Raw genomic sequence first — 51,005 nt, forward strand, 5'->3', positions numbered from 1 at the left:
CGGAGTCTGGGGCACCCTCCTTACAGGTTGTCGTGGGCAGGGCAAGTGCAGGCAAGATCTGCGGAGGCGGGGGCATGGTGTACCATGGTGGACGTCCTCCTTACAACCTTATAGAGTAGTAGTAGATTGATAAGCCTGACACATAACGAATTTTCTGTAAGAAATAAGGATGGAACTTATTACTAATGATGTCTATCAAAACGGAACTTTTTTCCTACAGAAAGCAGAGCTGCTATCTAACTTTCTAACTTGGCTGAACTGACAGCATAGTGACAAAATTCATTGGCAATAAGGTGTCTTAGAAAAACAATCTGAATCCAACAATATTGGACTCTTGTAGAAAACAATTTCAAGGACACATGCTTTAGTGACCATGCAATAATTTAAGGCTTCTTTGAAGAACGACAGGATATTGCACATTGCACTAACATATGGCCAATGTTGGTGAATAAAATGAGTTTCTTTCCTTCTATAAATAATCCCCTGTCACTTATACACACTAACCATCCACTACAAAGGGCGATGTAAGCTTAACAAAATTAAGCATAAAATCAGTTACTACTATTTGTTAAGTTGAATGGGTAAACTAAAAACAATTACTACTTGTCATTTGGTTGTAAATAAAACAAGATAGAATTCCTTTCTAAAAAGCTAAATAATACTTCATGAAATTGGGCATGAAAACTAACAATACAATGCTTGACATATTTATATTATTTAAGAAACAAGTTCAGCTCACTTGAGTTAGCACATCTCAACTATCGAATAGGGCAGATGAAAGGCTTGCTATGGCCATACAATATCATGGTAACAAAAAGGCAGAGTTAAGATAAAAGTATAAAAAAGGGCATACCTTTGATAGAGTTTGCAGGAAACAATGCTTTCATGTCTAAAGGACACAATGCAACATCATCACTGAGCTGGCGGAGCCTCAGAATGAAATAAAGCACAGTTGAGTAATTACCCAAAATCGAATCTCTGTCACCGAATTCCTGCATTTTGTTCCTCCCTTCCTGTTCCATCTAATCATAGTATTCACGCTCCTCTGCAGAAAGATCAATATAACAAGCCAAAACAGTTTTGGAGGGAAGTTCAACCATGCTCTTGTTTCCATCGTCCATCTCTTTGATTCTCCGCAATGAAATAGCACCTAAGAGGTTCTGGAATAAGCACACAAAAGAAACTCGAAATTTGTGAGTGAAAGATAAGTATTTTTAGATCACTTTGAGCATGCACTGTTTAAAACACCAAATTAATCGATGTCCTATATGGTGAAAATTAAGAAGACAGGAAAATTCAGGTCAACTTACTTGCAACCGTGACAATCCAGTCTTACTTCCTTTCTCTAAGGGGTGCTGGATCAAGCTCTGCCAGCAGCTCTTTATTGAGAAAGGCTAGAATCTCAAAAATGCCATGAGGGTGTATAAATCAAATGAGTTGTTCTGAATGGGTTGTCCCAGTGACCACCCACCGCCTCTCTGCATTCAGAGCGATAACCGCCTTCGTCTGTCGTGCTGCAGAGTTCTTGATCACATGGGCTTCATCCAGGATCACACGAAACCACTCGATATCCTTCACCGGTGAGTCCTCCTGCTCAAATTCTGTCCCCCAGATGCTGTAGGTGGTAAGAACGAGGTCGTACTTCAACAGCTCCTTCTTATCTCTCGTCCGCTCGCCATGGTACATGTAGACTTTCAGGCTGCCTGCTTTCAAGTACTCCTCCAGTTGTGTCACCCAAGATGAGAACACCGAGGGTGGCAGACCACAAGTGTGGTCCGCGACCCCTCCCTCCGTCCTCAACCTTCCTCCTCTTGCTCCCTCTAGCCTTCTTCGCACCCACATTGCGAGCTTTAGTCCTTCCAATCAATGACAAGAGTGTAAGTGTCTTCCCTAGCCCCATATCATCAGCGAAGATCCCGCCCTTTAACAGCGACGGTCATTTCTCCGTCTTTTGATTGGTAAGCACGTTCTCGAATCCCCCATCTTCACCTTCTTGCCAGAAGGGGCGGCAGGTCGGCGGACTCCTCCCGGTGCACCATCCACCCCAGCGCCTCCTTCTGGTGTCCGAAGAGCTCGGATAGCACGACATCCCGGGCGGGGTCCATGGGCTGAGTCTGATTCTTCCTTTCTTTCCCCCACAAGCGAGAAGAGCTTATCGACGTCGTGGTCGCGGTCCGGCTTCTTGAACTGCTCCATGACCGCGGCCGCCTGGGAGAGGGCGAACTCGAGGTGGTCGACATGGATGAGGTCGATGTCGGCCTCGTGGAGGGCGACCTCGACGATGGACGGCAGCGGCGGGGCGCGCGAATAGGTGGACCTGGCAGGGGAGGCTGTAGGCGTTGGGGTTGATCTTCGAGCCCGACCAGGGCATGATGCCCTGCGCCGCGACGAGGTGGAAGTCGAGGAGCGGGGCGAGCACCGCTGCGAGGGCGCCTAGGAGGTGGTCGACCTGGTCGTTGCGGGCGTTAAAGATGGCGATGGCGTTGTTGTCGTACCGGTTGAGCGGCTGGTGGACCAGGCCGACGGTTTCGCGGCGAGGGATTCGCGGCGGCGGGATCGCAGGCGCGGGTGGGATCGCAGGCGAGGGCAGTCTACACTGCCCCCTTAATAGTTAGTAGAGATATGTTGAGAAAGAACAGGGCATATGCCCATTAACGTTTTACACCAGGAGCAATACCATAGGTGCAAGATCAGAGATAAGACACGGTCTTGATCATCTAAGTGGCCAAGAGCCAAGTGCAACAAATCAATATACTATTAAGGCCTTAACATAACAATGACTTTAAAACAACATTAGAGATCCATAATGTGCGTCCTACAAGCTAAAGCTCAAGCAAACCTATGAACAGGTTGTAGAAAACAAGATAGTATTGTTTCCATAAGTTGCGAAGCAACAAGGGTATGGTGAAACACAGGGCAGGGCCTGTTAGTACCAAACAACTTTCTCCTAGGCGTAATCACAATCAAATACAACCTAGTTATGACAATGAAGAAGACATTGACTTATACTAACTTGCATCATATAAATTTTCCTCAACAGAATTAATTTTAAGACTGAAATGGTTGACCATGCTTCAGCGAAGTTGCTTACATGTGTATAATGGAGTACGTAACAATTAACAACTATTCTGATAATGTAAATTCATTATACACATGCAATACAGTGTATGAACAACCAGCCTATAAATGTCAATGAGGTAGAAAATTACTTCGCAAGGTGTTGCACTTGCTGTACTATAATGCCAAAGAGCAATCAACTTTATCTGTTCCTATATAAACTATCAGATTGCATTCTGCAATATAGAAGTGTTGATATTCTAGAAAATACATGCACTGAAGACTACAACACTGCATATCTAAAGCTTGCAACAGCAATACTCATGCACAGCTAAGCATATCAGCATTCCTTCCCAGCACGCATGTTCACTCAAAGCTTATGACTATAAGCACTGATGCCAACTACAGATAGTCAAACAGATATTAAGTGTACAATGACAAGCAGGAGTGTCAGCATGACTGGCATACTTGTAAAGTCAAGATCTCCCATAGCATACATGAAAGGAATGGAGGCAAATGTGCCCAGAGTTTGACAGGAATCAACCAAACATGGTGAGAGCACCTAGAGGGGGGGGGTGAATAGGTGATCCTGTAAAACTTAAGCTTATAGCCACAAAAACTTGTTAATTGTTAGCACAATAAATGCCAAGTGACTAGAAAGGAGTCTCAACAAAACACAATACCACAAGAGATCAATCACAGAGATGACACAGTGGTTTATCCCGTGGTTCGGCCAAGAACAACGCTTGCCTACTCCATGTTGTGGCGTCCCAACAGACGAGGGTTGCAATCAACCCCTCTCAAGCGGTCCAAAGACCCACTTGAATACCACGGTGTTTTGCTTGCTTTTTCTCAATCCCGTTTGCGAGGAATCTCCACAACTTGGAGTCTCTCGCCCTTACAATTGAAGTTCACAAAGAACACAGAGCAAAGGGGGAAAGAGCAACGCACACAAGACTTCAAAGATCAGAGCAACAACACGCACACAAGTCGCAACAAGAGCTCGCAACACAACTCAAAGAGTTCGCAACTCAACAAGAGCTCTAGATGCTATCACAATGAAACGAATGCGTGAGATCGATGTCTTGGTGCTTAGGAATGTTGTAGGAATGCTTGGTGTACTCCTCCATGCGCCTAGGGGTCCCTTTTATAGCCCCAAGGCAGCTAGGAGCCGTTGAGAACAAATCTGGAAGGTCATCCTTGCCTTCTGTCGAGTGGCGCACCGGACAGTCCGGTGCACACCGGACAGTGTCCGGTGCACACCGGACAGTGTCCGGTGCCCGATTCCTTTCCTTAAATAGCGAAGCCGACCGTTGGCAGACTTGGAGCCGTTGGCGCACCGGACATGTCCGGTGCACACCGGACAGTCCGGTGCCCCCTTCTAGCCGTTGGCTCGGCCACGTGTCCCGCGCAGATCGCGTGGCCGACCGTTGGCCCGGCCGACCGTTGGCTCACCGGACAGTCCGGTGCACACCGGACAGTCCGGTGAATTATAGCCGTACGCCGTCGGTGAATTCCCGAGAGCAGCCACTTCGCTCGAGGCAGCCTGGCGCATCGGACACTGTCCGGTGCACCACCGGACAGTCTGGTGCCCCAGACCGAAACAGCCATTTGGCTGTACACAGCCAACTCTTCTCTTTTCTTCTTCTTTCTGTTTCTAATACTTAGACAAGTATATTAGTACACAAAACCAATGTACTAAGACTTAGAAACATACCTTTGCTCTTGTTTTGCACTTTGTCCATCCATAAGCATGAATTCACATTTAAGCACTTGCGTTGGCACTCAATCACCAAAATACTTAGAAATGGCCCAACGGCACATTTCCCTTTCAATCTCCCCCTTTTTGGTGATTTATGCCAACCAACATAAAGCAACTAGAACAAGTGCAATATCACTTCAAATAAACTCAAATTTATTTTGATTCACTTTTGGCATATATGGATCATCCTTTGCCACCACTTGGTTTGTTTTTGCAAATCAAACTGAAATCTCTATCTCTAAGTCAAACACACATGTTGAAGCATAAAGAGAGTCTTTCCAAAAGAGATTGATCAAAGATTTCAAAAACTCCCCCTTTTTTTCATAATTAACACTTCTCCCCACAACAAGCCAAACTTTTGACAAGAGAGACAACAAAAGAGTTTTGACAAACCAAAAGCTCTATTCTACTTTTTTTTTAAAAAAAATCTCTCAAGTGGTAGCTGATCCATTTATCGCTTTGGCCTTGATTTTCTCCCCCTTTGGCATCAAGCACCAAAACGGGATCAATCGTGGCCCTTTGAACCCCATTGCCTCACCAAAATCTTCAATAAGAATACAAAGGCAATGAGAGAGCATGAGATGAACTTGGAATAAGTTACCCTCTCATCGGAGTGCAGTGGAAGTCTTTCATGGTCCAAGTCCACATTTTCCCTTTTAATTCTCCTTTGAGGCTAAAACCAGCAAACTCAAGCGTACGGTTAGTCTCAAAGGGTCAAGTTGTAACACATCTCCCCCTAAAACTGTGCATCACTTTGCAACGGACTTGTGAGGTCCAGGGAGTGTTTGTACAGCTTGAGCACCACAATAAGCAACAAAATGCATAATGTACATGATCAAAGGCATAAACACATGTATGCTACAATTCAATCCAAGTTCCGCGAATCTAGGACATTTAGCCCACTACGCAGCCTGCAAAAGGTCTTCTCATCTAGAGGCTTGGTAAAGATATCGGCTAGCTGGTTCTCGGTGCTAACATGAAACACTTCGATATCTCCCTTTTGCTGGTGGTCTCTCAAAAAGTGATGCCGGATGTCTATGTGCTTTGTGCGGCTGTGTTCAACAGGATTTTCCGCCATGCGGATAGCACTCTCATTATCACATAGGAGTGGGACTTTTGCTCAGATTGTAGCCAAAGTCCCGGAGGGTTTGCCTCATCCAAAGTAGTTGCGCGCAACACTGTCCTGCGGCAACATACTCGGCCTCAGCGGTGGATAGGGCAACAGAGGTTTGTTTCTTAGAGTTCCACGACACCAGGGACCTTCCTAAGAATTGGCACATCCCTGATGTACTCTTCCTATCGACCTTACATCCAGCATAGTCGAAATCTGAGTATCCAACCAAGTCAAAGGTAGACCCTTTTGGATACCAGAGCCCGAAGCAAGGCGTAGCAACTAAATATCTTAGAATTCGCTTCACCGCCACTAAGTGACACTCCTTAGGATCGGATTGAAATCTAGCACACATGCATACGCTAAGCATAATATCCGGTCTACTAGCACATAAATAAAGTAAAGACCCTATCATTGACCGGTATGCTTTTTGATCAACGGACTTACCTCCTTTGTTGAGGTCGGTGTGTCCGTCGGTTCCCATCGGCGTCTTTGCGGGCTTGGCGTCCTTCATCCCAAACCGCTTTAGCAGATCTTGCGTGTACTTCGTTTGGGAGATGAAGGTGCCGTCCTTGAGTTGCTTCACTTGGAACCCAAGGAAGTAGTTCAACTTGCCCATCATCGACATTTCGAATTTCTGCGTCATCACCCTGCTAAACTCTTCACAAGACTTTTGGTTAGTAGAACCAAATATTATGTCATCGACATAAATTTGGCACACAAACAAATCACCATCACATGTCTTAGTAAAGAGAGTTGGATCAGCTTTCCCAACCTTGAAAGCATTAACAATTAGAAAGTCTCTAAAGCATTCATACCATGCTCTTGGGGCTTGCTTAAGTCCATAGAGCGCCTTAGAGAGCTTACACACGTGGTCGGGGTACCGTTCATCCTCGAAGCCAGGGGGTTGCTCCACGTACACCTCCTCCTTGATCGGCCCGTTGAGGAAAGCGCTCTTCACATCCATTTGGAACAACCTGAAAGAATGGTGAGCGGCATATGCTAGCAAGATGCGAATAGACTCTAGCCTAGCCACAGGAGCAAATGTCTCCTCAAAGTCCAAACCTGCGACTTGGGCATAACCTTTTGCCACAAGTCGAGCCTTGTTCCTCGTCACCACCCCGTGCTCGTCCTGTTTGTTGCGGAACACCCACTTGGTTCCCACAACATTTTGCTTGGGACGAGGCACCAGTGTCCAAACTTCATTGCGCTTGAAGTTGTTGAGCTCCTCCTGCATGGCCAACACCCAGTCCGGATCTAGCAAGGCCTCCTCTACCCTGAAAGGCTCAATAGAAGAGACAAAGGAGTAATGCTCACAAAAATTAACTAATCTAGATCGAGTAGTTACTCCCTTACTAATGTCACCCAAAATTTGGTCGACAGGATGATCCCTTTGAATCACCGCTCGGACTTGGGTTGGAGGTGCCGGTTGCGCTTCTTCCTCCATCACTTGATCATCTTGTGCTCCCCCTTGATCACACGTCTCCTTTTGATGAACCTGTTCATCGTCTCGGGTTGGGGGATGCACCATAGTTGAGGAAGAAGGTTGATCTTGCTCCAATTGTTCCTGTGGTCGCACATCACCAATCGCCATGGTGCGCATAGCGGCCGTTGGAACGTCTTCTTCATCTACATCATCAAGATCAACAACTTGCTCTCTTGGAGAGCCATTAGTCTCATCAAATACAACGTCGCTAGAGACTTCAACAAAACCCGATGATTTGTTGAAGACTCTATACGCCTTTGTATTTGAGTCATAACCTAACAAAAACCCTTCTACTGCTTTGGGAGCAAATTTAGAATTTCTACCCTTCTTCACTAGAATGTAGCACTTGCTCCCAAATACACGAAAGTACGATACATTGGGTTTGTTACCGGTTAGAAGCTCATATGACGTCTTCTTGAGGAGGCGGTGAAGGTAGACCCTTTTGATGGCGTGGCAAGCCGTGTTCACGGCTTCCGACCAAAAACGCTCGGGGGTCTTGAATTCTCCAAGCATAGTCCTCGCCATGTCTATTAGCGTCCTGTTCTTCCTCTCTACCACACCATTTTGTTGTGGTGTATAGGGAGCGGAGAACTCGTGCTTGATCCCTTCCTCCTCAAGGAACTCCTCCACTTGAAGGTTCTTGAACTCGGACCCGTTGTCGCTCCTTATCTTCTTCACCTTGAGCTCAAACTCATTTTGAGCTCTCCTGAGGAAGCGCTTGAGGGTCCCTTGGGTTTCAGACTTATCCTGCAAAAAGAACACCCAAGTGAAGCGGGAAAAGTCATCAACAATAACTAGACCATACTTACTTCCTCCTATGCTCAGATAAGCGACGGGTCCGAAGAGGTCCATGTGTAGCAGCTCCAGGGGTCTTGATGTGGTCATCACATTCTTGCTGTGATGTGCTCCTCCCACTTGTTTACCTGCTTGACAAGCTGCACAAGGTCTATCTTTTTCGAATTGTACGTTAGTCAAACCTATCACGTGTTCTCCCTTTAGAAGCTTGTGAAGGTTCTTCATCCCCACATGTGCTAAGCGGCGATGCCACAGCCAGCCCATGCTAGTCTTAGCTATTAAGCATGCATCTAGAACGGCCTCCTCTTTTGCAAAATCAACTAAATAGAGTTTGTCGTCTAATACACCCTTAAAAGGTAGTGAACCATCACTTCTTCTAAAGACAGACACATCTATATTTGTAAATAGACAGTTATATCCCATGTTGCATAATTGACTAACAGATAGCAAATTATATCCCAAGGACTCAACTAAAAACACATTAGAAATTGAGTGCTCGTTTGAGATTGCAATTTTACCTAATCCTTTTACCTTGCCTTGATTCCCATCACCGAATATAATTGAATCTTGGAATCCTTATTCTTGACGTAGGAGGTGAACATCTTCTTCTCCCCCGTCATATGGTTTGTGCATCCGCTATCAATAATCCAGCTTGAACCCCCGGATGCATAAACCTGCAAGGCAAATTTAGGCTTGGGACTTAGGTACCCAACTCTTGTTGGGTCCTACAAGGTTAGTGCAAATATCCTTAGGGACCCAAATGCAAGTTTTGTCTCCTTTGCATTTAGCCCCTAACTTCCTAGCAACAATCTTCCTATCCTTTCTACAAATAGCAAAGGAAGCATTTAGGGCATGATAAATTGTAGAAGGTCCATGAACTTTCCTATGGGCATTAACAACATTTCTCCTAGGCATATTGTGAACAACATTTCTTCTACCAACCTTTCTATCATGCACAACATGAGAATTAGAAGCAGTCATAGCATAAGAATCATAAGCATGTGAATCAAAAGCATCATAACTTCTAAAAGCATTTCTAGAATTTTTTCTATCATGATACAAAAAGGCATGGTTCTTTTTAGCACTAGTAGCCATAGGGGCCTTCCCTTTCTCCTTAGCGGGAATGGGAGCCTTATGGCTTGTTAAGTCCTTGGCTTCCCTCTTGAAGCCAAGTCCATCCTTAATTGAGGGGTGTCTACCGATCGTGTAGGCATCCCTTGCAAATTTTAGTTTATCAAATTCATTCTTGCTAGTCTTAAGTTGGGCATTAAGACTAGCCAGTTCCTCAGTTAGTTTGGAAATTGAAACTAAATGATCACTACAGGCATTAACATCGAAATCTTTACACCTAGTGCAAATCTCAACATGTTCTACACAAGATGTTGATTTACTAGATTTTTCTAGTTTAACATTTAAATCATCATTTATGCTCTTTAAACTAGCAATTGAATCATGACATGTAGACAACTCACAAGAAAGCATTTCATTTCTCTTAATTTCTAATGCAAGTGATTTTTGTGCTTCTACAAATTTGTCATGTTCTTCATACAACAAATCCTCTTGCTTTTCTAAAAGCACATTCTTATCATTCAAGGCATCAATCAATTCATTAATTTTGTCTATCTTAGATCTATCTAAACCCTTGAATAAGCATGAATAGTCTATGTCATCATCATCACTAGACTCATTATCACTAGAAGAAGCATAAGTGGAGTCTCGAGTACTCACCTTCTTCTCCCTTGCCATAAGGCATGTGTGACGCTCGTTGGGGAAGAGAGATGACTTGTTGAAGGCGGTGGCGGCGAGTCCTTCATTGTCGGAGTCGGAGGAGCAATCCGAATCCCACTCCTTTCCGATATGTGCCTCGCCCTTGGCCTTCTTGTAATTCTTCTTTTCCCTCTTGTTCCCCTGTTCCTGGTCACTATCGTTATCGGGACAGTTAGCGATAAAATGACCAATCTTACCGCACTTGAAGCATGAGCGCTTCCCCTTTGTCCTGGTCTTGCTTGGCTGCCCCTTGTGACCTTTTAGCACCGTCTTAAAGCGTTTGATGATGAGAGCCATCTCTTCATCATTAAGTCCGGCCGCCTCAATTTGTGCCACCTTGCTAGGTAGCGCCTCCTTGCTTCTTGTTGCTTTGAGAGCAAGAGGTTGCGGCTCGTTGATCGGTCCATTCAAGGCGTCGTCCACGTACCTTGCTTCCTTAATCATCATTCGCCCGCTGACGAATTTTCCGAGTACTTCCTCGGGCGTCATCTTCGTGTACCTGGGATTCTCACGAATATTGTTCACGAGATGAGGATCAAGAACGGTAAATGACCTTAGCATTAGGCGGACGACGTCGTGATCCGTCCATCGCGTGCTTCCGTAGCTCCTTATTTTGTTGATAAGGATCTTGAGCCGGTTGTATGTTTGTGTCGGCTCCTCGCCCCTTATCATCGCGAATCGTCTGAGCTCGCCCTCCACCAACTCCATCTTGGTGAGTAAGGTGACATCATTCCCCTCATGCGAGATCTTGAGGGTGTCCCAAATCTGCTTGGCATTGTCCAAGCCGCTCACCTTGTGATACTCGTCCCTGCACAAAGAGGCTAGCAACACAGTAGTAGCTTGTGCATTTTTATGGATCTGTTCATTAATAAACGAAGGACTATCCGAGCTATCAAATTTCATTCCACTTTCCACAATCTCCCAAATGCTTGGATGGAGAGAAAATAGGTGTGTACGCATTTTGTGACTCCAAAATCCGTAGTCCTCTCTATCAAAGTGAGGAGGCTTGCCAAGTGGAATGGGGAGCAAATGAGCATTTGAGCTATGCGGAATGCGCGAATAATCAAAAGAAAAGTTTGAGTTAACCGTCTTTTGTTTGTCGTAGTCGTCGTCCTTGTGGGAAGAAGTAGACTCGTCGCTGTCGTAGTAGACGATCTCCTTGATACGTCTTGTCTTCTTTTTCTTCCCATCTTTACGTCTGTGGCCCGAGCCAGAGTCGTTGGATTTGTCATCTTTTGGCTCGTTGACGAAAGACTCCTTTTCCTTGTCGTTGATCACGATTCCCTTCCCCTTAGGATCCATCTCTTCGGGCGGTTAGTCCCCTTTTTGAAGAGAACGGCTCTGATACCAATTGAGAGCACCTAGAGGGGGGGTGAATAGGTGATCCTGTAAAACTTAAGCTTATAGCCACAAAAACTTGTTAATTGTTAGCACAATAAATGCCAAGTGACTAGAAAGGAGTCTCAACAAAACACAATACCACAAGAGATCAATCACAGAGATGACACAGTGGTTTATCCCGTGGTTCGGCCAAGACCAACGCTTGCCTACTCCACGTTGTGGCGTCCCAACGGACGAGGGTTGCAATCAACCCCTCTCAAGCGGTCCAAAGACCCACTTGAATACCATAGTGTTTTGCTTGCTTTTTCTCAATCCCGTTTGCGAGGAATCTCCACAACTTGGAGTCTCTCGCCCTTACAATTGAAGTTCACAAAGAACACAGAGCAAAGGGGGAAAGAGCAACGCACACAAGACTTCAAAAGATCAGAGCAACAACACGCACACAAGTCGCAACAAGAGCTCGCAACACAACTCAAAGAGTTCGCAACTCAACAAGAGCTCTAGATGCTATCACAATGAAACGAATGCGTGAGATCGATGTCTTGGTGCTTAGGAATGTTGTAGGAATGCTTGGTGTACTCCTCCATGCGCCTAGGGGTCCCTTTTATAGCCCCAAGGCAGCTAGGAGCCGTTGAGAACAAATCTGGAAGGCCATCCTTGCCTTCTGTCGAGTGGCGCACCGGACAGTCCGGTGCACACCGGACAGTGTCCGGTGCCCGATTCCTTTCCTTAAATAGCGAAGCCGACCGTTGGCAGACTTGGAGCCGTTGGCGCACCGGACATGTCCGGTGCACACCGGACAGTCCGGTGCCCCCTTCTAGCCGTTGGCTCGGCCACGTGTCCCGCACAGATCGCGCGGCCGACCGTTGGCCCGGCCGACCGTTGGCTCACCGGACAGTCCGGTGCACACCGGACAGTCCGGTGAATTATAGCCGTACGCCGTCGGCGAATTCCTGAGAGCAGCCACTTCGCTCGAGGCAGCCTGGCGCACCGGACACTGTCCGGTGCCCCAGACCGAAACAGCCATTTGGTTGTACACAGCCAACTCTTCTCTTTTCTTCTTCTTTCTGTTTCTAATACTTAGACAAGTATATTAGTACACAAAACCAATGTACTAAGACTTAGAAACATACCTTTGCTCTTGTTTTGCACTTTGTCCATCCATAAGCATGAATTCACATTTAAGCACTTGCGTTGGCACTCAATCACCAAAATACTTAGAAATGGCCCAAGGGCACATTTCCCTTTCACATGGTCCCCTAGGTATTTCACAGAATAGAACATGTTCCTTGCACCCAAAAATATATGGAATTTTGAGATAAATGAAGGAATTCAGAAAGCAGAGGCACCCAGTATTTCTAGCAGTGCCTACAACAGAGCATGGTCTAGCTACTTATTGTCCTTTACTGGTGGCACTACACAGAAGGAACCACAAAACAGTTCTCTTGAAGGTCACACTTCCTAGTAAGGAACCCTTGCTCCGTAGGTGATCAGACAGTCCATAAACATCTTTGATGAAACCAGCAACATGATATTATAGATCCTACCCCAACATAAGATGCCATGACACAAAACACACGAACAAAAGGAGAGATGCCACACTACAGCAGACAGAAGCACATGGCAGATGAACCCAAGAAAGATGAACCACATCACCAGAGAAGAACAATACTAAAGGCTCGTTGTAGCACAGGCAGCCAAGCACACAAAAGGCACAAAAGGCAAAAGCATATTGAAGAAAGTTTTGACTAAACTCACCTTGAGAAATTGAAGGCCGATCAGCAAAAGCGCGGGGAGGGGGGAAGAGGCGGTCTTGTCCCTATCGTACACCGTGGAGGAGCAGCCCAGCACCATCTCCTGAACCTTGAACACGATCTGCTGGTCCGAGATGTTGGTGTGGTCCTCGGTGACGGCGAAGTCCCACATCATGGTGGGCGCGTCGACAGGGATCTCGACGTCAGGAGACTTGCGGCCATCGGCGGTGAAGTCATCCAACTTGGGGTGCATGACGGTCTCGAGGTCGCCGTTGGCGGTGACGCGCACTTGGTGAGAGCACCTAGAGGGGGGGTGAATAGGTGATCCTGTGAAACTTAAACTTATAGCCACAAAAACTTGTTAAGTGTTAGCTCAATAATCGCCAAGTGGCTAGAGAGGAGTCTTAACAAAACACAATACCACAAGAGATCAAACACAGAGATGACACAGTGGTTTATCCCGTGGTTCGGCCAAGACCAACGCTTGCCTACTCCACGTTGTGGCGTCCCAACGGACGAGGGTTGCAATCAACCCCTCTCAAGCAGTCCAAAGACCAACTTGAATACCACAGTGTTTTGCTTTTCCTTTCAATATCCCGTTTGCGAGGAATCTCCACAACTTGGAGTCTCTCGCCCTTACACTTGAGATTCACAAAGAAATGCGGAGTAAGGGAGGGAAGCAACACACACAAATCCACAGCAAATATGCGCACACACACGGCCAAGAATCGAGCTCAAAAGACTATCTCAAAGTTCTCACTAGAACGGAGCTCGAATCACTGAGAATGACAAACAAATGTGCAAAGACTGAGTGTGGATGATCAAGAATGCTCTAAGGTTGCTTCGTATTGTCCTCCATGCGCCTAGGGGTCCCTTTTATAGCCCCAAGGCAGCTAGGAGCCGTTGAGAGCAAATCTGGAAGGCTAACCTTGCCTTCTGTCGTCGGGTGCACCGGACAGTCCGATGCACATCGGACACTGTCCGGTGCCCGATTTCCTTCCTTAAATAGCGAAGCCGACCGTTGGCAGACTTGGAGCCGTTGGCGCACCGGACATGTCCGGTGCACACCGGACAGTCCGGTGCCCCCTTCTAGCCGTTGGCTCGGCCACGTGTCCCACGCAGATCGCGCGGCCGACCGTTGGCCCGGCCGACCGTTGGCTCACCGGACAGTCCGGTGCACACCGGACAGTCCGGTGAATTATAGCTGTACGCCGTCGGCGAATTCCCGAGAGCGGCCACTTCGCTCGAGGCAGCCTGGCGCACCGGACACTGTCCGGTGCCCCAGACCGAAACAGCCTTTTGGCTGTACACAGCCAACTCTTCTCTTTTCTTCTTCTTTCTGTTTCTAATACTTAGACAAGTATATTAGTACACAAAACCAATGTACTAAGACTTAGAAACATACCTTTGCTCTTGTTTTGCACTTTGTCCATCCATAAGCATGAATTCACATTTAAGCACTTGTGTTGGCACTCAATCACCAAAATACTTAGAAATGGCCCAAGGGCACATTTCCCTTTCAATCTCCCCCTTTTTGGTGATTTATGCCAACACAACATAAAGCAACTAGAATAAGTGCAAAATCACTTCGAATAAAACTCAAATTTATTTTGATTCATTTTTGGCATATATGGATCATCCTTTGCCACCACTTGGTTTGTTTTTGCAAATCAAACTCAAATCTCTATCTCTAAGTCAAACACACATGTTGAAGCATAAAGAGAGTCATTTCAAAAGAGACTGATCAAAGATTTCAAAAACTCCCCCTATTTCCCATAATCAACACTTCTCCCCACAAGAGGCCAACTTTTGACAAAAGAGACAATGCAAAAGCTCTATTCTGACAAAAGAGACAATGCAAGAGTTTTGACAAACCAAAAGCTCTATTCTACTATTTTCAAAATTTCTCAAGTGGTAGCTGATCCATCTATTGCTTTGGCCTTTATTTTCTCCCCCTTTGGCATCAAACACCAAAACGGGATCAATCTTGGCCCGATAACCCCATTGCCTCACCAAAATCTTCAATTAAGAGCAAATGGCAATAAGAGTTCATGAGATGAACTTGGAATAAGTTACCCTCTCATCGGAGTGCAGCGGAAGTCTTTCATGGTCCAAGTCCACCTTTTCCCTTTCAATTCTCCTTCGAGACTAAATCAAGTAAACTCAAGCATATGGTTAGTCTCAAAGGGTCAAGTTGTAACACAACTCCCCCTAAATATGTGCATCACTTACACAAGGACTTGTGAGGTCCAGGGAATGTTTGTACAACTTGAGCACCACAATAAGCAACAAAATGCAGAATGAACATGATCAAAGGCATAAACATATGTATGCTACAATTCAATCCAAGTTCCGCGAATCTAAGACATTTAGCTCACTACGCAGCCTGCAAAAGGTCTTCTCATCTAGAGGCTTGGTAAAGATATCGGCTAGCTGGTTCTCGGTGCTAACATGAAACACTTTGATATCTCCCTTTTGCTGGTGGTCTCTCAAAAAGTGATGCCGGATGTCTATGTGCTTTGCGCGGCTGTGTTCAACAGGATTTTCCGCCATGCGGATAGCACTCTCATTATCACATAGGGGTGGGACTTTGCTTAGATTGTAGCCAAAGTCCCGGAGGGTTTGCCTCATCCAAATTAGTTGCGCGCAACACTGTCCTGCGGCAACATACTCGGCCTCAGCGGTGGATAGGGCAACGGAGGTTTGTTTCTTAGAGTTCCACGACACCAGGGACCTTCCTAAGAATTGGCACGTCCCTGATGTACTCTTCCTATCGACCTTACATCCAGCATAGTCGGAATCTGAGTATCCAACCAAGTCAAAGGTAGACCCTTTTGGATACCAGAGCCCGAAGCAAGGCGTAGCAACCAAATATCTTAGAATTCGCTTCACCGCCACTAAGTGACACTCCTTAGGATCGGATTGAAATCTAGCACACATGCATACGCTAAGCATAATATCCGGTCTACTAGCACATAAATAAAGTAAAGACCCTATCATTGACCGGTATGCTTTTTGATCAACGGACTTACCTCCTTTGTTGAGGTCGGTGTGTCCGTCGGTTCCCATCGGCGTCTTTGCGGGCTTGGCGTCCTTCATCCCAAACCGCTTTAGCAGATCTTGTGTGTACTTCGTTTGGGAGATGAAGGTGCCGTCCTTGAGTTGCTTCACTTGGAACCCAAGGAAGTAGTTCAACTCGCCCATCATCGACATCTCGAATTTCTGCGTCATTACCCTGCTAAACTCTTCACAAGACTTTTGGTTAGTAGAACCAAATATTATGTCATCGACATAAATTTGGCACACAAACAGATCACCATCACATGTCTTAGTAAAGAGAGTTGGATCGGCTTTCCCAACCTTGAAAGCATTAACAATTAGAAAGTCTCTAAGGCATTCATACCATGCTCTTGGGGCTTGCTTAAGTCCATAGAGCGCCTTAGAGAGCTTACACACGTGGTCGGGGTACCGTTCATCCTCGAAGCCAGGGGGTTGCTCTACGTACACCTCCTCTTTGATCGGCCCATTGAGGAAAGCGCTCTTCACATCCATTTGGTACAACCTGAAAGAATGGTGAGCAGCATATGCTAGCAAGATACGAATTGATTCTAGCCTAGCCACAGGAGCAAAAGTCTCCTCAAAGTCCAAACGTGCGACTTGGGCATAACCTTTTGCCACAAGTCTAGCCTTGTTCCTTGTCACCACCCCGTGCTCGTCTTGTTTGTTGCGGAACACCCACTTGGTTCCCACAACATTTTGCTTGGGACGAGGCACCAGTGTCCAAACTTCATTGCGCTTGAAATTGTTGAGCTCCTCCTGCATGGCCACCACCCAGTCCGGATCTAGCAAGGCCTCCTCTACCCTGAAAGGCTCAATAGAAGAGACAAAGGAGTAATGCTCACAAAAATTAACTAATCGAGATCGAGTTGTTACTCCCTTGCTAATATCACCCAGAATTTGATCGATGGGATGATTCCTTTGAATCATCGCTCGAACTTGGGTTGGAGGTGCCGGTTGCGCTTCTTCCTCCATCACATGATCATCTTGTGCTCCCCCTTGATCACATGCCTCCTGTTGATGAACCTGTTCATCGTCTTGAGTTGGGGGATGCACCGTTGTTGAGGAAGAAGGTTGATCTCGTTCATCTTGTTCCTGTGGCCGCACTTCTCCAATCGCCATGGTTCGTATAGCAGCCGTCGGAACATCTTCTTCATCTACATCATCACAATCAACAACTTGCTCTCTTGGAGAGCCATTAGTCTCATCAAATACAACGTCGCTAGAGACTTCAACCAAACCCGATGATTTGTTGAAGACTCTATACGCCTTTGTATTTGAGTCATAACCTAACAAAAAACCCTTCTACAGCTTTGGGAGCAAACTTAGAATTTCTACCCTTCTTCACTAGAATGTAGCATTTGCTCCCAAATACACGAAAGTAAGATACATTGGGTTTGTTACCGGTTAGAAGCTCATACGACGTCTTCTTGAGGAGGCGGTGAAGGTAGACCCTGTTGATGGCGTGACAAGCCGTGTTCACGGCTTCCGACCAAAAGCACTCGGGGGTCTTGAACTCTCCAAGCATCGTCCTCGCCATATCAATGAGTGTCCTGTTCTTCCTCTCTACCACACCATTTTGTTGTGGTGTGTAGGGAGCGGAGAACTTGTGCTTGATCCCTTCCTCCTCAAGGAACTCCTCCACTTGAAGGTTCTTGAACTCGGACCCGTTGTCGCTCCTTATCTTCTTCACCTTGAGCTCAAACTCATTTTGAGCTCTCCTTAGGAAGCGCTTGAGGGTCCCTTGGGTTTCAGATTTATCCTGCAAAAAGAATACCCAAGTGAAGCGGGAAAAGTCATCAACAATAACTAGACCATACTTACTTCCTCCTATGCTTAGATAGGCGACGGGTCCGAAGAGGTCCATGTGTAGTAACTCCAGGGGTCTTGAAGTGGTCATCACATTCTTGCTGTGATGCGCTCCTCCCACTTGTTTACCTGCTTGACAAGCTGCACAAGGTCTATCTTTTTCGAAATGCACATTAGTCAAACCTATCACGTGTTCTCCCTTTAGAAGCTTGTGAAGGTTCTTCATCCCCACATGTGCTAAGCGGCGATGCCACAGCCAGCCCATGCCAGTCTTAGCAATTAAGCATGCATCTAGACCGGCCTCCTCTTTTGCAAAATCAACTAAATAAAGCTTGCCGTCTAATACACCCTTAAATGCTAGTGAACCATCACTTCTTCTAAAGACAGACACATCTACATTTGTAAAAAGACAATTATATCCCATATTGCATAGTTGGCTAACAGATAGCAAATTGTAGCCAAGAGACTCAACTAAAAACACATTAGAGATAGAGTGCTCATTAGAAATTGCAATTTTACCTAACCCTTTTACCTTGCCTTGATTCCCATCACCGAATATAATTGAATCTTGGGAATCTTTATTCTTGACATAGGAGGTGAACATCTTCTTCTCCCCCGTCATATGGTTTGTGCATCCGCTGTCGATAATCCAGCTTGAACCCCCGGATGCATAAACCTGCAAGGCAAATTTAGGCTTGGGTCTTAGGTACCCAACTCATGTTGGGTCCTACAAGGTTAGTGCAAATATCCTTAGGGACCCAAATGCAAGTTTTGTCTCCCTTGCATTTTGCCCCTAACTTCCTAGCAACTATTTTCCTATCCTTTCTACAAATAGCAAAGGAAGCATTTAAAGCACAATAAATTGTAGAAGGTTCATTCACTACTTTCCTAGGAGCATGAATAATATTCTTTCTAGGCACATGATGAATAGTATTTCTTCTAGACATATTTCTATCATGCATACAGGAAGAACTAGAAGCAACCATGGCATGAGAGTTAAAGTCATCATAAGCATAATAACTCCTATAAGCATTTCTAGTTTGTCTCCTATCATGATACATAAAAGCATGGTTCCTTTTAGTACTTTTAGCCATAGGGGCCTTCCCTTTCTCCTTGGCGGAGATGGGAGCCTTATGGCTTGTTAAGTTCTTGGCTTCCCTCTTGAAGCCAAGTCCATCCTTAATTGAGGGGTGTCTTCCAACCGTGTAGGCATCCCTAGCAAATTTTAGTTTCTCAAAATCACTTTTGCTAGTCTCAAGTTGGGTATTAAGACTAGCCACCTCTTCATTTAATTTAGAAATGCAAGCTAGGTGTTCACTATAAGCATCAATGTTAATATCTTTACACCTAGTGCAAGTTATAACATTCTCTACGCAAGAGTTAGATTTACTAGCAATCTTAGCATTCAAGTCATCATTAATGCTCCTTAAGCTAGAAATTGTCTCATGGCAAGAAGATAATTCACAAGAAAGCATTTCGTTTCTTTTAACTTCTAAAGCATGAGATTTTTGTGCTTCTACAAATTTATCATGTTCATCATATAACAAATCCTCTTGCTTTTCTAAAAGCCTATCCTTTTCATTCAAGGCATCAATTAACTCATTAATTTTGCCAATTTAATTCTATCTAGACCTTTAAATAAACTAGAATAGTCTATTTCATTGTCGTCACTAGAATCATCATCACTAGAAGAATAAGTGGTACTTTCTCGAGTACATACCTTCTTCTCCTTCGCCATGAGTCATGTGTGATGCTCGTTGGGGAAGAGGGACGACTTGTTGAAGGCGGTGGCGGCGAGTCCTTCATTGTCGGAGTCGGAGGAGGAGCAATCCGAATCCCACTCCTTTCCGATATGTGCCTCGCCCTTGGCCTTCTTGTAATGTTTCTTCTTTTCCCTCTTGCTCCCGAGTTCCTGGTCACTTTCATTATCGGGACAGTTAGCAATAAAATGACCAATCTTACCGCATTTGAAGCATGAGCGCTTCCCTTTGGCTTTGGTCTTGCTTGGTTGTCCCTTGCGACCCTTGAGCGCCATCTTGAATCTCTTGATGATGAGAGCCATCTCTTCATCATTAAGTCCGGCCGCCTCAATTTGTGCCACCTTGTTAGGTAGCGCCTCCTTGCTTCTTGTTGCTTTGAGAGCAAGAGGTTGCGGCTCGTTGATCGGTCCATTCAAGGCGTCGTCCACGTACCTTGCCTCCTTGATCATCATTCGCCCACTTACGAATTTTCCAAGGACTTCTTCGGGCGACATTTTGGTGTACCTGGGATTCTCACGAATATTATTCACCAAATGAGGATCAAGAACGGTAAAGGACCTTAGCATCAGTCGGACGACGTCGTGGTCCGTCCATCGCGTGCTTCCATAGCTCCTTATTTTGTTGATAAGGGTCTTGAGCCGGTTGTATGTTTGAGTTGGCTCCTCGCCCCTTATCATTGCGAACCGTCCAAGCTCGCCCTCCACCAACTCCATCTTGGTGAGTAAGGTGACGTCATTCCCTTCATGAGAGATCTTGAGGGTGTCCCATATTTGCTTGGCGTTATCCAAGCCGCTCACTTTGTTGTATTCATCCCTGCACAAAGAAGCTAGAAGAACAGTAGTAGCTTGTGCATTCTTATGTATTTGCTCATTAATGAACATGGGACTATCGGAACTATCAAAGTGCATTCCACTTTCTACAATCTCTCATATACTAGGATGGAGAGAGAATAGGTGACTACGCATTTTGTGGCTCCAAAATCCGTAGTCCTCTCCATCAAAGTGTGGGGGCTTGCCGAGTGGAATGGAAAGCAAATGTGAACTTGAACTATGCGGAATACGAGAGTAGTCAAAAGAAAAGTTCGAATTGACCAGTTTCTTTTTCTCGTAGTCGTTGTGGTCGTCGTCCTTTTGGGAGGAAGTAGACTCATCGCTGTCGTAGTAGACGATCTCCTTGATGCGTCTTGTCTTCTTCTTCTTCCCATCTTTGCGTCTGTGACCCGAGCCCGAGTCGTTGGACTTGTCATCCCTTGGCTCGTTGACGAAGGACTCCTTCTCCTTGTCGTTGATCACGATTCCCTTCCCTTTAGGATCCATCTCTTCGGGCGGTTAGTCCCTTTGTGAAGAGAACGGCTCTGATACCAATTGAGAGCACCTAGAGGGGGGGTGAATAGGTGATCTTGTGAAACTTAAACTTATAGCCACAAAAACTTGTTAAGTGTTAGCCCAATAATCGCCAAGTGGCTAGAGAGGAGTCTTAACAAAACACAATACCACAAGAGATCAAACACAGAGATGACACAGTGGTTTATCCCGTGGTTCGGCCAAGACCAACGCTTGCCTACTCCACGTTGTGGCGTCTCAACGGACGAGGGTTGCAATCAACCCCTCTCAAGCAGTACAAAGACCAACTTGAATACCACAGTGTTTTGCTTTTCCTTTCAATATCCCGTTTGCGAGGAATCTCCACAACTTGGAGTCTCTCGCCCTTACACTTGAGATTCACAAAGAAATGCGGAGTAAGGGAGGGAAGCAACACACACAAATCCACAGCAAATATGCGCACACACACGGCCAAGAATCGAGCTCAAAAGACTATCTCAAAGTTCTCACTAGAACGGAGCTCGAATCACTGAGAATGACAAACAAATGCGCAAAGACTGAGTGTGGATGATCAAGAATGCTCTAAGGTTGCTTCGTATTGTCCTCCATGCGCCTAGGGGTCCCTTTTATAGGCCCAAGGCAGCTAGGAGCCGTTGAGAGCAAATCTGGAAGGCTAACCTTGCCTTCTGTCGTCGGGTGCACCGGACAGTCCGGTGCACACCGGACACTGTCCGGTGCCCGATTTCCTTCCTTAAATAGCGAAGCCGACCGTTGGCAGACTTGGAGCCGTTGGCGCACCGGACATGTCCGGTGCACACCGGACAGTCCGGTGCCCCCTTCTAGCCGTTGGCTCGGCCACGTGTCCCACGCAGATCGCGCGGCCGACCGTTGGCCCGGCCGACCGTTGGCTCACCGGACAGTCCGGTGCACACCGGACAGTCCGGTGAATTATAGCCGTACGCCGTCGGCGAATTCCCGAGAGCAGCCACTTCGCTCGAGGCAGCCTGGCGCACCGGACACTGTCCGGTGCACCACCGGACAGTCCGGTGCCCTAGACCGAAACAGCCTTTTGGTTGTACACAGCCAACTCTTCTCTTTTCTTCTTCTTTCTGTTTCTAATACTTAGACAAGTATATTAGTACACAAAACCAATGTACTAAGACTTAGAAACATACCTTTGCTCTTGTTTTGCACTTTGTCCATCCATAAGCATGAATTCACATTTAAGCACTTGTGTTGGCACTCAATCACCAAAATACTTAGAAATGGCCCAAGGGCACATTTCCCTTTCACTTGGTACAGGAGGTCGTTCTCCGAGGCTCCAACACGGCGAGGAGGCGACCCCGATCTCTTGCGACGCGTCGAGTATGCCTCAGAGGGAGCGAACCCCGAAGAGGAGCAGGCGCTGCAGCCGAGAGGGAGCGGACCCCAAAGAGGAGCAGGCGCTGCAGCCGAGCTGAGGGGCGCGCGGTGGCTTATCGGGGGCGCACAGGGGTGAGCTCTGACACGTCGAGAGGAGAGACGAGGTGGGACGAGGGGTTTCGGCCATGGGCGGCGGCAGTTGCGAATTGCAAGACGGCGGTGAGTCAGTGGTTTTCGACATGTGCGAGCCTTGGGTTCCTCTCCCTCGTGTGCGCTGAATCGGGCGAGGTTGAGGTCGTGCACAGGGAGCGTGCGGAAGTGGCAGAGCTAGCGGCGGTTGAGGTCGTGGGGGAGGAGGTCACGGGAGTGGAGCTCGTGCGTGCGGCGCCGTCGCAGAAGCAAAGGTTGCCGAAGAGGATGACAGGCATCGTTCGCATAGGGAAGCTGGGTGCGAGGGACACTGGGTCGCACCAATCGCTGGGCCACACGAATCGTTGGGCCGCACAAATCGTAGGACACATGCGCTGTTATAGGTTTGTTTAATTAGTGCCATATCGGCTATTGAGAGAGATGAAACGTATCTTATAAGCGTTTTTGTGGATTGACTATTGCTCACTCCGACTCCTCCTGCTCTGGTGCTGCACCAAGATAAGTTTTTTTTTGTCGTCGCGTGTACGACTCTGGCGGCAGAACGGCAGAACACGTCGTTGACAGAACACGTCAGAGGCAGACTACTATTGCTTACTTAATAAGTAGTAGAGATTAAGCAGGATAATTAGCTCTCAATTTTATTCCTAAGATAATCATTACAGGGAGAGCAATCTTAAAGGCAAGCAATGAATGCATGAAAAAAAATATATGGTATAAGGTTGTATAAGCTTCAGATATGAAAAAGTAACAAAAGATATATAATAATAAAGACATGTACATTCGGAAGCTCTTACTGACACGAAATAATATCATATACAAATTTCGGAAATGACCGACCCATTTGATAGACACGGTGTTTATCTATTTATAGGGATCGAGCTCCTAATCTCATATACAATTATAGTAATGCTTCACTACATTTCCGATTTTTCACTATACAGTCATGCCGCACACGTCTTCCGTCTTCTCTAGCTCAAGGATTTCTTTTGAACGCCGCTTTTAAACAAAGGTCCTTGCAATTCTTTTATACATAATCTATAATTTTCGGATCTAAACATTTAAAAAAAAACTCCGATAGACAAAGTCAAAAATCTGACAAAATCTAATATATATTGACATAACAAATTCATATTTTTCTATAGTTAGATAAGAAAAAAAATACTAATATATTACAACACAAAGACAATTAATAAATTATAGATAAATTATAAGAGAACAGATATAATGTGTCTGTGCCACACGGCTAGCACATCGCCTGATGCGACTCTAATTTTCAGGCACCTGACGGTTAGGAAAAGTGGGAAATAAAAGCCACAGCCACAGTTTGTTTTTAGATAATGGAAATAGCCACAGTTTGTATCGTCACAAATTACATACCAGAGGTTTATCGGAGGAATATATGTTGGCAATTGTTATTAACAAAGAAATAACAGTATAAGTGAAATGGTATAAATGGAACCATCTGACTCCCAAGTCCCAAATAGAGAACCGAGGGGCAGCATCATCAGCATTGGATTTGCTTCTGACTGGGTGCTGACTCTGCAGAAGACGAGGGTGTCGCGTTGGGCCAAGGTGACCATGAGCTCGCAGTACCTGTTTACGACATGAGCTCGCAGTACCATCTGCTACCTTGCCATCCGGGCGAGCACATCCAAGTTCAGGTGCTCCAAGTGGGCATGCTGCAACCACGGCTCCTCGTTGTGCCACTGCCACGCCACCAAGCACACTGGCAGTGGCTGCACAATGTTCAGATCAACCATGTACAGTACAGGTGTAAGAACCCTCACAGCACACACCCGTACCCTCTAAAACCAGACTAACAAGCAGTCACTTTTTAGCTGAGAACAACCAACCTCGACTTAAATGTTTAGCCCTCAATTGGTACTAGAGCGAGGAGATGAACAAGTCCTCGAGCTCCATCCATGCTGCACAAATGTAGCTCATCGTCCGCCAACGACGAATCTCCAGAAACACTTGGAGAGATCCCATCGTTGTGATGGTTCCGTAAAGCCCAAGCTCCTTACGCTCTCACCCACACTCAATCCATGGCTAGAGGTAGAAGAAGAGTTGAGAACACAGCACTACACAAGCACAAGTGCAGGAAAATGAACTGCCTTCTCTATTGCATTGCCTAGAGTATTTATACAATACTAGTAACAACTATAAGGTACACTAGTACATGGGTGATCTTAGCCCGAACTACTCCTGTATGCCTGGCTGATGCATGCCACTACATATAGATTGGCCTGTTGCCATACTACTACAGCACCCTGGATTGAAAGCAAGAGAGCTGACCAAATGCCAACTCCACGCTACAGCAAAATAACCAAGGAGAGCAGCAAATTTTCTCAGACCTAAATTGCAGTCAGATAACGAAGTTCAGAAAAGAAATTAGATTGCAGACATTCCAAGAATCGAGAGCTCGGACCTAGATGCCCATCCTGTCTACAAACTACAGCAGACAGCTAGACACCAGTCCTCTCGGGCTCTCGGCATACTTGTGGAGTTGTGTTTGAGGAAAAAAGAATTTCTTGGAGCTTGAAGCTACAGAAGTACATAAAAATGCAGACCACACAGCAGAGCACTTAAGAAAGGTATACCTGCCAGCAACAAGCACAGGACGGAAGCACATATTTCATTTAGAAACATGTCTTGGCCAATATTCTTACTTTCTTCAAAGAAAGACAGTAAAGGTATGAGACATTCCATACTCTAATTAGCCTCACGTAGGACTAATTGCCACATGAAAAGTAAAAGCCATAGCCACAGTTAGTTACTTCATTCTGTCGGAGAAATACACATTGGCAATTGTTCACAATCAAGGAATGATATAACAAGTGAAATAGCGGAGCAAATGCAAGCGGAAAAAGACAGGGAACCGCGGGGACAACAGCATTAGCTGACGCATTCGCTTCTGACTTGGTCCTGAACTCTGGAGCTTCAAGAGGAGAGAGCGTCGCGTTGGGGTGACATCGAGGTGCCTGTTTAGAACATAAAATGTTTTAAATATTGAGAAACTCATCAATTGTGCTGGAAAATGAATAAGTAGAACCTGTACCTTCTCATTCATTTCAAGTGGCAAGTCTAAAGAAGCAAGTTTGGTATTAGTAGATGTGCTTCCAGCGAAGGTGCGAAATCTTTGGCCAGCTTTCCCCATCAGGTTCTTGGCAGTTCTTCTTCAAGACGGGACAACACCATATAGCTATGCGCTGGAGGGAGGATGGCAGATCAGGTAAAGATGCTACGTTGGGGCAACGCCCTATATGAAGACTCTCTAGACTTGAGAGAGATTTAAGATTTCTTGGCAGGGACTCCATTTCGCAAAGCGAAAAATCCAGGCGCTTGACAGATGAGAGATTTGCAGGTTCTTCAAATGAAAATGATGGCTCCTTGCAATCTAAAAGAGTAAGATTTGGTGGGGCTGTAAACCCTTCAGCCATTAGCATGTGGTTGAGCAATACAGAGCTACTAACCGTGAGCGATTCCTGGACACGAAACTGTGAGATGCACTTGGCAGTGAGGTTTGCAACATCTACTAAACTTAGGTGCTTAAGGTGCAGGGAAGACAAGCCTTCAACAAAGCAAAGATCAGGGAGACCATTTAGATCTAATAATTCAAGGGAGGTCAGGTGGCCAATCGACAAGGATGGGGAGCTTCTGCAGACATCAATGGAAAGATGTTTCAGATGTGGCAAGCCATTAATGAACGAATCAGCTGCAAGAATGCAGCCACGGATGCTGAGATTGCTAGCAAGGTTCAACGGCATTAGTTCTGCTCCACGTGCTAGCTCTAAAGAAGGACAATCCCAACAGTGAAGAATGGAAAGAGATGAAGCAACACGTAAGCCCCCCAGTGACTTGAGACACCAACAACCACTTAGAATCAACATGTCAAGGTTTGTCAAATGTTGAAACACCTCTTCTGATGGAAGTGTAGTTAGTGCCATATTATATTCCAATTCTAAAGTTGCCAGTGAAGTGAGGCCTTCAAGGCAAATAGCTAAAGCTTCATCTATAATATTGCATGACGAAAGGGAAAGTTTACAAAGTCCTAATGGTAGAACCACTTGCAGCTCCATGGCCCTTCCATAAGTGAATCTTATCCTCTGCTCATGGCAAAAGAGCCATGCCTTGATGATGTTTTCTTTCATCCATACTTTATCTCCTTCCTCTAGACCACTTTCAATAATTTGAAGATGCTTTGATATATCATCATCTATCATCAATGTCATCAACTGCTTAAGAGATGAATAGTCTTTCGACAGTACACTCCTAACACTAGATCCTGAATCCACCTCCCACATCAATGAAAGTTTAGATGCCAGGTGGTTTGCCATCATTATATTTTCCCTAGAGTCATGTTGTTCGAGCTGATTTTTGGTGACAAAAGTAAGCAGGGGGAGGCCACAAATTGACAACTTTGTAAGGCTTGGTGGAAGACATGGTAATGTCTTCAGTTTTGGAACGTCCAACAGCAACAGTCTAGAACAATGCTGAAGGAGCTCTGTATCTGGTGGTAAGCCTTCTAGCAAACTGCAATTATTAAGCTCAAAACGTTCCAAATTCTTAAAATAGGATCGCTCAAGTAACCACCCAGGATATGTGTCAGATTTGTAACCTTTGATTGTGAGCTTACTCAGTTGGGGTGGCGGTCGCAGACCCTCTAGAACATCCAAATGCAGAATATTCATTGCATCCATGCCATTCTCAGAACTCCACTCAAGTGTCAACTCTTTAAGGCGACTTTTCAGATATAGCTTCGACGCTAAGGCTTCATCCTTTCCAATAACATTCTCAAGATTTTGTACATGTAAACTGCCGCCAAGCTCATTCAAGTCCTTTAGCTGTCGCAACTCATATCCTTGCTTCTTTTGCACAGAAAAGACATATATCTGTTGTAAAGAAGTAAGCTTGCCAATGTTGGGAATTTGGTCCTTATACCCTCGCAGATACCGTAACTTACTTAAATTGCAAACTTTGTTAGGCAACCTCTCCACCATGCCGTTTAGCTGAAGTAGTTGTAAGTGCCAAAGAGCACATAATGATCTAGGCAATTCAAACACTGATGTTCTGGTGAGGTCCAAATACCGAAGGTGCTTCAGCTCACCAACAGATTTAGGTAACTTGTTGCTGTTGTAAAATGACAAAGACAATACGCGTAACTTCTTCAAGTTCCACAGCATCTGATCAAAAATAATACTTGCATTATCCATTAGTGAATCGATGCAGATAACAGTGCGTAAATGATGTAGCTTGTAGATAATTTCCTTATGCTTTTGCATACTTTCAACACGGACAGATAGATATCGAACAGTGCATGGTATCTCTGTCACATTATCATCTTCTAATCTAAAGCAGTCTTCTCTAGAGAGTGACTCTGCCAAATCATGAAGGATATCATGCATGATATAGTATGAATAATGTCTTTTAGAAACCAATTGGAAGAAAGATCCAGAGACCATATCATTGAAGTAATCCATCCCAGCCTCTTCCAATGTTCTCCTACTCAAATTGCATGAACCAACAAATCCTTCTGCCACCCAGAGGTGAACCAACTCATTAGGTTCATATCTATGACCTTTTGGAAACAAGCTGCAATACAAGAAGCACCTCTGGAGACGTGGATCTAACTTCTCGTAACTCCACAACAGAGATGTGAAGGGATCACTTAAATCTCCAAGCTTTAGAGCAGCTTTCCATTCAGCAATATCCTTTTTCCTGCACAATCGGGAACCCAGAACTTTTGCTGCCAAAGGACATTGCCCAAGCCTTTTAGCAATCTCCTCTGTAGTGTGTTCCAACTTCGTGTGTAGGAGCTTGTCTTTGATTTCTGCTCCAGAGAAAGCATGGTGTTTAAAGAGAGCCAAGAACTCAGTATCATCCAAGTTTTTCAAATGAACGACTTGTTCACAGCAAACAGCGGCCGGAAGTGTCTCACATCGAGTAGTCACCAAAACCTTGCTCCCCGACTGTTTAGAGACTAATGGAGCAAGGAGTAGCTCCCACTCTGTCTCAGTATCAGATTTTTCAAACCAAACATCATCCAAGACAAGCAGGAATTTATGTGACTCTTGTAGTATATCACGTAATTTGCACTGGAGAGTATCGAGATTATCAACATGTGGGCACTCCCCCTTTTTTGCAGACTCCATGATCTCCCTTGTGTGACGATGGACATCAAGTTTGCGTGAGATACACACCCACATCCTGACATCGAAGCATTCTTCTATCCTTTTGTCGTTGTAGACATACTGTGCTAAGGTGGACTTCCCCATTCCTCCTACTCCAACAATGGCCAAACCCGAGAGTACTTAGCTGAGCTTGCCTGAGCAGTTGTTGTCTTGTCGAGAAGAAAATCTACTATATGATCACGATCCCTGTCGCGACCAAAAACCTTGGAAGTGGGAAGTGATGTGGTTGTGGGAACACTGGTAGGTGCTGCAGCTGGCCACTCGACGGTATTGCCATGTGGCAAACCAAGAAGATCTCGAAGTTGTTGGGCTTCTGTCAGGATTGCTTTGAGCTCGTTCATCTTGCTAAGTAGCCTTCTGTTTTGAGGGAGCAAGTTCCGCGCCCTGCTCAGAGCAGCATGAAAAGGCTTCATGACAGTAGTTGCAGTGGAGGAGCTTCCATGCTCTCCTAACAGGAGACTTTTTCCGCTCTTGGCCTTGCCCTCAAGGACATTGTACTCATGCTCGTCCAACAAGTCCTCGGCATCATAGTAGGCTTCTTTGAGACGCCGGAGCCATCCCTCCAGTATGCCCCTGTGGGGGCTCTTCTGGGCCGCTTGAATCACCAGCTCGAACTGTGGCAGGACAGTGGCTTCTAGTCGTTGGATCTCACGCACCATGTCCACACTGAGGTAAGCTGAAGCTTTAGTAAGAAGCTCGTTGACAATCGGCGATGCTGTCCACCTTAAGCCGGCGAGGGCCAAGTCGGCCATGAAATTGTATTGGTTTGTGCTTCCTCTTACTTTGTGAGCGAAATGAACAACATGAAGATGTAGGATGTATGTAGAATGGGTGAACGATGGAAAGCTGTTTTTTTTTCTTTTTTTCTCTGCAGAAGGCAAGCAGCTGATAAAGACCGCTACGGAGTGGAGAAAACCTGGGGTTGGAAAGACGCATAAAATTAGTGAATCTAGATGGGAAAACGGGGAAATAGCAGCTAACACAGCAAGCAGTGGAGATTGTAGATCTTACACCAAATAAAATAAATCGAGGGCGCATGGATCTGGTGTCGACAGGTGGGCGCAGTGGTGGAGTAGACTCTGGAACAAGCACAGCAAGCAGGGAAGCAGCTCCGTCGGGCAGGGAGCGCAGGAAGCCAGGAATACCGGATGGTGTTGCTGATTCCTGGCGATAGAAGATCTGTTTTTGTCGTAGATGAGACTGATGGTGGTGCTGACTGCTGAGAGTCCACTCGCCTTCCAGCCTTGCTGCTCGCTGGGAAAGGAAGGAGCGTGGAAAGAGTAATGAAGATCGTGGAAAGGGGACCTGGAGTGGATCTCGATGTGAAGGTAGGAGGCGACCTTTTTCACGAACTGGGCTAGCAATTCATCTGGCCCATAAAACAAACATCAAGGCATCGCGGCTACCGGGGCTTTTGTCGGGGAGGCGGGTGGTACTGCTAACGCGTTGCAGGGGAACAACATGTACGTACGCGTTAATGGGCTAAGAAGTTTAGTAGGCCTAATTTTATATGGGCTCTAATTAAATCCAGTGGAGTTCAAAGCCGATGAGTCGGGGGTGTCGCCCGTCGGTGTTTCGTACGTCAGATAAGTAAATTTACTGTATGTATTCTAAGCTCCGGAGGGTGCACGGATGGCACAAGATTTATATTGGTTTGGGCAAAACGTTCCTACTTTCAGTCATCGGTGGCTTACGCTATTGACACCATTAATGATCAAACTCGTAGTAGGGATTACAAGCAGTCGAGAGAGGCAGGAGAGGCTCCTAGATCTCTTATCAGGTTGGAAGTAGAGCATAAAAACTACAAGGTGGAGTCCTAGCTAATAAGTCTTTGGTTGGTGGGGTTTCGGCCCCCCTGGTCCTCGTCGGCGCTCCTCCTCCTGTTTGTCCTTGTGGGTTCATCTCCATCTGAAGGTGTCTGGTTGTCTCCAAGAGCTCTCTCCACCGACCTCCTGCCCTGAGGCGACCCTTTCCCTTTTGTAGGCTGGGAGAGGGGTCGGTCAGCGGTGGCTAATCTAGAAAGGAGTCGTAAGGCAGGGGTAAAACCAGTGTTTTACCCCGGGTGAGGCCACACGTACTCGTGGGGCCCGGGGCTGCCTGGCTGTCGCGTATTTTTATCGTGGTGGATGACATGAGGGCGGTGATGGTCCTAGGCTCCATCATTCTGGCTACGCCGACCCCTGGCTTCCGTAGCCTGGGCTTGGCGCGGCCCGTCTTGTAATGCCCTGTGGAAGGTCTATGCACTCAGGCCTAGTCCGATATGCCATAAGTGCACCGTAGACCGAGAGGCATGCGAGCCATTAATGTGCCACAATCCGGGGACTCGTAGGTCATGAGCATTATACGACCCGAGGGGCCCGTAGGTCATGACTGGGAAGCGGACCTGCGCCCACGCTATGGCTCGGTGCCAGGCGTGATTAATGCGGTCAGTCATTTATGGTGGGTCAGCCTGAGGCTAGGCGCGGGATCCACTCGGGTGGCTCCCTTCAAACACACCCAACTTCCCTTGCCAGGCCCTGCCATGCCTAGCCCCAGGCTCGGTGCCGCAGGGTTTGACTAGGGACGGGTCCTTCCAGGGTTGGCGCACCTACCTCTTCCGACTGACTAACGAGCCCTAGTGATCAGGAGCTCTTTCCTCAGCGTGCTCACTGACCGGTGGGTCCCAGGGACCGGGGTTCATTCCCCTGACAAGCTGACTTAGTATCTTCTAGATTAAGTACTTGGGGTCCGAACTACATTCAGATTCTAGGGGCTAGCTTGAAACTAGGTTCTACAAAGTTAAGTTACATGGTTCAGAGGATTGAATACAATGAAAGCAAATGCCTTAAGGGAACGTTGCTAGTCCCAGACCATGTTCTGGATGGTCCCTGGCCTCGTGAAGGTCTCGGACCTCCAAAGTTGCCAAAGCTCTAGGAAGAAAGGAAAAGGAAAAGAAATCCGATAACCATAGTTGGAGGTGTATGAAAGTAGCCTAGAGGGGGGGTGAATAGGCTACACCTGAAATTTCTCACCAAAAACTTCGAGATAATGTCAAATTTCAAGTTGCACTGGTGCAAACTGGTTCAGTTGGTATTATTCCTAACTGAACAGGTTGAGCCTGCTCAACTTAGATTAGATAAATAGTTACACGAATAGCATGAAGTAATGAGAAATTCTTTCTTATATCTTGCCCTAGAGAAGATCCACTCGAATGGGTGTCAAATCGATGTGAACCGAGTCCACAAGATTTACACACAAATAAAAAATGACTGACCAACAATTTAAAGCACTTCTCAAGAACACAATAAGAACACATGATTTAACCCAAGGTTCGGCAAACACCACAAAAGTGTCCTACTCCTCGTTGAGGAGCCCACAAAGGGCCGGGTCTTTTCCAACCCTAATCCTCCTTAAACCGATCACCAAGGTCAAGGCAATCTCTTCTTAACTTAGCTCAACGAGCGGGTGATACAAACTTCTTGGGTCGTCCACAAAATTGGAGACTCCCAAGCAACCACTATGTCACACCCGGATTTAAGGGACAAAGTCGGGTGCATCTCATACATGTGCCAAAGAAGACAACATATATAGTAGCAGAGTGTATAGATATAAATGTCACAATAACATCAGAGTACTTATTATATAGCGGAAGTCTTACAAAAATAAAAGATAAATATAAAACGAACTAAATCCATCCTTGGCGCCAATAAGTCAACTGGAAAACGCCACCTAGATAAGATCAAACTCCTCGTTGTGTGGCTCCTCCTGAACCACCTATTCTTCTCCTGTGGGGGGTGAGACAGCAAGGGTGAGCTCACACATGATCATAGCTCAACAAGTTGTGGGGAAACCAGTGTGCATGAACTCACCAAAGGTGGGAGGTCATGTGATGTGTAAGACTGATCAACAATAGGGGTTAAAGCTGAGCATTGCTTTTAATAAGTTGATCAAATTTTATTAGCACTTACTAAATGTAAGTGAATACCAAACCATAATAAGAATAATAGAACAAAATTAATAAATAATCCCATGCAATGAAAATGATAAATTGAATTTAAGTTCCATAAATTAATCATGTGAGAGTCCTGAGCTGCTCATGACCGTGAGCTCGGCTAGTATACCAGTTTTACACTCTACAGAGGTTGTACCCTGTACCCACAAGTCATGTTACTCATCTGCCAAGGGAGCGCGACTCCCATACACCTCTACCAAGGAAGCGAGGCAGGGCAACACTACGAGGCCTTTACAAAGTTCCACTAGCTTCCGAAAACCCACTATAGTTATGGGAAGAGCACTTGCAAGAATTCCCCGTCTGACCGCCATCGCAGCAAAATCAACCCGAGAAACTCCCTGCGTGCAACTCCCCTACTGCCCTTACCCCTTTCGGGTAAGGTAGTCTTCCACTAGCTTTCCTAATTAGTTAGCCAAGGGCATCCCATTCCACCCTTGTGGTGGCACGTGTTTCTCAAGTTAAGCTCCATGTTCCAATTAACATTAATGATCTTGACACCAACATAAATAAGATAACAAAATAATTGGAACATGGATATAATGAAATGTTAACCCAAACCATGTAAAGCAATAGCAAAACTACCCAAATGATTCAGGGATAACAAGGTAAAGAGATAAACAGTCTAGGGTGACCTATCGGGTCCCATCAAAATTAAGCCTATGCATGGTAAATGATTATAAAGAACATTATTGGGTAAATAAAAGTGGTCAAGGGCACAACTTGCCTTCAATGAGCTCCTACTCGGCAACTTTAATCTGCTGGGCACTAGGATCCTCAGTCACAGGCTCTTCTACTCGCCACAATACAAACAAGCACAGTATAAAGGAGAAATTAACATCACACCAAACATGTAACAAAATACATAATAAAAAACTACACATTAAAATAAGAACCTAGGAACAGGGAATCATTAATTTTGGAGTTATGGATTTTAAATTATGAAATTTCAAAGGTTTTATATGCTTGATATATGGTTAAGTGAGAAATAATTTTCTTACTGTTTTCATGTCAAACAGAGACTCTAAATGATAAACAATAATATTACAAAATTTTAGAAACTGGAATGGAGTAATTTGGACTAAAAATGAATTTTCTATGAATTTTACAAGTTCTAGCACTTATTTATCTATTAAAAATCCATTTATAATTTAATTTCTCTGGTTTTATAATATTCTGGACTGGACCTCAATTTCTGGTAATCACAGAAGCTCTGGCGTAAAAGAAACTGAGACACAGGCGACATACAGGGTGGACCGCGGGTTGATAACCCAAAACCCCAGGGGCTCTTTAGAAAACCTACCAGTGCAAAAGGGTATCGTGTGTTCACAGCCGTCCGATCCCAAACGGGGCGCTAGGATTAGATAGTCAAACTGAAACGCCCCAACATCATCACTGCCACCTGCGGCAAGATCGACGCCCCTGATTTGCTTGCGATCCCGACACCCGCCCGCCCGCACGATCCCCGATCAACACGCTAGATCCCAAAACGACGAAGGGGGATCTGGAATCTGATCATGACCACCCGTCCGAGGATCAACGGTCAACACGATATCAGAGTCGGGATCTAATCTAACCATTCGATGCGAAGTTAATGGCCCCGAGCTATCTTCTTCCCTAGGCCCCCATGCACGGCGGCGCGACACGGCCCGTGGAGCAAAACTCACCGGCCCGACCTAAAATCGCACCCTGGCGCGCTACACCTAACGCTGTGTAAGCCTATGCGACGAAGAGGGGCGCACGCACTCGAATATGGACGACTTACCCCGACAGAGGTGGCATAACGACCTGGCGACGACGCGATTCAACTTGGCGGCGGCGGTTGTAACTTCGGCGAGGAAATTGGCTAGACCACGCTGGCTCCCCCGGTTCATTACGTCGCGACACCAATCTCTGGATCCAGGCGGATCCCTCTGGCCAACCGAAACGCATCGAGCGACCCCGAGGCCTGAGCTCCACGACGGCGGCAAATCCGATTCCTCCCAGCACCGACACACTCGTAACAAGGCTCCTGGCCGTCGAGAAATTGGGAAGGGGCTGACTGCGGTTCATGGCGCACCATATAAGCGCGAGATTGGCTGGGTCTGGTAACAGATTTCGAGATCAAGGTGCAGCTCCGCCATTACCGGCGTGGTGGTTGAGTGGGGGAGCCTGACAACCCCGGCCCACACCATGGTGAGGACATCGCGGCTCCGAGCGCGGATGGTGAACGACTGAAGGATAGGGCCCACGCATCAGTGCCGTTGGAGGGAATGGGTAGCGGGACCCCGCGGTCAGTCAACCAGGGAGCTGGCCGCGCGCCAGTCAAGTTGGGCTGAGCGTGCATGAGAGGGGAGACGAAAGATGGGCCGACTTGATCGCTTTGGGCCCAATCGAGTTCTTTTCCATTTTTATTTTCTTTTCATTTGAATCTCTAGTTTGAATTTGAATCCTGTTATGAACTTCACCTTTGAGTCAAATGTACAAACTCAAATCTGTATAAGAATAATATATATATATATATTATACTTATTTTTATTCACCTAGTAATTTCTCTTCTTCTCTTTTTTTCTACATTCTTGAATTTTCCTTTAAACTCCACTTTGGACATTAACATATTTCTTTTTACATTATTTTTTATATTATGTCACAAAATGCACACCACATAAAACCTCAGCATGATGCACAATTTAATGGCATGACTTTTATTAATCCTTTATTTTTAAATGAGGTGTTTCACATGTGAAAATGAATAGAGAGTGCACATGTGAGAGCACCTAGAGGGGGGTGAATAGGTGATCCTGTGAAAACTTAAACTTATAGCCACAAAAACTTGTTAAGTGTTAGCACAATTATTGCCAAGTGGCTAGAAAGGAGTCTCAACAAAACACAATACCACAAGAGATCAATCACAGAGATGACACAGTGGTTTATCCCGTGGTTCGGCCAAGACCAACGCTTGCCTACTCCACGTTGTGGCGTCCCAACGGACGAGGGTTGCAATCAACCCCTCTCAAGCGGTCCAAAGACCCACTTGAATACCATGGTGTTTTGCTTGCTTTTTCTCAATCCCGTTTGCGAGGAATCTCCACAACTTGGAGCCTCTTGCCCTTACAATTGAAGTTCACTAAGAACATAGAGCAAAGTGGGAATGAGCAACGCACACAAGACTTCAAGAGATCAGAGCAACAACACGCACACAAATCGCAACAAGAGCTCGCAACACAACTCAAAGAGTTCGCAACTCAACAAGAGCTCTAGATGCTATCACAATAAACGAAATGCGTGAGATCGATGTCTTGGTGCTTAGGACTGTTGTAGGATTGCTTCGTATCACCCTCCATGCGCATAGGGGACCCTTTTATAGGCCCAAGGCAGCTAGGAGCCCTGAGAACAAATCTGGAAGGCCATCTTTGCCTTCTGTCGTCGGGCGCACCGGACAGTCCGGTGCACACCGGACACTGTCCGGTGCCCGATTTCCTTCCTTAAACAACGCGGTCGACCCGTTGTAGATGTGGGAGCCGGTTGGCGCACCGGACATGTCCGGTGCACACCGGACAGTCCGGTGCCCCCTTCCGACCGTTGGCTTGGCCACGTGTCCCGCGCAGATCGCCGCGGCCGACCGTTGGCCGGCCCGACCGTTGGCTCACCGGACAGTCCGGTGCACCACCGGACAGTCCCTGGTGAATTTTTAGCCGTACGCCGTAGCAAATTCCCGAGAGCGACCTCTTCTCGGCCGAGGCATCCCTGGCGCACCGGACACTGTCCGGTGCCACCACCGGACAGTTCCGGTGCCCCAGACCGAAACAGCCTCTTGGCTGTACACAGCCAAGTTCTTCTCTTCTCTTCTTCTTTCTGTTTCTACCACTTAGACAAATATATTAGTATACAAAACCAATGTACTAAGACTTAGAAACATACCTTTGCTCTAGATTTGCACTTTGTTCATCCATGAGCATTGATTCACATTTAAGCACTTGTGTTGACACTCAATCACCAAAATACTTAGAAATGGCCCAAGGGCACATTTCCCTTTCAATCTCCCCCTTTTTGGTGATTTATGCCAACACAACATAAAGCAACTAGAACAAGTGCAAAATTACTTCAAATAAAACTCAAATTGATTTTGATTCAATTTTGGCATATATGGATCATCCTTTGCCACCACTTGGTTTGTTTTTGCAAATCAAACTCAAATCTCTATCTCTAAGTCAAACGCACATGTTGAAGCATAAAGAGAGTCATTCCAAAAGAGATTGATCAAAGATTTCAAAAAACTCCCCCTATTTCCCATAATCAACACTTCTCCCCACAAGAAGCCAACTTTTGACAAGAGAGACAATAAGAGGACAATAAAAGAGTTTTGACAAAACAAAAACTCTATTTCTACTGTTTTCAAAATCTCTCAAGTGGTAGCTGATCCATTTATCGCTTTGGCCTTTATTTTCTCCCCCCTTTGGCATCAAGCACCAAAACGGGAACAATCTTGGCCCTTTAACTTCATTGCCTCACCAAAATTTTCAATAAGAATACAAAGGCAATAAGAGTCTAAAGATGAACTTGGAATAAGTTACCCTCTCATCGGAGTGCAGTGGAAGTCTTTCATGATCCAAGTCCACCTTTTCCCTTTCAATCCTCCTTCGAGACTAAATCATCAAACTCAAGCACATGGTTAGTCTCAAAAGGGTCAAGTTGTAACACATCTCCCCCTAAACATGTACATCACTTTTGCAACGGACTTGCGAGGTCCAGGGAGTGTTTGTACAACTTGAGCACCATAATAAGCAACAAAATGCAACAAGGAACATGATCAAAGCATAAATACATGTATGCTACAATTCAATCCAGGTTCCGCGAATCTAAGACATTTAGCTCACTACGCAACCTGCAAAAGGTCTTCTCATCTAGAGGCTTAGTGAAGATATCGGCTAGCTGGTTCTCGGTGCTAACATGAAACACTTCGATATCTCCCTTTTGCTGGTGGTCTCTCAAAAAGTGATGCCGGATGTCTATGTGCTTTGTGCGGCTGTGCTCAACAGGATTCTCCGCCATGCGGATAGCACTCTCATTGTCACATAGGAGTGGGACTTTGCTCAGATTGTAGCCAAAGTCCCCGGAGGGTTTTGCCTCATCCAAAGTAGTTGCGCGCAACACTGACCTGCGGCAACGTACTCGGCCTCAGCGGTGGATAGGGCAACAGAGGTTTGTTTCTTAGAGTTCCATGACACCAGGGACCTTCCTAAGAATTGGCACATCCCCGATGTACTCTTCCTATCGACCTTACATCCAGCATAGTCGGAGTCTGAGTATCCAACTAAGTCAAAGGTAGACCCCTTTGGATACCAGAGCCCGAAGCAAGGCGTAGCAACCAAATATCTAAGAATTCGCTTTACCGCCACTAAGTGACACTCCTTAGGATCGGATTGAAATCTAGCACACATGCATACGCTAAGCATAATATCCGGTCTACTAGCACATAAGTAAAGCAAAGAACCCTATCATTGACCGGTATGCTTTTTGATCAACGGACTTACCTCCTTTGTTGAGGTCGGTGTGTCCGTCGGTCCCCATCGGAGTCTTTGCGGGCTTGGCGTCCTTCATCCCAAACCGCTTTAGCAGATCTTGCGTGTACTTCGTTTGGGAGATGAAGGTGCCGTCCTTGAGTTGCTTCACTTGGAACCCAAGGAAGTAGTTCAACTCGCCCATCATCGACATCTCGAATTTCTGCGTCATCACCCTGCTAAACTCTCACAAGATTTTTGGTTAGTAGAACCAAATATTATGTCGTCGACATAAATTTGGCACACAAACAAATCACCATCACATGTCTTTGTAAAAAGAGTTGGATCGGCTTTCCCAACCTTGAAAGCATTAGCAATTAAAAAGTCTCTAAGGCATTCATACCATGCTCTTGGGGCTTGCTTAAGTCCATAGAGCGCCTTAGAGAGCTTACACACATAGTCGGGGTACCGTTCATCCTCGAAGCCAGGGGGTTTGCTCCACGTACACCTCCTCCTTGATTGGCCCGTTGAGGAAAGCGCTCTTCACATCCATTTGGTACAACCTGAAAGAATGGTGAGCGGCATATGCTAGCAAAATACGAATTGATTCTAGCCTAGCCACAGGAGCAAAACGTCTCCTCAAAGTCCAAACCTGTGACTTGGGCATAACCTTTTGCCACAAGTCGAGCCTTGTTCCTCGTCACCACCCCGTGCTCGTCCTGTTTGTTGCAGAATACCCACTTGGTTGCCACAACATTTTGCTTCGGACGAGGCACCAGTGTCCAAACTTCATTGCGCTTGAAGTTGTTGAGCTCCTCCTGCATGGCCAATACCCAATCCGGATCTAGCAAGGCCTCCTCTACCCTGAAAGGCTCAATAGAAGAGGACAAAGGAGTAATGCTCACAAAAATTAACTAATCGAGATCGAGTAGTTACTCCCTTGCTAATATCACCCAGAATTTGGTCGACGGGATGATCCCTTTGAATCATCGCTCGAACTTGGGTTGGAGGTGCCGGTTGCGCATCTTCCTCCATCACATGATCATCTTGTGCTCCCCCTTGATCACACGCCTCCTGTTGATGAACCTGTTCATCGTCTTGAGTTAGGGGTAGCACCATAGTTGAGGAAGATGGTTGATCTCGTTCATCTTGTTCCTGTGGCCGTACTTCTCCAATCGCCATGGTTCGTTATAGCGGCTGTCGGAACATCTTCTTCAATCTACATCATCACAATCAACAACTTGCTCTCTTGGAGAGCCATTAGTCTCATCAAATACAACGTCGCTAGAGACTTCAACCAAACCCGATGATTTGTTGAAGACTCTATACGCCTTTGTATTTGAGTCATAACCTAACAAAAACCTTCTACAGCTTTGGGAGCAAATTTTGAATTTCTACCCTTCTTCACTAGAATGTAGCACTTGCTCCCAAATACACGAAAGTACGATACATTGGGTTTTGTTACCGGTTAGAAGCTCATATGACGTCTTCTTGAGGAGGCGGTGAAGGTAGACCCTGTTGATGGCGTGGCAAGCCGTGTTCACGGCTTTCCGACCAAAAACGCTCGGGGGTCTTGAACTCTCCAAGCATAGTCCTCGCCATGTCGATTAGCGTCCTGTTCTTCCTCTCTACCACACCATTTTGCTGTGGTGTGTAGGGAGCGGAGAACTCATGCTTGATTCCTTCCTCCTCAAGGAACTCCTCCACTTGAAGGTTCTTGAACTCGGACCCGTTGTCGCTCCTTATCTTCTTCACCTTGAGCTCAAACTCATTTTGAGCTCTCCTGAGGAAGCGTTTGAGGGTCCCTTGGGTTTCAGACTTATCCTGCAAAAAGAACACCCAAGTGAAGCGGGAAAAGTCATCAACAATAACTAAACCATACTTACTCCCTCCTATGCTCAGATAGGCGACGGGTCCCGAAGAGGTCCATATGCAGCAGCTCCAGAGGTCTTGAAGTTGTCATCACATTTTTGGTGTGATGAGGGCCTCCCACCTGTTTCCCTGCTTGACAAGCTGCACAAGGTCTATCTTTTTCGAAATGCACGTTAGTCAAACCTATCACGTGTTCTCCCCTTTAGAAGCTTGTGAAGGTTCTTCATCCCCACATGTGCTAAGCGGCGATGCCACAGCCAGCCCATGCTAGTCTTAGCTATTAAGCATGCATCTAGACCGGCCTCTTCTTTTGCAAAATCAACTAAATAAGTTTGCCGTCCTAATACACCCTTAAAAGCTAGTGAACCATCACTTCTTCTAAAGACAGACACATCTACATTTGTAAATAGACAGTTATACCCCATGTTGCATAATTGACTAACAGATAGCAAATTATATCCCAAGGACTCAACTAAAAACACATTAGAAATTGATGTGCTCATTTGATATTGCAATTTTACCTAATCCTTTTACCTTGCCTTGATTCCCATCACCGAATATAATTGAATCTTGGGAATCCTTATTCTTGACGTAGGAGGTGAACATCTTCCTCTCCCCCGTCATATGATTTGTGCATCCGCTATCAATAATCCAGCTTGAACCCCGGATGCATAAACCTGCAAGGCAAATTTAGGCTTGGGACTTAGGTACCCAACTCTTGTTGGGTCCTACAAGGTTAGTGCAAATATCCTTAGGGACCCAAATGCAAGTTTTATCACCCTTGCATTTTAGCCCCTAACTTTCTAGCAATTACCTTTCTATCCTTTCTATAAATTGCAAGGAAGCATTCAAAGCATGATATATTGTAGAAGGCTCATTAACTTTCCTAGGAATATTAACAACATTTCTCCTAGGCATATTATGAACAACATTCCTCCTACCAACTTTTCTATCATGCACAACATGAGAACTAGAAGCAGTCATAGCATAAGAATCATAAACATGTGAATCAAAAGCATCATAATCTTCTAAAAAGCATTTCTAGAATTTTTTCTTATCATGATACAAAAAGGCATGGTTCTTTTTAACACTAGTAGCCATAGGGGTCTTCCCTTTCTCCTTGGCGGAGATGGGAGCCTTATGGCTTGTCAAGTTCTTTGACTTCCCTCTTGAAGCCAAGCCCATCCTTAATTGAGGGGTGTCTACCAATTGTGTAGGCATCCCTTGCAAATTTTAGTTTATCCAAATCACTCTTGCTAGTCTTGAGTTGGGCATTAAGACTAGCTACTTCATCATTTAATTTAGAAATGCACTCTAGGTGTTCACTACAAGCATCAACATTAAAGTCTTTACACCTAGTGCAAATCACAACATGTTCTACACAAGATGTTAATTTACTAGATTTTTCTAGCTTAGCATTTTAAATCATCATTTTTGCCTCTTTAAACTAGCAATTGAATCATGACATGTAGACCAACTCACAAGAAAGCATTTCATTTCTCTTAATTTCTAATGCGAGTGGATTTTTGTGCTTCTACAAATTTGTCATGTTCTTCATACAACAAATCCTCTTGCTTTTCTAAAAGCCTATTCTTATCATTCAAGGCATCAATTAATTCATTTATTTTGTCTACCTTGGTTCTATCTAGGCCCTTAAATAAGTATGAATAGTCTATGTCATCATCATCACTAGACTCATCCTCACTAGAAGAAGCATAAGTAGAGTTTCGAGTACTTACCTTCTTCTCCCTTGCCATAAGGCATGTGTGATGCTCGTTGGGGAAGAGGGATGACTTGTTGAAGGCGCGGTGGCGGCGAGTCCTTCATTGTCGGAGTCGGAGGAGCAATCCGAATCCCACTCCTTTCCGATGTGTGCCTCGCCCTTGGCTTTCTTGTAATTCTTCTTCTTTTCCCTCTTGTTCCCCTGTTCCTGGTCACTATCGTTATCGGGGCAGTTAGCGATAAAATGACCAATCTTACCGCACTTGAAGCATGAGCGCTTCCCTTTTTGTCTTGGTCTTGCTTGGCTGCCCCTTGTGACCTTTTAGCACCGTCTTGAAGCGTTTGATGATGAGAGCCATCTCTTCATCATTAAGTCCGGCTTGCCTCAATTTGTGCCACCTTGCTAGGTAGCGACTCCTTGCTTCTTGTTGCTTTGAGAGCAAGAGGTTGCGGCTCGTTGATTGGTCATTCAAGGCGTCGTCCACGTATCTTGCCTCCTTGATCATCATCCGCCCGCTTACGAATTTTCCGAGTACCTCCTCGGGCGTCATCTTCGTTGTACCTGGGATTCTCACGAATATTGTTCACGAGATGAGGATCAAGAACGGTAAATGACCTTCGTAATAGTCGGACGACGTCATGGTCCGTCCATCGCGAGCTTCCATAACTCCTTATTTTGTTGATAAGGGTCTTGAGCCGGTTGTATGTTTGGGTTGGCTCCTCGCCCCTTATCATTGCAAACCTTCCAAGCTCGCCCTCCACCAACTCCATTTTAGTGAGCATGGTGATTGTCGTTCCCCTCGTGAGAAATCTTGAGGGTGTCCCATATCTGCTTGGCATTGTCCAAGCCGCTCACCTTATTGTACTCGTCCCTGCACAAGGAGGCTAGCAACACAGTAGTAGCTTGTGCATTTTATGAATTTGTTCGTTAATAAACATAGGGCTATCCGAGCTATCAAATTTCATTCCATTCTCTACAATCTCCCATATGCTTGGATGGAGAGAGAATAAATGGCTACGCATTTTGTGACTCCAAAATCCGTAGTCCCTCCCCATCAAAGTGTGGAGGTTTGCAAGAGGACTGGAAAGCAAATGCGAATTCGAACTATGTGGAATACGAGAATAATCAAATGAAAAGTTCGAATTGACCGTCTTCCTGTAGTCGTTGTCGTCGTCCTTGTGGAAGAAGTAGACTTCATCGCTGTCATAGTAGACGATCTCCTTGATACGTCTTGTCTTCTTCTTCTTCCCATCTTTACGTCTGTGGCTCGAGCCGGAGTCGGTTGGATTTGTCATCTTTTGGCTCGTTGACGAAGGACTCCTTTTCCGTTGTCGTTGATCACGATTCCCTTCCCCTTAGGATCCATCTCTTCGGGCGGTTAGTCCCTTTCTTGAAGAGAACGACTTTGATACCAATTGAGAGCAACCTAGAGGGGGGGTGAATAGGTGATCCTGTGAAAACTTAAACTTATAGCCACAAAAACTTGTTTAAGTGTTAGCACAATTATTGCCAAGTGGCTAGAAAGGAGTCTCAACAAAACACAATACCACAAGAGATCAATCACAGAGATGACACAGTGGTTTATCCCGTGGTTCGGCCAAGACCAACGCTTGCCTACTCCACGTTGTGGCGTCCCAACGGACGAGGGTTGCAATCAACCCCTCTCAAGCGGTCCAAAGACCCACTTGAATACCACGGTGTTTTGCTTGCTTTTTCTCAATCCCGTTTGCGAGGAATCTCCACAACTTGGAGCCTCTCGCCCTTACAATTGAAGTTCACTAAGAACACAGAGCAAAGGGGAATGAGCAACGCACACAAGACTTCAAGAGATCAGAGCAAAACACGCACACAAATCGCAACAAGAGCTCGCAACACAACTCAAGAGTTTCGCAACTCAACAAGAGCTCTAGATGCTATCACAATAAACGAAATGCGTGAGATCGATGTCTTGTGCTTAGGACTGTTGTAGGATTGCTTCGTATCACCCTCATGCGCCTAGGGGACCCTTTTATAGCCCCAAGGCAGCTAGGAGCCGTTGAGAACAAATCTGGAAGGCCATCTTTGCCTTTTGTCGTTCGGGCGCACCGGACAGTCCGGTGCACACCGGACACTGTCCGGTGCCCGATTTCCTTCCTTAAACAGCGCGGTCGACCGTTGTAGATGCGGGAGCCGTTGGCGCACCGGACATGTCCGGTGCACACCGGACAGTCCGGTGCCCCCTTCCGACCGTTGGCTTGGCCACGTGTCCCGCGCAGATCGCGCTGGCCCGACCGTTGGCCCGGGCCCGACCGTTGGCTCACCGGACAGTCCGGTGCACACCGGACAGTCCGGTGAATTTTTAGCCGTACGCCGTTAGCAAATTCCCGAGAGCGACCTCTTCGGCCGAGGCATCCTGGCGCACCGGACACTGTCCGGTGCACCACCGGACACTGTCCAGTGCACCACCGGACAGTCCGGTGCCCCAGACCGAAACAGCCTCTTGGCTGTACACAGCCAAGTCTTCTCTTCTTCTTTCTGTTTCTACCACTTAGACAAATATATTAGTATACAAAACCAATGTACTAAGACTTAGAAACATACCTTTGCTCTAGATTTGCACTTTGTTCATCCATGAGCATTGATTCACATTTAAGCACTTGTGTTGACACTCAATCACCAAAATACTTAGAAATGGCCCAAGGGCACATTTCCCTTTCAACATGCATGAAGGGAATTTTTTCTTTAGTAATTTCTTACAAATTGGGTATTACACACTATCCGTCAAGGAACACAGGGTTCCAAGAGTAACAAATCTACACAATATTCAAGTTTGCAATGAGCTCAATAGATGAAGAGGGAGGGAGAATAGAGATGAAATCACCAACGAGTTAAACAAACTTCACCTCACACCAAGGGTCCTTTAAACGATTAAAGGGAATGCGATTTGGGGTGTGAGAGGAGTGAATGCTCTTGTTTGAGTGTAGGTCAGCCAAGAATTCGTGGATGGGCAGGAGTGGTGAAGAGAGAGAGGGTAAAGGGGTATATAAAGGAGCCCCCAAAAGTTGGTGGCCGTTGGACTTTTCTGACTAAAAAACTGGTTGAGCCGATCCTAAAATCGGCTGAGCCGGTTTCTGCCAGAAAGTTTTTCGGTTCAGTGACCGACTGAGTTGGTGGGTGGACCGGAGTAAAAACCGGCTGAGCTAGTTTACAAAAAGTTGAACACAACTTTTTGGCCGTCGGAGTAGAAAAATGGAACCGTCCAAAAACTGGCTGAGTTGGTTTTCAAAAACTGGCTGAGCCGGTTTTAAAACTGGCTGAGCTAGTTTTTAGAAAACTGAACACAACCTTAGGGAAGGCTGAGAGGAGAATTTGAGCAACTTTTCCAAGAGCATTTATGATCAAAAATCCAGGTTTTCTCGAGGATTTTGAAGAGAATTAGACTGAGCTCATCACAACAACTTACTCATATTTTATGGATCCCTCTTAATTGAACGGTGAATCCTACGACTCAAGAATTGTAAAATTTAATCGGTCGTCGTTCATAAGCACTTGAATCACGCCATATGATGTATATATTTAATCCTCAGTGCTTTACCCTTTATATTGTATACAAATGGAATCTGTGCTCCTCCTGTCTTTAAGATAATTGTATACATGCTAGGAGCAAACTTGTTAGAAACTCAGTTTGTGAAAGTCGCCTAGAGGGGGTGGATAGGCGAAACCTGAAAATTAAAACTTTATCCCCCAACTAGATCCCTTGATTAGTGATTAGAACAAGATTCACAATTTACAAAGTATAAAAACTAAGTCCTTCACTTGTAAGGAGTATTGCTTTCAAATAATGCAGAATTGATAAATCAATACTACCAATAAGTCTATGAGAATAAATCAAGAAGGCTTAGATAAGAAGAGCAATAACACAAGTTCTTTCTTGCAAAGTGTTGCTTCACTAAATGAGAATTTAACTTAAAGCAACACCAAATAATATTAGCAAAGAATAGTGCAAGAAAAACTTAGGAAGGCAAAGAACAAACAAATCACAAGCAATAAGCACACCAGACACGGGTGATTTGTTTTACTGAGGTTCGGCCCTCGAAGGCCTAGTCCCCGTTGAGGAGTCCACTAAGGATGGGTCTCTTTCAACCCTTTCCCTCTCTCCACCGATCACTCAAGATCGACGAGCTCTTCTTCTTCTTCTCAAGGATCACTTAAGACCCCGCAAGGACCACCACACTCTTTGGTGTCTCTTGCTAGCTTTTACAAGTCTCCACAACTTTGGAGGAAGTTCAATGGGAGTCAAAACTCCACGCGCAAATGAACACAAAGATGTAGCACACACTATCTCTCAATGAATCTCACAAGGCACTAGTGCTAAACTCAAATGAGTAGCTCTCTCTTGCTTGCTTTCTCTTTTGTGGCACTTGTGTTGGTTGTAGTGGTCTAAATCTTGTGTATAGGATGGATCAATGAATATATGTGGTTGGGAGGGCTTGAGTATGTCAACCAGATGACTTGGAATGTTGCTTGGGCTCCCACACCTTGAAGTGGACGGTTGGGGTGGTATTTATAGCCACCAACCAAAATCTAGTCGTTGGTGAAGTCTGCTGGCGATAGGCACACCGGACAGTCCGGTGCGCCACCGGACAGTGTCCGGTGCGCCGCCACGTCATCCTGCCGTTAGGGCTTGGAGCTGGTCGACCGTTGGAGGCTCTATCCTCATGTGGCACCGGACAGTCCGGTGCCCCTCTGACCGCTGCTCTGACTTCTGCCGTGGTACTGTTCATCCGTCAGAGTCGACCGTTGTGCGCAGATAGCCGTTGCTCCACTGGTGCACCGAACAGTCCGGTGCGCCACGGACACTGTCCGGTGCTACACCGGACAGTCCGATGAATTATAGCGGAGCTGCGCCTGGGAAACCCGAAGGTGAAGAGTTCGAGCTGATTCACCCTGGTGCACCGGACACTGTCCGGTGGCACACCGGACTGTCCGGTGCGCCAGACCAGGGCAGCCTTTGGTTTCCTTTTTGCTCCTTTCTTTTGAGACCTAACTTGTTCTTTTGATTGGTTTGTGTTGAACCTTTGGCACCTGTAGAATGTATAATCTTGAACAAACTAGTTAGTCCAATTATTTGTGTTGGGCAATTCAACCACCAAAATCAATTAGGAAAAGGTTTGACCCTATTTCCCTTTCAATCTCCCCCTTTTTGGTGATTGATGCCAACACAAACCAAAGCAAATATATAAGTGCATAATTGAACTAGTTTGCATAATATATGTGCAAAGATTGCTTGGAATTAAACCAATCTATATTTCATAAGATATGCATGGATGCTTTCTTTATATTTAATGTTTTAGACCATGCTTGCACCAATGTTTTGTCTTTGCAAGCTCTTTTGGAAATTCTTTTAAAAGTGTTTTGCAAAATAGTCAAAGGATAAATGAATAAGATTTTGAGAAGCATTTTCAAGATTTTAAATTTTCTCCCCTGTTTCAAATGCTTTTCCTTTGATTAAACAAAACTCCCCCTCAATAAAATCCTCCTCTTAGTGTTCAAGAGGGTTTTAGATATTAGTTTTGAAGAGGGTGTTTCAATTTGAAATTCTATCAAAAATAAGATACCAATTGGAAACACATCATTTGAAAAATCTTTTCTTAACTCAAATTTTTGAAACTTGGTGGTGGTGCGGTCCTTTTGCTTTGGGCTAATACTTTCTCCCCCTTTGGCATTAATCGCCAAAAACGGATACTTGAGTGAAATATAAGCCCTTTTTAGTTTCTCTCCCCCTTTGGCAAACAATATATGAGTGAAGATTATACCAAATTGGAGAGCTGGCGGAATACCGGCAAGGACGGATAATACCGAAGATGTAGAGTGGAAGCGATGTCTTTGCCTAATACTCCATTTCCCTTTCAATCTAAGACTTAATACATGAGATGCTCATGGAAACATATTAGTCTTAGCCTTGGCACAAAAGAGATAGGAATTATGCAAATGTACCAAAGGAAAGAGACATGATTAAAAGGATATGTCAATTAAGCTTAAACAATTCTATATAATATATATTGCTCCCCCTAAATATGTGCATAGAGAGGAATACAAATTTTTGGTCTTAAATGCCAAGTGCACATAATTAGGTTAATGAGATCATATCTATATCATAGAGAATGTGAAGTGCATTGTGTCATAGTATAAGCGTGATGCTCATGACAATTTATGCACTTATGAAAGCATGCTATGAATATCTCAAGTATTTACCCTTAAGGATTTCAAAGAGGCTTAAGGACCATCCACCTTTGAAACAAAGGCAACTTATCCTCGTTACAAGGTTAATCTTTAAGCTCTTTGACAATAATTCACTTCATCTAATTTAAACAAAGATGCATGAATAAATGTCTGATAAGTTAAACTAGATATAAGCAGGGATAATACATGGACATGCTTTCTCTTCCTTTTAAAACAAGATATGCAAGGAATGTAGGAAGATTTAGGTACATGCTTGAATGAGATTGAGCAGTTTTACCCTTTTGTACCTTTACATAGTGATGCTCTCTTCATTGTGCTTTGTCCTTAGTCTTATTGAAAGTTGCTTAAGACCTATACTCAAGACAATGTATGGAAATATTTTGCACAAGAGAGAGTTCTACAACTAGTGATCCTTTTCTAAGTCATTGTTATTAGATATCAAGTAGATCACAAATTGCATAAATATATCATGAATTCTCCTTTTAACTTAGTTGAAAGGGAATTAGGCTTACACCTAGTTCCTAAATAGTTTTGGTGGTTGAATCGCCCAACACAAACAATTGGACTAACTAGTTTGCTCTAGATTATATGTTCTACAGGTGCCAAAGGTTCATATACAACTATACTAAATCGACTGTCCGGAATACCGTAGATTATTCCGGACAGGAGAAGCTTTTTGGAAAAACAGGCCAAGCGCGGACCGTCCGGGCCCTTGCGGCGGACCGTCCGCGACACCGGGATACCCCTCGGACAGAACCAATGCAAAAACACAAGTTTCTACTACAGACTATCCGGAGGAAAAGCAAAGACCGTCCGAGCCCTCGCGCGGACCGTCCGGCCTCAGGCGCGGACCGTCCGGTCGGTAAGAAACCGAAAAACCCGAAGGTGACGGGTTTGGAGAAATGAATTATAGAGGGCCTCGCGGACCGTCCGGGGTGCACGACCGGACCGTCCGCGACTGGCTTTATCTGACATCTGACGACGCATTAAATGCAATATAGCCGTTGATATAGCCGTTACTGCTGACCGTTGCATTTTCAGTCGTTGATCTTCAGGGGCGGACCGTCCGGACCTGGCTCGCGGACCGTCCGCGCTCAGCAGAATGGTGTAACGGCTAGGAAGTGGTTGGTGGCTATAAATACAACCCCAACCACCTCCATTCACTTCATCCAAGCATTCCAACCTTCAACATTCAATACAAGAGCTAGCAATCCATTCCAAGACACATTCAAAGCCTCCATCTCTCCAAGTTTCACAATTGAGAAAAGAGATCATTAGTGATTAGTGACTTGAGAGAGAAAGTGATCCGTGTGTTATTTGTCGCTCTTGTCGCTTGGCCTTTTCAATCGTGCTTTCTTGATTCTTTCATTGCGATCAAACTCACTTGTAATTGAGGCAAGAGACACCAATCTTGTGGTGATCCTTGTAGGAACTTTGTGTTCCAAGTGATTGAGAAGAGAAAGCTCACTCGGTCCGAGGGACCGTTTGAGAGAGGGAAGGGTTGAAAGAGACCCGGCCTTTGTGGCCTCCTCAACGGGGAGTAGGTTTGCGAAAACCGAACCTCGGTAAAACAAATCCACGTGTCACACTTGTTTATTCGCTTGCGATTTGTTTTGCGCCCTCTCTCGCAGACTCGATTTTATTTCTAACGCTAACCCGGCTTGTAGTTGTGTTTATACTTGTAAATTTCAGTTTCGCCCTATTCACCCCCCTCTAGGCGACTATCAATTGGTATCAAAGCCCGGTGCTTCATTAGAGCCTAACCGCTCGAAGTGATGTCGGGAGATCACGCCAAGAAGGAGATGGAGACCGGCGAAAAGCCCACTACAAGCAACGGGAGCACTTCATCGGAAGAGTCCCGCACCAAGAGGAGGGAGAAGAAGAAGAGCTCCTCCAACAAAGGGAAGGAGAAGAAATCTTCCTCTCACCACAAAGAGAAGAAGGAAAAATCTTCTTCCCACAAGCCGCATCGAAGCGGAGACAAGCAAAAGAGGATGAGGAAGGTGGTCTACTACGAGACCGACACTTCATCAACATCGACCTCCGACTCCGATGCTCCCTCCGTAACTTCTAAACGCCAAGAGCGTAAGAAGTTTAGTAAGATCCCCTTACACTATCCTCGCATTTCTAAACATGCACCTTTACTTTCCGTCCCATTAGGCAAACCACCAACTTTTGATGGTGAAGATTATGCTAGGTGGAGTGATTTAATGCGATTTCATCTAACCTCACTCACAAAAGTATATGGGATGTTGTTGAGTTTGGTGCACAGGTACCATCCATAGGGGATAAAGATTATGATGAGGATGAGGTGGCCCAAATCGAGCACTTCAACTCTCAAGCGACAACGATACTCCTCGCCTCTTTAAGTAGAGAGGAGTATAACAAAGTGCAAGGGTTGAAGAGCGCCAAGGAGGTTTGGGATGTGCTCAAAACCGCGCACGAGGGAGATGAGCTCACCAAGATCACCAAGCGGGAAACGATCGAGGGGGAGCTCGGTCGGTTCCGGCTTCGCAAAGGGGAAGAGCCACAACACATGTACAACCGGCTCAAGACCTTGGTGAACCAAGTACGCAACCTCAGGAGCATAAAGTGGGACGACCATGAGGTGGTTAAGGTTATTCTAAGATCACTTATTTTCCTTAACCCTACTCAAGTTCAATTAATTCGTGGTAATCCTAGATATACTAAAATGACCCCCGAGGAAGTTATCGGGCATTTTGTAAGTTTTGAGTGCATGATCGAAGGCTCGAGAAAGATCAACGAGCTTGACGAACCCACCACATCCGAAGCTCAACCCGTCGCATTCAAGGCGACGGAGGAAAAGAAGGAGGAGGCTACACCAAGTCGACAACCAATAGACGCCTCCAAGCTCGACAATGAGGAAATGGCGCTCGTCATCAAGAGTTTCCGCCAAATCCTCAAGCAAAGGAGGGGGAAAGACTACAAGTCCCGCTCCAAGAAGGTTTGCTACAAATGTGGTAAGCCCGGTATTT

At 45.6% G+C, this 51,005-nt stretch overlaps 2 pseudogenes; both read right to left on the bottom strand.

The window, feature by feature from the left end:
* Nucleotides 1-853: 853 nt before the first annotated feature.
* LOC118475573 (putative SWI/SNF-related matrix-associated actin-dependent regulator of chromatin subfamily A member 3-like 1) lies at nt 854-25,603 on the bottom strand (annotated as a pseudogene).
* LOC118475574 (putative disease resistance protein RGA4) lies at nt 25,263-30,038 on the bottom strand (annotated as a pseudogene).
* Nucleotides 30,039-51,005: the final 20,967 nt, after the last annotated feature.

Source organism: Zea mays, unplaced genomic scaffold (genome assembly GCF_902167145.1).
Source record: "Zea mays cultivar B73 unplaced genomic scaffold, Zm-B73-REFERENCE-NAM-5.0 scaffold_487, whole genome shotgun sequence".
Taxonomy (NCBI): Eukaryota; Viridiplantae; Streptophyta; class Magnoliopsida; order Poales; family Poaceae; genus Zea; species Zea mays.